At 41.1% G+C, this 71,471-nt stretch overlaps 4 protein-coding genes across 5 annotated transcripts in view; all 4 read right to left on the minus strand.

Moving 5' to 3' along the window:
• Positions 1-18,416: 18,416 nt before the first annotated feature.
• tbc1d12a (TBC1 domain family, member 12a) lies at positions 18,417-41,584 on the minus strand. The gene is made up of 13 exons (XM_061040382.1): positions 39,759-41,584; positions 32,892-33,027; positions 27,779-27,903; positions 26,781-26,863; positions 26,047-26,164; positions 25,854-25,960; positions 25,440-25,523; positions 25,203-25,297; positions 24,746-24,817; positions 24,360-24,488; positions 24,108-24,217; positions 23,194-23,452; positions 18,417-23,076 (listed from the first exon to the last, which is right to left on the minus strand). The coding sequence occupies exons 1-13, from the start codon at positions 41,228-41,230 to the stop codon at positions 23,005-23,007; spliced, it is 2,862 nt and encodes a 953-aa protein (XP_060896365.1). The 5' UTR covers positions 41,231-41,584; the 3' UTR covers positions 18,417-23,004.
• A 2,842-nt stretch (positions 41,585-44,426) lies between these two features.
• slc22a15 (solute carrier family 22 member 15) lies at positions 44,427-59,015 on the minus strand. Its single transcript, XM_061040386.1, has 13 exons — positions 58,831-59,015; positions 56,806-56,955; positions 56,542-56,674; positions 55,286-55,450; positions 54,935-55,064; positions 54,550-54,610; positions 53,463-53,629; positions 52,738-52,878; positions 51,926-52,011; positions 49,097-49,205; positions 48,881-48,953; positions 46,908-47,066; positions 44,427-46,706 (listed from the first exon to the last, which is right to left on the minus strand). The coding sequence occupies exons 1-13, from the start codon at positions 58,912-58,914 to the stop codon at positions 46,662-46,664; spliced, it is 1,503 nt and encodes a 500-aa protein (XP_060896369.1). The 5' UTR covers positions 58,915-59,015; the 3' UTR covers positions 44,427-46,661.
• Positions 59,016-60,113: 1,098 nt separating this feature from the next.
• LOC132975673 (uncharacterized) lies at positions 60,114-61,988 on the minus strand. The gene has a single exon (XM_061040387.1). It carries the CDS (start codon positions 61,824-61,826, stop codon positions 60,948-60,950), a length of 879 nt encoding a protein of 292 aa, XP_060896370.1. The 5' UTR covers positions 61,827-61,988; the 3' UTR covers positions 60,114-60,947.
• Positions 61,989-64,063: 2,075 nt separating this feature from the next.
• The window catches only part of kif11 (kinesin family member 11), a 16,000-nt gene continuing 8,592 nt past the window's right edge, over positions 64,064-71,471 (minus strand). Inside the window, exons 15-27 of one of the 2 annotated variants that reach the window (XM_061040385.1) lie at positions 71,147-71,261; positions 70,506-70,577; positions 69,667-69,802; positions 68,840-69,012; positions 68,013-68,138; positions 67,748-67,903; positions 66,947-67,086; positions 66,545-66,705; positions 66,344-66,462; positions 65,978-66,200; positions 65,599-65,759; positions 65,221-65,331; positions 64,064-64,363 (exon numbers count right to left, since the gene is read on the minus strand). In XM_061040385.1, the coding sequence (XP_060896368.1) occupies positions 64,253-64,363; positions 65,221-65,331; positions 65,599-65,759; positions 65,978-66,200; positions 66,344-66,462; positions 66,545-66,705; positions 66,947-67,086; positions 67,748-67,903; positions 68,013-68,138; positions 68,840-69,012; positions 69,667-69,802; positions 70,506-70,577; positions 71,147-71,261 (1,804 nt within the window). In that variant the 3' untranslated portion in view covers positions 64,064-64,252. Of the gene's footprint in view, positions 64,367-65,220; positions 65,332-65,598; positions 65,760-65,977; positions 66,201-66,343; positions 66,463-66,544; positions 66,706-66,946; positions 67,087-67,747; positions 67,904-68,012; positions 68,139-68,839; positions 69,013-69,666; positions 69,803-70,505; positions 70,578-71,146; positions 71,262-71,471 lie in introns of both variants that reach the window. The other variant, XM_061040383.1, reaches the window with a different exon arrangement.

The raw sequence follows: 71,471 nt of genomic DNA on the forward strand, positions 1-71,471 counted from the left end.
ACAAATATTCACAATGAGTGACACTTTTGTGTCAAGTTTCCAAATAATTTCTATGTTAAAAGGAAGCAGCAGGGATTTCTCTTTATAACACACATGAATAAGACAGCGTCAGCAAAGATGATTTACAGCTTTGTCCACAGGGGGAGCCAAAGTCACAACCTAGTTAAAATTCCTCAGTAGATTACTGTAAGTATTCTGTTAATTTTTTACCAGGGATATTGAAAAAACACAACCAGGGATGTGACCCTGGTTTCATTTAAGACTCATTCTTTGTCCTGATATGTGAATATAATTTACGAGACAGCAACCACACTGGATGGCTGTTGTGTTAGTCTTGTTAAAACATCAACACTTAAAAGTACTGCAGGCTGTTTCCGGACAGTGTGTGTGTGTGTGTGTGTGTGTGTGTGTGTGTGTGTGTGTGTGTGTGCGTGTGCGTGTGCGTGTGCGTGTGCGTGTGTGTGCATGTGCGTGTGCGTGTGTGTGTGTGTGTTGTGTTCTGTGTGTGTTTAGAATCAGAGTTTATAAATCTCTTAGACAGGAGGCAGCAGCTCTGTGATCAGCTCTGTCCACTGACCACACACACACAGGACTACGTGCCTAACCACACACACACACAAATACACACACACACACACACTCAGGCTGTCCCTGCTCTGTCAGTAGCTGGCAGCCTCTCGCTCTTTCAGACTCAGAGCTGATGAAAGCAGGGTGGCGGTTTCCGTGACTGCAGCAGTTGCAGGGAGTGAGAGAGGACGTCATCGAGTACTACTGTTTGTTTCCACAACAACATACCAGTGATTATTTTAATGTATCACTTCCTGGTTTGGTCTCCCCACAGCGAAAGACAACCAAACTATTAAAGAGGAGGGGCCAGTCAGGCACCAATTACTTCTGAGGTGTGTTGTGTTGACAAAGATACAACAACAAATAAACATCGGCTGCGGAAGTCATGTCTGACTCGTCTGTAACTGAAGTCAAACCTCTTGTCACACAATCAATCACTGATATGATCTTTCAAGGGGCTTCACTTGCATACATTTAATATTAATTCATCAGAAGTCATCAGCCCCCAGGAGTATTGTCCCTGACAAAATAAGACAAAGAAACTTCTTCTGGCACTAAGAACAAGGGGGAAAAAAACGCCATCATATAAGCAGGCTGGTTCAGTTGAACATATGAGCAGCTGTCATCATTTTGTGAGATGTAATCAAGATTTATTTGTCAAACAATACACAGCAGCCTGTTTCACAACCATCTAAAATCTCCCCACAGGAGCTTTTAGACGGTGTCTGTCAAAGAGTTGAAATCTAAAACCACACGTTTACATCAGCACCACCTGTCCCCTGGTGTGTGTGCGCCCAAGTGTCATGTATACGTGTGCACATCTTTCCTTCTGAGAGTAACCCCCAACATCCAAGAAGAGATGAAAGATGAACAGAAAGGGAGTCAGAGAGAGAGAAACGTCGTTTTCAAACCTGAAATGTTTAACTTTCATATGTAAGCTTTGTTTTTGTCTCCTATGATGACCTTTTGACCTTCAGACAGAGAAGGCAGCTCCCAGTGAGCACCAAAAGGAAATTTAACTGGGTGATGTCCAGATGCAATTCAATGTAACAAATACAGTTACAAATACACTCGAACAACTTAGGTCAAAGTTTTAAAAAAGTGCTGATTTTTAAAGATAAGTTCAGCATGATATAGTCACTATTTAGGAATATAGATGAAACTAGTTACATGGACCGGGTGTAAAGTAAGAATTTTAAGCCCCTGAAAATGTTTCTTGAAATAGTCATAATGAATATGATCTTGAAGTTGGGGGTCTCTTCAAGAACACACAAAAATCATAATGCAAAGAAATCTTCATATCTATTGGATACCTGGTTGTAAAACTTCTCGACCACTTTATCTGACTGACATCTGCATGGCTCTGAACACAACAACAGCATTATGGCAGTCAAGATAGAGCAGACAAAAATGTAAAATGATTTTTTTTTTTCATGTTGATCTGTTAATGCTGCTACCTCTGCTACCTGCTTCTACCTTGTGAAGTTTCTTTATTCTCTCTTTCAAACACGTGCAGACATTTCCTCTCCCCTCTGTTTTCAACAGCAGCTCTATTGACAGGAGCCTCCCAGCCCCTCCCTCCTCCGTGTCTCCCTCCATTCTTCAGAGGGGCACAACCTGCACTAATCTGCCACCCGGCGCTGATTCGTTCCCTCGTTCACCCTTCTCATTCGTGCACAAGAAGAATACCGGCTCCTCTTCCCTCTGTTTTTCTTTCTCATTCTGTTAGTGCAGCTCCGGGGTGAGCGGCAGGTCAGGCCTATTAGCCTTTTTCACTGTATACAACCCTCTAAACAAGACAAGCTTTTATTTCATCCACAGAAAGACACACACACACACACACACACACACACACACACACAAGAGCATGCATGCACACACACACAAACAAGACTGACACAAATGCCTTTACACCAACAGGCTCGGTGGCTCACTTTGTTCTTTTGTCATTTATCTTTATCGTTTGTATTATGCTCATTTAAAACCTTTTCTGGCCTTATTTACAGTTTACTCTTTGCATGAGTAAAGTATTGCTTCCTAAATCTCGTTTAAGGGATAGGAACAATCAAAATACTCCACTGATTTCAAAGCATCATGAGTGCTACTATTTGCTTGTGGAAGTATATATTTAATATTTGTCATAAAACAAGGATAATGGTATTATTCAAACTTTCCTCGTTTGGCTGCTATCGCTAACCAGTTTTCATGTTTTACCATCTTTGTGTCCTGATTTGTTTTCGATATTCTCCCTTATTATGTCAGCAGTAATCATCTCCTACTCCTGTGAGTTACCAGCTGGAGTGATTAGCTGACATGCCTGATAGGTGAATGTAGTTACTGCAACAAAGCCCATTGGATTTTGGAATAACATTTTAAAGCCTTTAGTTTGGCATTCCGGCCATCATTACCTGTTTTTTGGGGTGCAGAAGATGCCATATTTGGACAAGATGGTAGATGTCAAAGGGTAAAGTTACCCAAATAAGCTTATGTGTTGGCTAGCACAGCACACAGCTAATAGAGCACCTGACTTTCAAAGCATCCACAACTTAGAATATTCTTAATTGTATACCTGGTTATACTAGGCTGTAACCATGTTTGTTTCTTGCTCATTTCAGCATACAGATCTGTGAATATTTTGTAACCCACTTTATACCAGTTCTAGTTCAAGTGTAAACACAGTCCAAGGTGGGAGAGTGGTTGTATTGCAAAAATCTAAAAACAACAAAGTTCATTGAATGCGTGATTTTTAAACATCTAAAAATAGGAAAATCTGTGCATACTGTAGCAAAACATGTTCTGTTATTAAATCCAAGGGCACCCAGTGAAGGATCTGTGCAGGCAGATTCAGAGCAAAGAGCTTACATAATACAACAACCTCAGACCACGTGCGGTCAGGACAAAGTGCGGGGCATTATGGGATGTATCAACCAAACCGGGACAAGGGGAGGTCAACTGGACAGGAATCTCATCAGTTCAGATCCCATTTAGGCACTCATGCGATGGCCTCAAGGTCACAGAAGTTGGTTTGTGTCTGGTACTTTGCACGGTCAAATCCTCCAGTTTGGACGAAGAATCCGGACAATGTGTTTCAGGTGCTACTGAGCAAAGTGCTTGAAAAACAAATACTAAATCCTGGTCTTGCTAACAGATGTTTTGCTGTTGTTTCACCTTTGTCCCATGTCACATGAAAAGTTGCAAACTTGCTAGAATCGGAATTATTACATGTTTGCATTTACTGATGACACAAATATAGAATAACAATGGTGACATACCGTTGTGTATATTCATTGTCTCTTGTTTTTTTACTTGAAAAACATTTAAACTATTTTTAGTTGCAAGCAAAGTTGTACCATAACACTTTCATTGTTTTTAAGTTTGACTGAGACCCACTGATGTAAAGAGGAACCACTGGGTTGACAACTTCCACTGTGATCTGAGTAGTTTGTTATTTGCACAGATTGAATTATTCTCTATGTCACTTGGTTTTACAAACTTCTTGCACAAGAACAAGTTACAAAAAAACGTTGGCGGCCAATTCAGTCAAAATACCTGTCTCAAACCCGAGAGCAACTTCAAATGCTTAAAAGTTTATCAGCGTTCTTTCCATCCTCTGTATAAAGAACTACAGTCCCATCCCAAGGACACAGATAAAGGCTACCATACCATTTTTTATATCTCTCAGGCTACAAAACTGTTTACATTTTAGACAATTACTTTCCTAATTAACTACAAATGGTGGATGATGGTTAAAGGAATGGAATGTATATTGGGGCAATAACAGGGAATTTGCAATTTAACAACCTAAAGAAACTTTAGCAGCCCATAACTACTTTCACTTTAAACCGGAAACCCTACTTGGAACTTCTCTTGTACTGTAACACTTTTTCCAACATTTCCTTATGCTGCCTGGTTGCAGATGGTTTTGTAGCTGTTATCCCGAGTCCTCATCTCTCCGTGGGTGTGCCAGCTCGGAGTGGATGTGAACTCTGGGGAGACGCTGGGGCTGATTAGGCCATGTCCTGCTGCTGTCATTAGGACACAGTGGAGACACTCAGCTTAATGGGGGAGACACATCGCAGCTAATTGCCTCAATTTGGATGAAGCCCTGTGACAGCTCGCTGGTGAGGAAGGGCACACACAAGGTCAATTGTCCTGCGCCTGAATGCTAAACTCATTTCTGATGTGTTATGATTGACCGAGTAGACACTAATGAACAAGGAACGGTCATTATTTCAGGGTTCAGAGAGTACAAAAACCACAGCCGAGCACAAGGAGCCCGTTTTCTGCCTCGTTGCACCGAGCTCGGTGAGTGAAATCATATCATTTCAACGTTCGTCATTCCAACGTCAGCCCTTGTCATTTGGAAAATGACCTGTTAAAAAGTGATTCCCAGGGCCTGCTGTCTTTCTCTCCTGTGAAGAGTTTACTAAACAAACAATGTTATCAAAGTACAAGATGATTACTTGACCTGGACCCTCTGAATACAGCAGCAGACTGCCAACTCTGTTATGACGAAGTACGGCAGATTCAAAGACAAGATTGTGTGCGTCATGTTTTAAAGACGCATCACATCCATCCGACTACAACAGCAGACTGTCAAATCCAACTGACAACTACTTGAGAGGATGGAACATTTTCGTACGTTTAGTTATTGAAATGAAGAGAGAACCATTATGGACAATAGACAGAAACTTCCTGAATACAACAAAAGACTGAACGCTCTGGCATATGGAAAGTTGTGAGTTTGGTATCACAAAAAAGGAGATAAGTGCACTGGTATGTGCATCTTCAGGCTGGGGCTAGGGTTGAGCATTATTATTATATGTTTATTGTTATGTTGTTCCCAAAACTGCAGTGAAAAGAGGAATGAATAGAGCTCAACATTGACCGCCGACTTTTTCAGCAGCTCTGGTCCACAAAGAACATTTTCCCATTCAAATCCTCCATTGACATTTCATTAAATCCTTAAATCAAGATATTGACGTCTGGAACCAAGACAGGCAGCTACCTCGATACTCGTGACTATAATACATTTGATTCAGCACCAAAACAGTCTTGTAAAACAGAGAAAAAAAACAAAGGTAGAAGATTGTGTAGGCTACATATTTTTCAGGAGTCAAGTTACTAGCCATCCCACAATCCATTGTGAATGATACCGCTTCTTCTTAAATGTAACTTTTGCAGTTGTTTTAGTGTTTATACTGATAATACAAGTGTTGTACTATGTACTATGTATACATTTCGTGTTAGCCAACTAACTAGCTAGCCTGCTACATTGCCAAGGTAACAGCAAGCTCCACCAATCAGAGACGTCGTTGTGACACTCTATGATCGTGGGTAGTGTAGTTTTTTTCCCCGACATTGCAAATAAACCATGTTTTCCTTAAAAAAAGGTTGATATCATATGAACATGTGTCTTCTACAAGAGCATATCAGCATACCATCATTTCACGCACAAGTAGCTCGTAGTTAGTCTACATTAGATAGTTATTACATTATGGCTAATAATCAAATTGGCTATGGAGAAAAAATGGATTAAAGCAGAAAAAAAAATTTTGACTGAAAATTCTCAACGTATAAAACAAGTTAAAAAAAATTTGAATAGGTGTTTTCTATCTAAGGTCTAGGCTGACAGATATGAGCTTGCTTCTTTTTGACAAATTTGACCTAGAGCCAGGTGAATTTTATGCTTACATAAATTAACAGGTGCAGCAGGTGTTCTATACAAAACTTTAAAGAAGTGAAAGTCTGAAAAGTAAATGAAGTTCGGGGGTCTGGGGGAATACTCCACCAGAGGAAAAATCGAGAGTTACGTATGTAACTACGGTTCTATGAATTCTGGATGACCGCCAGAGGTAGTTCTTAACACTGGATTATATATGTCTCGTGCACGCACAGGTCGGGTATTTAATATCAACAAAGTCACATGTGACCTGGGATGACGCCTGACGTAGCTTAAATAGCCCGCATCATCACGTGAGGCGCCCCTTCAGAATCTTCTCACCAAGATTCCGAGTGACGGAGAACTCTGGCGTCAGAGTTTTTTGGGAATCAGAAAATACACTGAGTAGAACCCACCTTGCTGTGTCTGATGATTTACGCCTTCTATGGCGTCCTTCTCCAGGAGGTTGGCTATCTCCTGGCTGAGTGCCTGATGTCTTGTGGGATCGCAGACCGTGGTATGTCGGACCCCACTGACAAGTGGGGGCCGGCGTCGGAACTGAAGATTGTACCCTTGGGAAAGCATGGCCACCACCCAAGGGTCTGAAGTACAGCTTCTCCAGTAGCTGAGGTGCTGCTCGGAGAAACGTCCAACAGTCGGCCCTGATGCCAGGGCCTGCCCCCCTGGCCCTTAGGGTCCTTTGTGGGGTGAAACCCAGACCCTCGACCTCTCTGGGTCTGCGGCGCAGACCGTGGGGGAACCCGTCGGTGGTAATCAGGCCGCTCAAAGGCTTGTGAGGTTCTTGGGCAGCCACCAGACCGGGCTGACAGTCGAGGACGACCAGTGCCATAACCCCCCTGAGGCCGTCGTCTCAGAGCGGGCACAGGGCCCTGAAGGCTAGCAAACTGTAACCAAGTTTGGTTTGCCTGGACTCCACGCTCTAAGGCTTGCTGTGCTGCTGGCCCAAACAACTCCCCAGGCACTACTGGGAGAACCCGAAGAGCCCTCCGACCTGGCTCAGGAAGTGGCTGAGCCAGCCATACCTGGCACCTAGTCAGGGTTAGCGTTGACATTAACCTGCCAAGCTCCCTTGTCATAAGGGCAAATGCCTGCAAAGATGTGTCACTCAGGCTCTGAACGGATGCATCCAAGCTAGAGGACTGCAGGGACTGACAGGGCCAGTATCAAATGGGACAGTGAGTTACCAATACGCCCCATGCGGGCCGCCGTATCATAACATTTCACCAGAAATCGTCTGTCATGCGACACTGAGGCCTGGGACAGCGAGCATCAGGTCTCAAGACCTCATCAGGTGACACAATGAGGGAGGCTATAGCTGGTTCTACTGCTGGCATCTGGGCCAGATCATAACTGCCAGCATTCTGCATGGAAGCCAGGGCCCTGCTGTCAGAAGTGTGGTGAGACAGAGACTTGGGGTCTGGCCAGCACTTGTGGAGCTCCTCAAGGTATGGCTGGGATGGTGGTACAAAGAAGCTCGCCTGCGGAGGGACAAGCGTGCCAGTGCCATACGCACCACTGGTTTAACTGGGGCAGCCTCTGAACCAACCCCGGATCCGCTTACCATTCGCTGAGAACCGGTTTCGGAAGCATGAACGGAAGCGTCCACTGCTCCTTGAATCGAACTGGCCCCACAAAACTGGATACAGGAAGCCCTTGTAGACAAGGCATCCCCATCCCAATCAGGTGGGCCTTCTCCCGGACTTGCAGCCCCCCTGCTCGGCTGAAGGTTAAGAAGCAGAGTCTTAATCGCCGCAAACTCGGAGGCTAGTTTATCAACCTTAATGGCTAAACCATCCACCTTCTTAGGTCTCTTCCTAGGTGGAGCACATTCCGGCGGTGCGGCACTCGCCCCACCGCACCTCCTTGAAGCCGAACCAGATGGAGGCCGCTGGTCTCCAGGCTGCTGTCCTACCACCTCAGCCAGCCAGGCCAGCTTCAGATCCCGTGGCATGAAACTGCAATTCATGCACGGACTATCTGACAGCCCCTCCCTCAGGTGTGCCACACCGAGGCATATAGGGCACTCATCATGGCCATCGGATGTATGCAGATGAATATCAGACATGGTTACCTATCTGGGTAGTGTTACTCGGGAGCGAAAACACTCAGTGGCAACAAACATCCACAAATCAAATCAAATCAAATCAACTCCCTTTCCGTTTACCAATGGGGAGCACGTACAGATGCACTGCTTAACAAACAATTAAGCTGTTCTGTCTTTTTCAGTATTTCGCTTTTTTTATTCTAAATTATATTACCATTTACCCACAAGCGAAAACCGTTTGCTGGGGAGCCCTCGCTCTTTTACACAAACAGAAAATGTCACGCCTCGACGAGCGAACCCACTCGCGTAGCAGTCAATTACAATCAGCTGTCACACACCGTGATACCATCAGCCTCGCGGTGAAAGTGCAGACACTTCTCACCGCGGAAAAAACAACCAAAGAAACCCGAAGCCAGGCTCTTCTAAAAATGAAATCACTGTACAGCTAAGGAAGGGATTATACTTACCTCAGCGGTCCAACTTCAAGCTATCGTTAGCCAGTCCGTAATGCCCCAGAGAGCCCCAGCGAAAACACCGGTCAGACAGCTCGGTACGGTGAAACAATGTAGCCGTTGTAACTAATCGCAGCCCTTGGAGGACGAAATTCCGTAGCTCCAACCGTGGTTACAGGGCGCCAAGCAAAAAAAATTTCGGCTTCCTTTTGTAAACAACATGCATCGCGGATACCTGCGAGAAGATAGAAGGGGCGTCTCACATGATGACACGGGCTATTTAAGCTACGTCAGGCGTCATCCCAGGTCACATGTGACTTTGTTGATATTAAATACTTGACCTGCGCGTGCATGAGACAGATATAATCCAGTGTTAAGAACTGCCTCTGGGGGTCAGGAAGAATGAAATAGAACTAGCTATTCTAAGATTCAAATTAGGATTTTTGGAGCATTTTGAGATTAGATCATGATAAATGAGGACCTTGTTTTGATACTAAATAAGAAGCCTACTCTGTTTTTAATGCATTAGTGTGTTCCTCATTTTGTTGTCATTACTACAGTTGGAGCTAATCCTTGAGTGATTTACACACATATAGGTGAATACCTTGTGAATTCCCAGGGCATATAATAAAGATATAAATTAATAAGAAATTTTTTTTAAGTACAAGAAGGCTTTTTTTTACATTGGACATAACTTATGCAGTACTGTACTTTATAACTTTCTCCCAACATGTAAGAATTGTGTTGACAAATGGTCCAGTTTAAAGGTGATTCATGTTGCGGTGCTCTGATGTGTTGTATCACCTGTTGTCTTGACGCGCGTTCCTTAAAGGGGAGTGGAGACAACTAGACACACTTGAAACACACCAGGTAACCACAGACGTGGGAGACACCAGGGAAAAGGCAGGAAGGATCAAACCTGAAACGAGACAAAGGTAAGTCACCAAAGTAAAACAGGCAACACAAGACTTGAAACATGAGGGTAAAAAAATAAAAACACACTTGACTTACCAGGAGCCGGGACATTCTATTGATGCATGATTGAAAGGGAAATGGTTGGATAGACGTTGAAAAATTAGATTGTTTGAGGTTTTTCTACAACACAATTGACTTCCAATATAAGTTTAATTCAATCAAAGTTAGGTAGATTTCAAATTAAGGGGATTTGAAAAGCGTAATAGCAGGAGTGGAGTTTATTTTTAAATAAAGTTATTACATGAAAGTATAAATAACAAGAGTGAAATAATGGAAAGTACTGCTCGAGAAGAAATAATCAGTCTTCATTTAACTGGGAAAAAAACTCAACATAGTATATTTTTTAATTAAAAAAAATATTTTGCGATAATGCTTGCATTGTTGTAAATGCTAAAAATACACCAATTCAGTGAATTGTCTGGATATTAATAAACAGATAAGTGAAAGAAAAAAGAGGAGTAGGTTCAAGTGCAGAAGTTAGACTTTGAGGACTTACTGAATCAGGAAAAACCACATTCGGCCAGGGTGTCTTTCCCTTCAGAGCATCACATCAGTGGAATTTAATGCCGCGATCAATTAGAGAGTCAACATCTAAGTATCATTCATTTAAAATAATGTTAAAAAATGTCTCATTGAGAACCAACAATGTCAACAAAGAAGCTGTACCTCCATGGTAACTGTATCATGTCTTATGTTTGATATTGTTTGTTCTCAATTGTATTGTATATATCGGTATTCTTTTGTTTAGTATTTTCTAATGAATGTATGTTTATGGGTTATATTTCATTCTATGTTGTCAACGAACATCTGGCAAAGGAACTGCCAATGTAAATGAGCTTTTTAGCTTACTCTGGTACATTAACATCCGTCTGAATGTTAATGAATGTACACTGTCCCTTTTCAAATAAATTAATAAATGAAATAAATAAGGCAATAACTAAGACTTTGATTGCAAAAAATGGATCATAGGAATGGAGAAGAGGTCGGATAGGAGAGTCTGTTGAGGGAAAAGAGGAGGTGGTATTCTGGAGGCGGGTGGAGGTAAAGAGACGTGGGAGCAGGACAGGGTGCGTGTCTGCATCCCAGACACACTGGAGACACTTTAACAAAGACAGGAAAGAAGACGACATGCAAACGTAACACACTAATGACCTCCATGTCACTATAAACTGGCCCGACAATTACAGAAGTTTCATGCCAAACGCATGAATGCTTCAGATCAAATCAAATCAACTTTTTCTGATACCAATAGGTGGCTTTGTTGGCAAACTTTGTGAGTGGTCTTAAAACATATGAGAAAACACAACAAAGAGGGTAACAAAAAGTGTAAAATACTGTATTGCATACGTAACTGCAAAAGCTTAGTGTGCTTTAGAAACACCTCCATATGGCCAAATCCTCAGCTTCGATCATTATTATAATTTGAATGTGTTTTTAAAAGTTTTGTTTATTCACCTTAAGCAAGATGGTTTCTATAAATTCACTTTCCATTTCAAAACACCTGTTGAGATCTACCATGTAAAAGAATCAGCAAGAAAAAAGGAGAATAATATCAGTTCAATGGGCCCTTTCTGTACGTCTAAGTTTGACACTAGACTTGCAGGCAAATTTAACCTTGAAATTTTACTTTAAAAACTTTTTAATGTTGGTTATCTGTTATTTGTAAAAACCTATAATTAGGTATATCCAATTAGGCGTTGCTCCACAAGAGCTTAAAAATCTCTACCAAAAAAAAGAAAAAGGAATGTATTCCTCTAACAGAATTGACAGACATCCGATTGGTGCCATGCATTATTGAATCAAAACTTTAAGTTTTTTAAAAGGTAGACAACATTTTCATTTGTAAAATATGGGAAAGAAAGTCAAGGGGAGAGAAGGGAAATGTGCAACAACAACAACAAAAAAGAAAAACCAGGGTAAAAAAGAACAAAGAAGAAAGAAATGAAGTTCAGGCAGAAGAAAAGAGAGAAGTGTTTTGTTTCATGCTGCCCTTTTCCACTCTGGAACACCACTGGTGGCACATTCAAGCGCTGACGCTGCTAGCCAATCGCCTCTCCTCGTTTTCCCTGTCACCCTGCATCATTGGGGTCAAAGGGCCCTCTGCCTTCCAATTAATGAGCCAGCAAGAGCCTCTGTCCCCCTCTCTACTCCCCAAACTCCCACAATTCAGCTAAAGACTGAGGAACGCAAAAGCAAAAGGAAATCATTCCTCTAACACCTTTAAGCTTACTGTCAACAGGTGTTCTCTCTCATCTTCTGCTTATCCTTAATAGTAGTGTGGGGAACCATTGTTTTCAATGTTTAAAAAATTGATTACTATTAAGTTTGGTTGCACGTTGCTAGTTCCCCTTTCCCCTGGTGGTAACTGTTCACCCTTGTAATCAGATCATGCTTGCTGAAGGGTCAGGAACAAAGACATGCAAATTCTAATTAAATGTGCAGCGTTGGGATAGGCCTCGTTTGATCGCTGAGCCCTTTCATGCCCCCTAATCGCTCCTGACAGCTCCTTCCAACAGATTCTGTGACAAACTTCTCGATTCAACTGAGTGGGATTTTTGAACTTTGGTCGCTCCTGCGGCCTTGGCTCGGGGTCTGTCAAACAATCCAAATCAATGACCCAATTGACCACTGGTCCCCTTGTTGATAACCTCAATGAGCTCTATGTTGCCATTCATTGTGTCAGAGGGCTAAATGCCGATAGCATTTTATGGTAATTAAACACTCTTTTGGTTCCTAGCTTTGAATACAAACACTGGAGGGGGGGTCCGGAAAGCACAGGGCAGCACTGGGGGGATGCAGGTGCAGGGAAAGGACGAAGGGACGGAGGGATAATGTAGAGGGGGGGCCACTGAGAGACTGGTGCAACCAAAGTACTTTCCCACCAACATGGCTCAGAGCCACCGGCTCACTCATTAGGTCATTACAATAAGGAAGGGGGCATTTTTTTGTTTTATTAAAAATCTCATTAATCCCACAACAAAAGGCACGTACTGACCTCATTGGTGCCCCTGTTATCTGAATATGCCTTTATATAATGGAGCGTCTAATTGCAACTCGGCGCCTAGCGGCTTTCTCTTCGTCTGACCCGACAGTATTTGGTGTGTGAGCAGTGAAAAGGGATCTAAAGAGAATTGGCCTCTCGGGGCAACCACCGACCTAATGGGAAACCGCCTGGGACGTGAGTTTCAAATGCTATATGAGGCCTGAGCCCATCCACAGGTGGGACACTTAAGATTCCTGCTCCTGTAGATTTTAGACCAGATGAGTTTTAGTAACACTGCCTTCTAAAACCTCTTTTTCTGTTTCTGCTTCAGTAAACACACTAAAGACCAGTTTGTTTGGGGGTCTTAAACAGTCTCGAAATAGATTGTTTTAAAAGGGCTCATGGTAATTCATCAGTTGTTGAATTATTTCTGTCTTGACTTAAATGGCTGATGTGCAGGATGCTTTTTTGGCTGGATCATACGACATTTTTCACTTTCTCTTACTGGACTACACTGAAGTAAAAAAACATAGTATTCACTTGATGTCTGATATAGTGCTGTAGCTCATGCTTGGAAAGAAGACTTTTCTCAATACTTTTCCTTGTAGTTGTGCTGCATGCAACACAAATGACTGTCACTTCCCTTTGCAGTCTATAACACTCAAATGGCATTTGAAGAACCACATTATGTTGTTAGAAATCCAATTTATGAGATGATCAATTTCAGTTTATATACAGTAATGATAAATCCTAACTCATTGCCAAAGTGAGTCAAAGAGTTCCACAGGGTGTGGTACTAGGACTACTTCTATTCACCTTATAAATTCTCTCTCTAGGTCATATCTTCATCAACACTGTGTTATGTCATCAAATTATACTTATCAGTGCATCCAGATGAATCCAATCTATTTTCTGCTTCTTTATTTAGACAAAACCAAAGTGATTGTGCTTTGCCCTAATCTCCTAGAAGACAGATTATCTAATGATAAAGAACCCTAACTGGCATCATCCTGGCATCCAGAACAGCTAGAAATCTGTGAGTTCTTTTTGATCATGTTGTCCTTCAACCTTTCATAAGAAATTATAGGAACCACTTTTTTCACAAACATTGCATTGCAAAACTCAGGCCCATCCTTTCTCAAAATGATGCTGAAAAGCTTGTCCATACATATCACTATATCTTATTACCCCATTGGAGCTAATTGTATCGTTTTGCCCCTCTAAAAAATTATGCCCCCAGAATGTGAGCCTTTTTGTGTTACCTACAGTCTCACAAACCAGTCATGTACTCATTCATAATATCGTTCTCCTCTTCTAATGGCCATTCCCTGGGGCTTCTGACCAAGGGAATCAATTTTACCAGCACATTGTATGTGGGTCTGGTATGTGTCACAAATGTGTCTAGTCTGTATGTAAAACTGTTAGACTTATCTGTGTGCTGTCACATGAATGGTCCTGTGACTGTGTAAGTTTGTAAGTACTTTCCTTAAGACTGTTGATGAAATTGGGCTATTTAAATAATTAAATAAATTAAAATAAAAGTTGTTTGAGAGATACAACCTTAAGTTATCAGGCTCTTGTCCTTTATTAGCCAGTTGTCCGGGAGACAGGAGATTTTCAATTGGTCCTCTCTTCTAGATTTTTACCACTCAGAGCCCTTTACATGTCTACATGTCACATTCAACCATTCACAACACATTCACATACTGATGGCAGAGTGGCCAACTTCCTCATGGTAACAAATCCTCCTAAATATTGAAACATAACATAGAGGAATAACAGAAATAAAGGAAAATGGTACCAATGTCTGTATTGCTTACTTGTAACAGAGAACACTTTTTGTCTGAGCTGTTCCCATTAACTACAGATGTACTGGTGAACCAAGCAACCTGAGAAGATTTTTGACCAAGTGAAAATAAAAAGTGAGGAAATCAGGTTAAATATTGGTTCGGCAAACAAGAGAGCTTAATTCCAATCTAGAACTACAGAGAGATGCTGAGCTCAATCTGTTCAACAGTTAAAAACAAGTAAGTCAAATAATAAAAGTAAGCTTTATAACAACTGATACAAGAACTCCCACCCTACTTCACGACATCATCAAATTAAACAAATCAATTTAAAATTAGGTGCAAGTTAAACTTCTGATGTGTTGTGTCTGTATCTGTAACAAAGTGTCCCTTTTACATCATATTTGGAGCCTGTTTTGATCCAGTGTGCTTTAGATGAACAGGGAGGCTCTGCAGAGTTAGCTGACAGGTGACTCCCCACCTGTCAATCAAAAAGCGTGGCAGTCATGGTAACTGCTGTGTATCCACTGGACAGCCCTCTGCTGAGGTCAATGTGAACTGAGACCAAACAGCCTGTGGTGACGGAGTGATGAGTGGAGGAGGAGGGAGAGAGCGACAGGAGAGATGAAAGAGTGCAGGAGGACAGATGAGTGATCCAGTCATCCAGAGCTAGCAGACATCCCAGAGGACAGGAAGCACTGTGTTGACCCACAGTCTGCTCCTTCCCCACCTTTTCATCTCCTCCTCCTCTTTCTCTCTTCCTCACCAGTTCTGTATAAAACAGATATTTTCAGTCTGTTTTTCATTCCCTTATCTGTACTAATTATCAATGTTCACATTATCCAGACTGGATCCTTCCATGTCCTGAGCAATTGTTCAGGAAATAGTTGTTAAAACTGAGGGAAAAAATAATAATAATAATAATAATTGTTACCCTTAATTGATTTTGATGAGTCAAGACAACTTACCAAACATTCCTACCTATTTTTAAATATAAGAGTACCACATAGACTAAACACTCTCTCAGGTGTTGTTTAAATGTAATGGTGCTATTCATGTATGTTTTTGTGCTTTAAAAAAATGAAAACCCAGATGCCAAGGAGATCATTTAAACTGAATCGCTTCTTCGACTTAGACTTAAGAGTCTAATAAGATCACTTTAAGTAAACTTTACCCATATCTGACTGTGATTTAAAGTTTACAGAAGAACGCTTATTTACCAGTGCAGCAAAGTTTGAAGTAAAAACACTCGTGGTTTGAAATGCTGATGTTAAGTATTAAGAATTTTCCTGTTCTAGCACCTTATTCAACTTAAAAAGCTTTTGATTTAACACAGGAAATAAATCAAAGCTGGTCACTTTGTAGCATTTGGATAATTTGTTCCCCCACGTATACTGACATATCAATGCAGGTTGGGTGTAGTGTGAATGCCTTCCTATATATATATATGTTTGGCTTGCAGCTGCAACCTGCAAAATGGGCTATAATTAAAATTCAGGCCTGTTATTGTTTTATTTATTTTTTTCAAACAAAGATATATTAAAGGATCGATGGGTGCCGTGTGCACTGCCGTGCTACTCATGCGGAGTGTAGCTAGAGCAGGAACAGACAGCTTTCATGATCTGAGTATTCTAGCGCACTCCAGGATTGTTCCGATTGACTTTAAAGTCACTCTGAACAATCCCGGTGTGCACTAGATTACTCTGATCTTGAATAAAGGAAAGTGAAATAACATTTATCACTTCCTTAGCAATCAGATGTTAACACAGAGAGTTTAAAAAATACAACAAAAAAAAACAAATTCTGCACCAGTATGACTTTATTATAATGAGGAAGATAGTTCACTGTTGTCCTTTGTTTTTGTGAATAACATGTTTTGATCACAGTGCCTGTCATCAGTGCTGCTGATTTTGATTTTTAGTTGATTTAATCATTTTTGAAGGTTGTTTTAAGGATTTACACTTCAGTGCGGCCGGTCTTTTCCTTCTCTTTAAACACTCATTCTTTACCCCCTTCATTCAGCCTCCTTTGCCCTGACCTCGGCCTCCTCGCCTCCTGCTGTGGTATCCCAGAGGCCCCCGGGGCACCAGGCTCCTTCTTCCCCTCCAGCCCCACCTCCACAGGAAAGCCCCCAGACTGCCGTCAAATACCTCCACAGATTCTTCCTCCTGCTTGGATGCAACGAGAGGCCCCTCGCGGCTTCTCCTCACTTCCACCGCAGGCCTCGGAAATACCTGAGAGCCCCGAGTGCGGTCGCCCTGTGACTGACCAAAACTCACTTTCAGGAGGTTCAAACCACAGATGTTCACACTCAGATTGAAATCACTGCTAAATCTGATTATTATGGACGCCAATCTTTATCAGTTCAAACATAAAGTCACAGAAGTAACAGTGAAGTTGATCAGATGGATTGTAGGGAAAAGGGCTGTATGTCAATATTTTTGACAGGATTGTCTGCTTATAAGACCAGTGTTGCTGTGCTTCTGGTTATTTATTTAAAAATGTTTCTGACATATAGATGAAGAGTTCTTTCTTAAAGCCCCTGGATACCCAAATGCTTATCTGCCCTGTTGTTGCTTAATTTAGGGTCTTATTAAATCATATTTAGCATAAAGTTTAAATTTGCATTTAAATCCTGAATCAATTATTCTAGTTGAAGTTGTGACGGTCTTCCTAGTATTAGTTTAGAATTGGATGTGAATTCGATTTTATATTTCCCAAGAAATTAAGTAATACATTTCACAATTAAATCATAAAATGTAAAAAGTGTAGGTATATTAAAAAAAACCTTCAACCTCTATGCCTAATAAAAATTCAAATACATTTCCCCTTAATCTGTTGCTGGGCGTGCTGCAGGTCCCCCAGCGTCCACTCAGCCATGAGAATGAAGCAGTCACACTGAAGCTGGTCATCAGACTCCCTCTAGTGGTCGGCACTCTGCAGAGCAACTGTAAAACTTTGTAAGTGCTTTAACTCAAGCACTGCACTTCTTTGGTTTACTACCCATCATAATGTCATGCTTCTTTATACATCACTACAGTACTGCAGAGTGTTTTGTACTTTGTGCTCAGACATTCGTGTGACAGCTGTAGTTATTTGATTCATGTTGCCCTTTGAGTAAAACATGAAATGCAGTAGGTTTACTCATACAAGTGCACTAATTGTTATTAAATAAATACAAAAATTCACATCTTCTTCCACTGCCATGGGTACTTCCCTCCTGTTTTTGGTTCTATTTGCCTCCTGATACAAACTCAGTGCTAACACAAGACAAACTACCTCAAACTATATCATTGTCATTTACAAATGTTTGTCACTTTATTGAAAAATGTAAATAAATAGTTTTTTTTTTTTTGGGGGGGGGGGGGGTAGGGTTTTGGGGGGGTTCATAAAAGCGGCAGACAAAATGAAACAATTGGAAATGTCTGCTAAATGTTGGTACAAACTTTGCACAGATGTCTTGTATTATTCTAATAAACTATGTTTGATTTCTCTGACAATAAAGGTAGGTTTTTTTTTTTCAACTTCTGAGTTTGTCAGACAAAATCGAAGAAAAGTGATATGAACATTCTTTCCCTTTCTATTATTTGTCATACAATGAATGCCTGTTTTATTCATTCATTTATTTTGTATTTTATTGTTTGGCTTGTGTTTTATGTTTGTGTTTAGTGCTTTGTTAAGTACTTTGTAAAAGTGGTTTGAATAAGGTTGTACACATAAACCACCTTATTATTGTTATTATGATCATATAACATTCTCAAAACCCTGAACAGAGCTGAAGGGGGTCGGACTTTTGACGACGCATTGACTTTGTTGCGGTTTATTGGGTAATAAACGGACGTCTATTTAATGTGTTGTCTCTCTTGATTCCTGAGCTGAATCAGTCTGTGACAGATCATGTCCAGTTGAAAGAAGAGACAGGACATAATTTGCTGAGATATTTATTTACACATTAAACTAGTGGCCATTATATGAAAAGAAAGAACATTTTTACAGTTTATTTACATCACCTGTAAGGCATTATGAAGAACAAACTGTACACCGAAATGTATCAATAAAACAAAAACAAACTAAGTCAATTTGCATGAAAATATCAAATACAACTGATAGCAGTGATCAAACTTAAATAGATGTAGACATGAAACATAAAGTTATTCAGAGGAAATATCACATTAATCTCACGCTCCCTCCGCAGCTCTCTGAATGTTTCATCATTAATCTGGAGTGAGGTCAAGGCGAGGGAGTGTTAAACCGGCCCGAAGAGGATTCTGGGTAATAGTGACTCTGATGTACCTGCTGCCTAAACACACCGTATTGCACTTGAAGTCTAAAAGAGTGAACATGATAGAACATACAGATAAAATCCTTTGACATTTTCAACATGTCTTTGTGTTTAATCTTAACTCCTCAACACTGAATATATAAAGATGAAAGTTTGATGTTCCTTCTATCAAGTCGGAATGAGTGACGACTGTGAACACTGACAAACCACCTGAAAACACGACTTTACCTTCCTGTTTTTGACTCAGTTTTGTAACAGTGTTTTTGTTTTCATTGAATGTGTCTTAAATCATTAAAGATCAGGTTCTTAAAAAACAAGTCTGCTTTCTTACAGGGACAGAATATTTGTAACCAATGACCTGACAGGAAACAGGTCTTTTCTGTATCTTGCAAATTAATTCTACAGAATCAATCTCGTACATGTCCGGAGTAAGAACGACATTACATGTGCTGCTATTTCTGTTTACCTGGCACACTCTTATCAATTAGATAAACATGAAACTTGAATATAAGTTTATTTTCCACTAAAAAAAGATTATTAACCGATTATAAAACTGGATATTCTAAATGCTGCCGAGTGTTTTTAAACTGATGTCATTAAGGTTGTTTGGCTTTTGAAGACCAAATGAAACCCCAAATTCGACCATCTGTAAAGGTCAACTTTCAGCGTCAGGGAATATTTTTTTAGGATTATGAAACCTCAAATCCATCAACAGTCCACTGAGCTATAATAAAGCAGGCTGCTGGCGGTTTAGAGATAAACGTTTTTAGTCTCCCACACTGATAAAGGACAAACTTGAAGGAGGCTCTTTGTGTGTTGGAAACCAACACTCTAAATTTGTGTCGCCAAAAAAAAAGTCGATTTGAGTTAAAAAAATAAGAACATCATCACATTTACATAGTTTCTGTTGAGAGTAACAAAAAAGAAAAAGATTAAAGGAGAGTTCATGAAGAATCCTGATCATATATTTGCTAATTTGCATATGAGAAACATTTTTTAACAGCTGACACGGCTGCAGCATTGCACACGCTGTAATTAGTGCAACTGCAGGAAAAAAGGCTCAAGTTCACAAAGTGTTGTCTGTCAACGTGTGTTCACTGTTCTTTAATAAAACCAAAACGTGTAGATCCACCTGAGGATGTTAGTTGCTGATGCATGACAATAACTCTTCCCTTTAAAGACTGATAAAATCACAGCAGAGGAAATGGCAGCGTTTCGTCATTTTTGGGTCTTTTATATGATGTTGTTCTCATTTCAATGCAGGGCTCACGCTGCCTTTCACACTTGATTTGCAAATTCATTTTATAATCTGGAATCATTCCAAATCCGCTCTGTTGTCAAGTGCTGACTTAATTAATACGGTGGTCTTGTTTAATCATAGAAATACACAACAGCTCATTCCTAAACAGCTGGGAGGCTCAGCGGCTGTTTTAGTATCGAGTTTGAGATCATTTGAAAAATGTGTTCACCTCAAACTAAATTTTAGCCACCTCTTTGAGTGGTCCAACAAACAAAGCACTTGGGTCATACAAACATCAATATTTAAAATGGTTAGAACACTGGTGCAGACTGGTTTTGTCAGCTGGGACATGTGAATACTGGCTTCTGTTTGGAAAATGTACAACAACAATCCTTTAGTTATGGAGTGATCTGGTGAACACAAATGTGTCAGAAGAGAATTAACTTGAAAGTCTGGAAAAAAAAGACGCTGACGGAGAGTTTAATTCTTCCTTCTGACCCTCGAAACCATCACTTTGTACCCTCAAACTCATTCCTTATAAAATGCTATCTTGCTGCTTTTTTCTACTGCATTTGGGGAAAAAACAGTTCAAGAAGTCATGTGATCTGAACTGTCTTCACTCGTCATATATTTAGCGTTGCAGGGACTAAGATGCACAAAGAAATGGAGGTAAGTGGATGTACAAACTAAAACTGAAGGAAGCTCTAGTCTTCTTTTTGTCTCCTTTCACCTCACCTCCTCCTCCTTCTTCTATGTCCTCCTTCTCCAGAGCTGCTTAATGCCTCCAGTAAGTTTTCTGCTTCAACACGCACAAAAAAGCAAAGTGGAAGCTTGGTCCACATTTTTAAGGCCTGCTCATTTGCTGGTTGGGAACGAGGAAAATCAAGAGGTAGGGATACAATGAAGGTGAACGTTACGGTGGAGTGTGATCATCAAAGGAGTGTTAGCACAAAGTCACAGAGCAAAGACGAGGGGGATGTAAAAGCACTTCAACAGGCTGAGGAGACCTGAAGGGATCATGTGACAGTCTCAATCTTAATTGATGAAATTCATATACATGGAATAACACGGGCGCTGCCAATACAGGCAGACGACTGGATGGTTGTCGCTGGAGTTACTGTGGCACACCTGTTACCAAATATGGGCACATCATGGCTACCACTTGTCACCTTTTTTTGGTTTATTTGGAGTGTTATTGGAGGAACTATTAGAGGGTAACACTACAGTATGTAAAAGGCTGAAACTAAGTCAGTATACATTCACAGATTGATTTTCTTTATCGACTTCATTTATAGTGTTTTTGGCAAAAAAATGCTCAAAGTTTGCAGGGTCTGACGTCTAAATGTGAATCTTTCTAGTTTCACTGAATATTGACGTGTTTGGAGCTGTTGGTTGAGCAGAACGCGCCATTTGCAGACATCATCATGTGGTCTGGGACGATATTGTAAATTGTATTTTGTTGATGTAACTGATTTTTTTTTTAAACTAAATGAAATGGATATTCTTGCTTGTTGAATTTAAATATCTTTAAGTTTCTTTCCTCTTCTTTTTGGATAACATTTTCACAAATTAATAAGTGACAGATGTTTTGCTGCAAACACTAAAAACCTTCATCTTCAGGCCAGATGGAGAGGAACTGAAAGCTGTGCAGCTGTTCTTTTGTTTTACTTGATGTTTCTTTCAATCTGCTCGAACAAGCCATGTCGGTCCTTTAGTTTAACCCCCCCCAACATCAAACAAAAGGAAACTATGAGGCACTTAATGCCCTGCTTATTTAGTATGAGCTCACTACGTGTAGTTTCAAAATGAGGCAGCTTCAGTGCTGCATCGATAAAGTGCTCTGCTGGAAACACTGATGTGAAACTGTAATCACTCCTCACTCCTACATTTACATGAAATGTTCGCTCACTGTGGTTTCACAAGACTTTTAGGGAGAAATTTTGACCAAACGACGCAGTCATAATCTGACACTTATTTCTCTCTATTAGATCTAAAAGCCGGTTTAGTTACACTTCAATAGGGACTGTAACGTTCCAGCTCTAAAACATCCAGCTAACAGTCTGAGAAAAATGAAAAAAAGTGTAGAACAATGTAGAAAATACTTCATCATCCCAATAGAACATGTGATCATTATTTGCTTGTGAAACATCAGAATCACGCAGCATTTCGTCACACTCTGCTTGGGCTTAATTAGTGTCACTGATGAGATGTGGGTTATTGGATTCCAAAACACTACATTGTACAAAAATTATTCAAATTGCAAAAGTGTTTTAGTTACTTCTCACGTTCAGGTTTGTGTCCCTGAAGGTGGAGATTTGAAAAAGGTAAGAGGTTAAAGTGGGAGGCTAGCCATCTGCATCTGTATGTTCGCATGATTAGCCGTGCTAATCCAGATTCTCATCATGTTCACATCCAGAGGTCTGGTTCAATGCAGCAAATGAATCATAGTGTAATATCCAAACCGAAAGGAACTACATACTGTAGATAGTTCTACCAAGAGGTCATTTCTGAAGCCGTAATAAATCATTAGCACCGAAAATTAGAATGATTAGAGTCTTTGAGAATTACACAGGGCGTAGTGCTCAGTGTTCGTTTCCCAGCATGGAGGCATTACTACAACAAGCCCGCCTGCAGGAGGAATAACACATATACCATTATCTGGAATTTTTAATTTTCCAAACTATTATCTGTCTGGTGAAATACTGTCAATGGCGGTGGGAGTACAGAACAAAACCAACCACTTTCGCTTCCCGCTCTGGTTCCATCACAGTCTTCAGGAAACATTGAAGTCTCTTCTTTCTTCCCCTGGCTGGGTGCAACAGCTTGCAGAAAAAAAGTCTCAGCTCTGCCCGGGTAGTTTCACGGCTGGCTCAAGTTTCTGCCAAGCTTCATAGCTGAGCTTCAGGGGAGTCTTTAGCTCCATGCTACTCTGCTTTAGCGCTTTGATTTAGACTGGAGAAAGATGGCGTCAGAGGTCAAGGTTAGCCAGCGTTAGCTTCTCAAAGCTGGGCTGCTGTTTTTGTCTGTCTCCTTATTTCCATCCTTCATCAAAGCTGAAAACACCTGGGAGAAAACAAGAGAAATTCATGTTGTAAGTTATGAATTCAAACATCGGACAAGCTAGAAACATAAAGACTAACTTTTATCTGAACCCTGGACTTTGACGGGTGTGATACTGACCTGAGCCCAGCGGCGGTTTCGGCTGATCATGTGTGTGTTGGCCATGGCGATGAAGAGTGTGTGTGACTGCAGGTCCTCAGGCAGGCGGGTAAGGAACTGAGCGATGTGGATGAAGTCCATCTGGAGCAGGACTTCCTCGAACAGACGCAGGATGCCCAGCCCTGTCCGAAATAAGCTCTCCTCCCCGTCCCGGCAGAAGACGTCCCACACCCGACACGCTACGTCCAGAGGGAGGGACTTACTGTAGAGTGTGAAGATCCTGCACAATAATACAACACACAGGTTTAACTTATCAAATATAATAAAAGGTAATCACACAATCAGAGTGCCTGTTTCAAAATGCATGACAAGTTAGAATTGGACTTACAACCCCAGAACCTAAAACACTGGGTGGACGGGGACCCATTGTGTTCAGAGAAAGTAACTATGAGGCATATTCTGTCAGGTTGTAAGAATAACAAGGTCGATATACATACATGACGACATAAGCTGGTGTTGAAAGGCTTAACAGCAGGAATTGAAAGTAGACAAAGACAGGTGAATTCAGAATGTAATAAGGAAGAACCAAAGTTACATATGTCACTATGGTTTGCCTCTGGCGCTCAGAGAGGATGAAATATAATGGCAGCTATTCAATTTGTCCGTGAGGGAAACAGAAAGGAGGTAGATTATTAGCAGGCAGGAGTCAGGCCACCTTAAGTTTATGACTCTCTGTTTGCCACAAATCAACTACTTTGCCCTTAATTTAAAGAACAGTTACCCTATTCAAGATTTAATTTGAGATCATTCTGTGCAGGATAAAGAAAACAGCAATCTCTTGTAGCTGCCTACTGGAGGTCAGTTTTCATAAAGTGAAATTCTCAGACAGAGATCAGAAGTCTGTTGGAGAGACTATGGAGCCTTTCGTCACTCACCAGTCAATCAGATAGAGGTCAGGGGTCAGGTTGTTGGTTTGGAAGTGATTGAAAAGGCGGGGCAGATTCTCCTCAAAGAAAACCTCGAAGGCTGCAAAATACTTCAACATCTGGCAGAGAGAGAGAGAGAGAGAGAGAGAGATGAGAAAAAGGAGAAGGGTTTAGGAAACAAACTCTGTAATGTGAATAACAGTTGCAGTATGTGTGTTTGTGTGTGTATGTGTGTGTGTGTGTGTGTCTGTCTGTGTGTACCAGGTCATGGTCGACTCTGAAGAAGGCCATCTGACAGGGTTTATTGAGCAGGTTGGCGAAGGTGATGAAGGCTTCGGCCTCCTCCAGGTTGAGGATCAGCACAGCGGCGATGAACGACATGCCCTGAACCTGAAACACAGGACAGCCGTTTAGGTTTAATGATTATTTTCACACAATTGTCAGTGAGCTTTTCAGGGTAACATGCTGCTTCTCAGATACTTCTACTTCTTTGGATATTCCTTGGACAGTCTTGATGATTAGACACAGGGTATATCTTTAAGATCAACGACTCAAACATCACTTTTGTCAGTTAGTGTTGCGCTGAAAGTAGTGGTAGATAAATATGAACTGTTTGTTTTGAGGGTGGAATGAAAACGTGAACTCACATAGCCAATGTCAGGTCTGTAACAGGTGTAGGCCCCCAGTACACTGTGTAGGAGGTCATGATAGGGACCACCCTGCAGAGAGAACAGAGGGAATGTTAAGACAGATAAAAGATAAAAACAGGCACACAGCGGGAGGATAAGGAAATAGTGCTAGCTATTGGGGAATTTTCCTGAGTCTTTCCTGCTGCCTTTTACATCTCTCACCACAACTTCAACGCAATTTTTTTTACTAGGGGCCTAGCAGGAAAAAGTCTGGGTAAAGTCAAAGTGAACAATTCAGCTGTTTGTATTCACATGTGCAGCTAACTCCTGAAAAGTCCAGGATGTTTTTCAGGAGATTTGTGCACGTGTGAAAGCACTATACTGTATGAGTTCATCTTGATCAAAAGGACTGAAAACTATAAAATGCTTACAGTTAGGAAAATGTATTTTGCATGAAGGATAAAGGGTGTCTTACCTTCTGGAAGATGAAGAGGGAGGGGAACGTTCTAGAAATGTCCAGTTTAATAAGGTCCAGACTAGACTCTCTGTCAGCAAGAGAAGCCCCTCCATCTATCAGAGAAATGATGATCAACATGTTATTTCCTCCACTTTGTTGTCCATGTATTTAACTGTTATAGTCAGTAGATTTTAATATATGTTTTGATTGAGACTAGTTTGAGTTTGAAGAGTTCAGATAAGTGCTGCGTCGTACCACTCTCGTTGTCATTTACTGAACTGGTTTCACTGTAACTCCTCCACTTCTCTTTGGCTCTGCACAGGAAGATCTCATACAGCTCTGCACAACAAGGGGAAAAAAAGCACATTAGGTTTGTAAGTGTCAGTAAATACAGAAGCCCTGCAAGCCCACCGGTCTTACTGAAGATGAGATTCTTGTTGAACTTCAAAAGAAAAGGATTTTAAAAAACAAAAATGTGAGTCTGTGAATTTGTGAATTTGTTCGGGGACTATTTTAAGCAGCGGATGAATCCACATGGACTCTAGTAAGTATTTTAGGCAGCAGGGCATTGTTGTGGGACAGAGTCAAAATAAACAACATTGTGTGTGTGACCATGGTAAAGAACATGTCAACAGTGTGTTATTTTGACGACCATGGAGCAGTTTGTACCTGGTGTGATGTTGAGCTCGTTGCCGATGGCCAGGCTCCACACTCTGCCTCTGACACTTGGAGGAAGACCCTGCCACCACAGCTCCCTGACTCTCCTGGTCCCCTTCCTACACACATGCACATAATGGCAAGTTACCATTTCAGCACAAACAAGCTGTATATTTGACACACGCGTAAACTTAAGGAGACGTACATGGTGTCCCAGTGCGGCAGGATCTCGCTGTTCCAGATGACCATGGCGTTGGAAATGCTGTCCTCTTGTCTGTGCCTCTCCTTCATCTGACGCTTTTTCCTCTGGGCTTCTTTCAACTCTGAAGAGGGAGGGGGGATAAATATATGGAAAATTCCATTAAAAAGTCTTGAGTCAATGTTAATAAATGTAAGGCTACGACTGTATTTTTGATTCAGAATGTATCTCTTTTTCCATCGATCTGATAATGAACCATATTCTATTAAATGTTTATACACCCTGTCTCTTGTCAATGTAATAACAGTTTTCAATCAGAAAATTAAAACTTAAGTGGTGGCGGTAGCCTAGTGGTTAGTGTGCGCACCCCATGTACATCGTCTATAATCCTCCAAGCGGGCAGCCAGGGTTCAAACCCCACCTGTGGCCCCTTTTCTGCATGTCATTCCCCACTCTCTCTCTCTCTCTCTCTCTTCCTCTCTCTGATTTCTGACTTTATCCACTGTCCTATCTCTGTAATAAAGGCATAAAAAGCCCCAAAATTCACCTAAAAAAGGGAGTTACCTCACTTTTTAAAGATTTTGTCTGTCTGAGCTAATATGTTACTAACACATTAGTAGAAGCTGTTGTTGCCAAGGTCCGTTTTGCTGTTTTTTGGCAGCTGATGTAAAAAGTTAGTTTCAGTCCCTGGGTACATTCAGATCTTTTGATATGCTTCTTGAGTGTGTGTGTGTCTATACCTCTCCTCTTGGCTCCTGCCACCATCTCCTCGTACTCCATTTTGTGCCTCTGAGTTTCCTCCATAGACTTGGCAGGTAGGTTCCTGAAAGTGTGAGAGAGAGTCAGTCAGTCAGTCAGTCAGGGAGACAGACGGGTATACGGGCAGTCAGCCAGTTGGACAGATTGCATTTCTCTTCCTGTCAGGTGTTCAGCCACACACATAGTGACTCTCTGTGTTTGATTGAGATTCCTTGTCATGCTGCGGCTCTCACCAGATGCTCATTCTTGCCGATCAACAACAAATCGCCTGTTTGAGGACCACCTGGCAGCATTGAAGAAGCTGCTTCTAACTAACGGCCATAGATTCATCTGCCAGTGAGATGTTGGATGGTCTAGAGAATATCAATTGGACATTAATATTCAATGATGAATTAAACCAAGACACCACAAGACTTTAGACTTTATAAATTAAAAACAGAAGTAACTGACTTAATTTTCACATAAGAAGAACAAACAAGACAGGGAAAAGTAACATTTGAGAAGCTGGAACAAGAATAAGATTGACACTTTTGTTGAAAACATTGAATGGATTAATTATATGGTTGCATCAAGGGCTAAGTCAATCTTGTATATAAAAAGGCTGAGACAAGTCTGATAACATCACTATGGAATGTCCTAAAATGGCCACCATACAGAAAAATCTATTTTGATTTACTGTAGGTAGCAAGAGGCCACTGTTACCATCTTTAAACAAATATATATATATATATATATATATATATATATATATATATACACACATGTTAACCTACTGTTGTAAATAATGTAAAAATAGAAAAAGATCTTTTGAACAGTTTTGTTGTCAAGGTTTCATGGGGGGCTGCTTGTGGGTCTACGAACCTCTATCTCTTGGTCAGTGTATTAGAGTATGAGAAACATCCTAGAGACAATCATCAGATTGAAAAGATGATATTTGAGTTCTGTATTGTTTGAGTTTGTGTGCCTGTCTGGTACTTACGGCGGCCGGTCCTCCAGGATGAGAGCTGTGGTGGAAAGAGGCTCAAATTCCAGGTTCTTCCTCCTCCCTGCAGCCAGGGGGAGCTGAGGACACACGGACATGTCTGCGTCCTTCTCCTGCTCCTCCTGTGGACATGGACAATAGAAAAGAGGATTTAGAGAGATGGAATGGTATTCATTTCTGTTATTTTCTCTTTAGAGTGTCTTTAATGGTCCTTTACAGTTGAAAGAGAGATTTACAGGCAATTAAATGCAAATAACCTGTTGATTTTTTTTTAAATACATTGTTTAAAAAAACTCCCCTAAATGATCTCCCTCAGCAGACAGAGTTGTCCAAGTTGTCATAGCAATGAAGATGTTCTAATACCAATAGTTTGGGAGCACCTTTACATCTTTTTGTCAGAACAGCCACTCAAGGGAACAACAGTGGAATTTTTCCTTGAGTTGTTTCCAAGTTTTACAATTAACTTTCAGTTCTTGAATTCAAAGCAAATGAGAAACAGTAACTCTTTAAAGTGCTCAGAAGTATTCCTCTTTAAAAACCTCAAAGTCCATGAAACAGAGCAAACTCCACAGAAAGAGGAAGGTGACACTCATCTTCTAATGATTATTGTGGGAATCTCTGAGTGCCGTTTAAGTTTCTGTTTCAAGACCAAAAAAGACCTGTTATTCCGTTCTGTATTATTTATATCAATCTGGAGGAATTACAAGTTCAGCAACTTTGCTCCCTCTACATTTCTGTTACTTTTCATTTATTTACTGCTAATAGCACAGTTGGAAAATGGAAATAATAGGGATCTAAGGACAAAAAAATGCTCTCAACACTTTAATCAAGGGGGGGAAATGCCTCCAAGATTTTACCTCTATATCTAAGAGGTAAAGCATACAGATTGTCTCTTCAGTGAAGCATGCAGTGCTCGCGTTAATTGACTAAGTATGTAACAACCTTCTTTTTATCTCGGGTTTCCTTAAATTAAAGAAGTGCATGTATAGTACCTTGATTTTATTGTTTGGTTGTCAATTTTGTTGTTATCACGGAGGACACAGGATATTGTATAAGCTTTAATAACCTGAGGGGAGTTATAACAGTATCATTGTGAACAAAATGCTTCTTTGTAATTGTGAAAGAAAATGATAAAGTTATACAAAAGTATGTATGACAGCTAATAGCTAATACTGCCTTTTTTAAAGGAAGGAAACAGGTCAATATAATACCTGTAAAAAAATAGTGTGTTGTGCTGGCTTTAAGTTTTAACAAGTTGGTTCTGAATTGTAGCTAGCTAACATTAATGTTACAGCCTACATTACATTACGGGTCCTGCTGATAGACTTATTTGTCTGCGTACAAACCAACAATGCAGGTTTTGATTGTCAAGTGTAATTTTTTTTTTTCATCCAGGCTCAAAACGTCAACAGGACTAACATTAGGTATGCAAAAAGCATGCTAACAATATATAACATGTATTCTTCATTTAGCTAAAACTGCAGGCTGCTGGAATGTTTTTCAATTAGATTAAAGTAGTATCTTAACTTGTCACAAAATGCTTCTTATGAATCAAATCCTAACACTAAAAACATTACAGAATTCTGTGATCTGCAAACTTCTACACCAGGCGTTCACACAAACACAAATGGAGCAATAGTTGATCAGCTCCTACACGGGGAAAAGATGTGGGTTTGTTGAAAGAAAGAATCACTAAGTCTGAATACATTACCATCAGTGTGTACATATGCACACTCACACTCCAACACTTATACGTGTCCACAAAGCTACCAAGTGTGTATGTGTGTATATATGTGGTCATCTGTGTGTTTGTGTTTGTGTGTGTGCATGTGCATGTGTGTGTGTGTGTGTGTGTGTGTAAAGCCCAGCACAATAAACGGTTCATTCGCAGACAGCTGTGGGTCAACAAGACAAGCCTTTTATACACACACAGGTGTCTCAGCTTCACCAGCAGAGGGCAGCAGAGTTTCCTCCGTGCCTCTGAAGCTTTACTGCTGCTGTGTCATCAGTTCAAAGATGAAGTGAGAGTCATATGTATGAAGTCATGTGATTTCCAAGTTAGCTTGACTTCACAGTATCATTGACTGAGTGTCAGTAAAAAAACACTGTAAACATTCTGTAAAGGTTTCAGAGTGAGAGCAGATGGAGGAAGCAGTAAAAAGTCAAATCTTAGTCCACTTGAGGTGAGACTCTGACCAGAAACAGCCGTGTTGATAGGATATAAACAGTCATCTTACTGTTCAGAATTGATAACAATAAATGACCATCTTCCTTGTTTTATATTCTTTTTGGCTGGTACATAATTAGAAATAGTATAGATAGAGCTATGGCGAAAACCCCTTTTTTCAAACTGAGAGCTTGTATGATTATTTAGGAAAAATGTGCATTTAAGTATGGAAATCTACTGAGCCAGCCCAAGCGGGATTTGTCAAACTTCAGGTTTTTGTAATTCTTTGTAATTTATTTTTTAAATTTTCTTTCCCACTTTACCAATGCCATTTGGTTTCCACAACCTTTAGGCTATAGAGTGAATCATATTTAGGACAGGACCTGCTGTAGAAGTTTAGCAGTGGAGTCATGTCAAGAGTAATAATGTGTTTTAACTGTGGGAATGACACTCCTGAAATCATTGTGGCTGATGAGGTTTTACAGAACATTAACAGGATTTTTATTTTGGCAGAACTGACTGGTTGTCCCTCAGCGCCTCTAAGCTAATACCTTGTGTTACAAAAAGAAAAGAAATGTATTTAAAAGAAATAATGAAGGCATCAAATCTCCTCCTCCTCTTTTCTTCTTCTCTTGCACAGTGTTGTGTCTCATGTGTCAGCTATGCAAGGCCAAACCACATCTGGCAGGCTCCTTTCCTGATGAATCATCTGACTCTGGCTGTCATCATGTGAGCAGAGTGAGTGCAGAGAGCAGCGGCCTTCAGCGCGTCTCTTCTGCCTGCACAATGCAGGGTCAGAAGCTACCCAGGAGCTAAAATAAGGATTGAAGGTATTCGGTGTCTTATTTGGGAGAGCTTCAGAAGGATGGTACAGCGTCTCTGACTCGAGTGTGATCAAACTAATGGATATCTCATTGTGAGCTTCTTCACAGTTTTCTGTTTTTGCCTGACAGGAAAAACAAATATCATTCAATGAAATCAAAACAGAGACACAACCTGCTAACGCAGTGTGTGTGCATGCGCAGTGTGTGTCGCGTGCTTGCTTGTATGTGTGTCAAGGATACCACCTGCTCTATGACAGCAGAGGAGCAGCTGTGTGTGTTTGAGTGTGTATGGGTGTAATTTCTGGCAGGCTCTTAAAGCAAGCTGCAAGTGGGGGATAGAGGGATACATTCTGAGTGTGTGTTGGTGTGTTTGTGTGTTTGTGTGTGTGGACTGGGTTAAAATCTGCATCCTGAGCTGCAGGCAGTGAGTGGTAGTTGCCTAGCGACCACATACACACACAGTAAATCCATTTAACAGTCTCATACCAACCACTATATTGCTTGTAAACAGACAAGGGCTAACAGCATTAGACACTGGAGTCTTGACTGCATCATGCTAACCAATAAGACATCTCACCGGCTTAAAGGGGTCATATTATGCTTTTTCTGGTTTTATATGCTCTTTAGTGTGTTTTCCAAGTGTCCTGTGCATGTTTAGGCACATCTATGTGCAAAAATTCAAAGTGTGCGTAAACGCGGCTTTTCCTACGTTCTCCTGTTAGCTGTAGCATTAGCCGCATGTAACGCTCGATTCTAGCCCCCCTCGAAAAAAAATTGCCAGTGTGATGTCTTGTCAGTGTGAGATCACTGATCTAAGCCCATTGGCTCGTTGTGGCAAGCCCAGCAGCTCATGTTGCACGCCCGTTAACTTCTGTAGCACGCCCACGATATGCCGTAGCCTGCGGTAGCACAGTAGTGCTAAGGTGCTAATGTTTATGTTCCCCTCGGAGCCAAAGTGTCTGCATTCCCAATATGGTAAAAGGGACGGGACATTTCCGAGAACCGTGCTGAGCGACTGACCAATTACGGCAGAGCTGACAGGCCGACCAGTCAGATCAGACTTGGCACACGTGAGGACTCTGAACGTGGGCACTTCAGAGCCTTAGAGAGAGAGTCAGAAGTGAGCCGGTGCATGGAGCAGCAGTACATGAAAACAGACACTTTTTTCGAACTTTAGCTATTGTGAACATACTTTAGTAGATACATAGATTAAATATATGAACCCCAAAAAGAGCATAATATGACCTCTTTTGACAAGCTACACTTCACTGTGTGCATTGGTTTTTACTTCCTTGGTTGAGTAAGAAGGAAGGAGCTCCAACTGAAATATAATTAAGTATCTGGATTTTTAAAAAAGCCCCTCTAACATAAATTCAACAAATAATCCAAATGTTTTTTTACATGATTCACTCTAGGGCTACAAACCACAACCATTAATTTCTTCAATCAAAATGAGTCATTGGGTATTAAGATGTCCGGAACAAAACACCTGAAAGTGATTTATTTTAATGTCTTTTTTTTTGTCAGACAGTCAAAGCTACAGAGAAATCCCATCCCCCTCACATTTCTTCTTTCAGATTTGCCTTCATGTAGATCACATTTTCACTTTGGAAAATACACAATAATACTGCTTTAACAAGAAAAATCACATCCTCACTTCCAACTCCCCAAAAATATCGACAAAGCCACGGAAGAAGAGCAGGATCATTGGTCATAAGCTAACACTAGAACAAAGGTATCAGGATGATAGTGAGCATTCACTTGTATTATTTTGTGGCCATATAATAACTATTTTGGCAGCAGGCCATGAGATTTGTTAAATGTTGTTTAATGTATGACAAAGGGTACACGGGATTTTCATGTTTTGTCTTTTTGGTCTGGCTACGGGATGGCTGATCACACGTGAAGAAGAAAACATGTGAACCTTAGAAACAATTTATCAGGAAACAAAAGTTTAAAGTCCAAGACATAAAGATGGAGCACTTTCAGTCCCCCAACAATGTCTGTGCAGGAAATACAGCAGATAGAAGATGGTACCACCCTGCACATGATGGTGATGATCATGTCAGTTTTTGTGTGTGTGTGTGTGTGTGTGTGTGTGTGTGTGTGTAGAGCCTACCTGCTGAGTTAACTCTGGGGAGGCGGGTTCTTTAGTTTGATCGTCCTCTCTGGTTGACGTCTTTCCAAACAGTCGCCACCCTGTTGCATTATGGGATAGTGCCTTGGGCTCTTTGGGTTTTCTAGAAAACAGGCTCCTGAGAGAGAGAGAGAGAGATAAAGAATTAGATTCTCATTATAAACACGTGTCTGCTCACATTGAACAATACTCTGTTCTTGAATTAAAGCAAAACAGAAACAATAAGTGGATGTACACAAATCTGAGAAAAAAAATCCAGAATACTTTTAACATATCTTTCCTGGAGCTTGTGTTAATCAGCAATTATCTTTTCATATGTCCTTTATGAAGCTTAACTTGACTACTAAAAGGGATCTTTATGGCTATGAAAAAACAACAGTTAAGCAGTCCTTTGCCAGTTGTAGCACAGATAAAACACAGACATTAACAACTCAACATAATAACACAATAGTAAAAGGCACTGTAGTCTGAAAAAAAACTCTCAAAAGTGGCGAGGTAGTGTCAAACAGTTGTCTGAACAACAAACAGTCATAAATAATAAAGTGTTGGCGCTATGATTTTGGGTAGTCGTGTTGGCTGCCTGTGAAAAGAAGCTGTTTGTCTTTATTGTCTGGTTTCTCCTTCCAGAGGAGAAGGGCAAGAACAGACTCTGTCCAAGCTGGATGAGGTCTTTTATAATACAGTTGGCTTTTCAATGGGGCCATGTATATGTGTGTTTGTCAGTGTGGTCCCAATCAACCGCTCTGCCGCCCTCATCACCTGCTGTCAGACCTTCCTGTCCTCTGCTGTGCAGCTGTGAAACCACACAGTGCAGCAGTAGGCCAGCAGGCTTCCAATGGTGGAGTGAATAGAAGAAGTTAATAAGCAGGGAAGTGAGTCTGCTTCAGCTTCCTGAGGAAGTGGAGTCTCTGCTCGGACTTCCCCACCTGGTAGGACTTGTTTTTTTAGTCCAGGTGAACTGAGATGCCCAAAGAAACGTTAAGCTCTCCAACCTCTCTACCTCCTAAATATTGGATGTGTGTTAATGTAGAAGTAGAAGTGTTTTTCTTCTTCTTCTAAATGAATTTGATGTTTTTGTTGCATGTTGGTGTCATAATATTTTGTCGGTTACAATATAGTTTCAACTTTCTTTTCAGTGACTTAGGGCACTATCTCAGAATCTCTATCTAAAAAGCCATCTAAAATCAAAAGTTATTGCGGCAAAACTGAAATTCCAGAGAAAAACTTTCAGTTCCCCAAAACGACCGAAGAATCCAGAAATGCAGATATGACAGGGAAGACGTAATGCAGTAAATCTACGCAGATCATCGTCAGTCTAACCACAATTGTGCAGCTGAAGCAGTTTTTCGTGATGCTGGAGGGAAAAAATTAATGCCAGATCAACAGTTTTACGTTCCTTCAGTGGAAGTGTCTGCTGTTCAGCTGCTGGCACGACAGTGAGGGGGAGCGAGGGAGGGGAACTGAAGGAATTATGAAAAGGAAGTGGAGCTGCGAAGGAGAACAAGAGCAAATACACACACACGCACAAGATGCTGTGACCTAAGCAGACAGCCAAGCAAATATTATTCTTCTGCTCTCTACAGGCTCCAGTTTCATCACTCTAAAGTGTTTTCGTGTGTGTTTGTAAATCCACTTAAGTGTCAGACAGCAGGGCTTGGATGTCTCAGTATTACATGTAGTGATTAGGAACGGCCCTTCATTCATAAACGATTGTGCTGTTTCATTTGTACAGTGTCTCTTTATACTTTTTGACCTTTCATTTTTGAAGTTATAAATGTATGATGCTCAAATACAGTCAGCTGATCTATCAGACTTTTTGGGAATAAGAAGAGCGATTTGCAGTCTTGTAGTTTAGATACAACAGGTTAGGTTGTCACTATTCATACTCCAGCAGGAGCAGCAAAAAGAAACCAGTGTTATCCTTCATGTCAGTTACATCTAGCTGTTCCACTGATCAGAAGCAGCCTTGTTCTCATCAAACACCTGAGCAGCACCTGTAGCTGCTCATTTAAAAAAAAAAAAAAAAGGCATCACATGGTGGATCCTGTTTTATCCCACAGAGCAACAAAGAAGACATCAATAATGTCATACAAACAGAGACATAATGAGCCTGTCTAACAATGAGTGTGTGTTTTTGTGTTGTGGGTTCGATATGTGTAATAGGATCTAACCTCACTCCCAAAGAGGAGCAGACAGGATGTGTGTGTGTGTGTGTGTGTGTGTGTGTGTGTGTGTGTGTGTGTGTGTGTGTGTGTGTGTGTGTGTGTGTGTGTGTGTGTGTGTGTAAATAATTCATCACAGAGGTGATCAAAGCTAACTGAATTAAATGTGGGTCAGTAAATGGAAGTGAACAAAATACTTCAAGAGACAGAACAGGAGGAATGTCTTGATTTTTGGAAGCGACGTTGCTGATGGGTGTGTATATTTCACCCCTCAGCTTCACACTCCAAGCTGGTATCACAAAGACAAACCGCTTACATTGCATTTTTAAAGATGCCAGTACTGAGAGCCCTCTGATACAAGAGCACTTTAAAAAAAAACACACTATTGGTGAAAAACACTGACTGCTGACATTTTGCTAGCTTTGACAAACATCACACTCTCAGCCAGCTCCACATTGTTATTTTTTGCTATCATCACTTGATAATCTAACTGGAACCTGATTTTGGGGAGGGCTAACAGGAAAATGTTTTTGGTATCAGATCAGTGCATTGACCTGAATAGTTGGCCAAATATCTCTATCGCTGCTTTTCAACAAGCATGGCAGGCAACTGCTTTGGGCCCCAGACCAATAGGGGGCCCCTTAGGGCTCACAAACTTAAACCAAAGCAGTGGCCCCAAATGTGGATATTTTTGCAATGACATGCTCCCTAAGAGCCTCCATCTGTTGCCTCCTGTTGCCATGTTAAGCGTTGCATGCAGTGAAAACCAAAGTTTGTCCATGAAGTAAACAAAGAAAAGTAAAGAGGAATTATTCGTCTACAGGGGGGGGGAGAAACACACTGGGACACTGGCAAACATAATGGTGGTGATGAACGCTGGTTGGAGGGCCCCCCAATTGACTTTTGCCATGCAGGGCCCAACCAGACTCTAGAATCACCACTGTATATCTCCTGATATAATATATTTTGGCTAATTCAACACAAGATTCCACTGAAAGTGGATGGGAGTTTGATGATTTAAATAAGTTAGCTGTTCTAAATTGACCTTTTAGGTAATGATACTGAGGATTAAGGTCACACAATGTTAATAAATAAGAGCTGCTAATGAAAAGTTTAAAGTTCTCTGTAATCTGCTAAAGTGCAAAGTTTCTTAAAGTTGCATTCCTGTTTGTATTTGTTTAGCTCTGATCGTTTCAGCTGCTGACCCTCCCTGACTTGCCATCGGCTCTGTGAACCAAACAGCCAGCGTGGAGGTTTTCCAGTAGGGCTGTTTTCTCTCCTCCGTCTGTCTGGATTTACTCTCAGACGCAGTAACATTGGAGCCAGCTGCTGAGGCCTGTGTCCAAATCCAAAACCAGGCCTGAAACAGATGGGGATTTAACAAACAGACATTTTCCTACACCTGCCAGTCAAGCCAGATTTGACTGCCTCAGTAAACACACAGAGAAAAGAAACCCCTCTGGCGCTGAGCTGGGCTGCTGTCTTTCAGATGAATTCAACTTTGTCAAGACTGAGGTGCTTTAGCTTCACTTGGCCTTTCACTTCCTTGACAGTCTTTACAGGAATGTTGTCAGGCCGCCGTTTCTTTCCCTTCACTTTTCATGTTTTGTAAAGTTGATGATCAAATATTGTTGTCCAACTTTCCAAGACATTGACTTTACTGGAAGGTATTTAGTGCGGCTCCTTCAAAGCCCAACACATTATGCAAAGGTGGTGGGTCAGAATATCTGTTTGGTAATATCATCATCCTGACTTCTGTGATACAATTATCAAATTTCTGGAGCTAAATATTTGTATAATCATTTCAAAGAATGCAGTGCTTTGAACAGATTTACCAGTCAGTTATTCTATCATTCCCATCCTTAACAATATAAGACGAGATTGAATTTGGAAATCCTCTAAGGAAGAAGCTGACTAAATACTCTTATCAGCTGTCATCAAACAGCAAAAAAAAAAAACATTTTGATTAAGCCTGGAGCTGATTCGCCTCTTTTTAAGTGTACAAAAGCTGTTCAAAATTCCTCAAAGTCCTTTACCACATTAAGAGACGATCAGATTCAGCCTCTCTTTGACTTCTATTTACTTCTCAAACAGTGCTTTAACAAGTTCATCTTCTGTAATTCTCTCCTAATTATCCTCATGTTTGTTGTCCTTCTGGCCTGTAAATGTAGACACTCCTGCAGATTTTAAGTTTTAAACAAACAGCCCCATCAGCAAACTCTCTGCCTAGAGGCAATGCTTTAAACTCCACACAGCCAACCTGCCTGACCCACCTCGCTCTGATTTCTGAAAAAAAGTTTTCTAGTTTATCTTTCTTATATACAAGTAATCCTCCCCATGATACAGTTCTGTACCGATCACATTAAGCCTTCCTGAATGAGAAGACACTGAAGCCCTGCATTCTTAAATCTATTTGTTTCAATGAGTCTCTGAACAGTGACAGAACACAAAACTGTTACAGATGAAACAAGACAACTGTGCACCTGACACTCAACACCCACAGCCATCAATATGGATCACATAATTGATTATGTCACATTTTTTGATATACTGTATAAAGTACATTTCTTCTTCTCTTATACTCAGTGGCTGTATATTACATAGTTAGATGACTATTGTTGATTTAGTTTCCAGTGGCTTTCACATCAGATGGAAAACTCTGCATTAGAGTGTCCACAAACTATTCATTTTGTAATTGATAAATCGGTGGATAATTTTATAATTGATCTATTACACAAATAGATCAAATTTGTGAAAAATGTTTGGTTAGTTTCCTTAAGCACGTAGTGACTTCTTTAAAGTTTGCTTAATTTGTCAAACCAGCGGTTGAGAAACACAAAAATCTCCAAATTGCAATTTTTTTAGATTCTGCTTGTACGATCACCATATGAATCATTGGTCCTTAAATTAAATGGTCAATGATTAATCATTGCATAATAATTCACACATGGAAAATCTTACCAAAGAGATCTGTTTTGTTTTGTAGATTTTTGATATTTGTTTCTAACAGCCTTCGACTGCTGGTGTTGGGTGTTTGTTGTACTCTTCAGGAAACTTCAAAATGCAGTATTTTTCACGCCTGGCATGTGTACAGTCACAACATCTGTGCAGCAGCGGTGCAAAGGTTAAATGGTGTGATGAAGCAGCCTGAAGCCTCAGCAATAGAAAGAAGAGCATAGAGAGAGCAGTAAATGAGGGCTAAGCCCTGAGGACAGAGGCTGCACTCAGTCAATGCTCACTGAGGCCTGCTGTATCACTTACTGCACATACATAACTGGGGCATGAATAACATGTAGCCTATTGCACAGCTATAGGCCCCAGACTGCAGCTCTGACACTCTATGAAAAGAAGCAGATAAATGTCAAATGGTCAACTTGCCCAGCTTACCCCCACCTTAATTCCTCTTTTATGACAAAAAAGTAATATTAAATATGGGTCATTTGGTGCCATTTTAGCCAAGGGTTTTTTTTTCCTTTTTTGATTTCTTTGAGCCATTGCGCATGCCACTTAAGTCATAAAAGTAATACAAAGTTGTATTGGCTCTTACATAAACAGACATATCTGTCTACCTGGACAGACCCCAGTGCTAACCAAACAAGGAGACCATTAGAGAGGAAAGAGTTAGACCACAAATATCTCCAAATAAAATCTATTTGTTATGCTCCAGATGCTGAACAAATGCCAGATCCTCATTACAAATTGAGATATGTTCTTGATTAACTTACATCCAGACCAGATGGAGGAGGAGACTTGGTGGGAGCTGGAAGGAAATGACTGAAGGAGAGAGGATGAAGGTGTATTTGAGGGACAGGTCCACTCTGTGCACAAACCAGTATTGGCCTCAAGGTGAACCTGTTTCTCATTTAAATATTGTCAGACTCCAATGATCTGCCACAGAGGGAGGGACATTCTGAGGGTATTGATCTTTATTGATTGGTTGTATGAGGGATGCTGCAGGGTAGGATTGAGTGTGAAGACAGGAACAAGGAATGCGTTACAGCAACATGTGAGAGTTAAAAGGTGTTTGTATTTTTAACCTCTTAATAGCATTCTACCCGTGTTAGCTTCAGATGCTGGGGTCCGTATGTTCTTGCGACAGCTGCTCTTGTTGCCACAGTATCTGAGTACATATCTCCATCCGTTCATGTCTGACCACAGCTCAACGTACACGCCTAGCTAAGACTTCAACCAAACACAACGGCACCAAACATATTATACATACAAATAAAGGAAAAGCCTTTGTGTATGAATTATCCATTATGTCTATGACTGTTCTAAAAAAAAAGATTTGTCTGTTCTCATTAGTCCTAATTTTGTCCTTTGCTATTTAAATGAAATGGTGGGAACAAAACGCAGTAAGAAAATGGATTGTATTCTTCAGTTGGATTTCTGTTTATTTCCTTTAAATCTGAAACAGTGGAAGGATAGTGAATATGTCTGTGGACCTAGTTTCCTGTGTCCAATACCTTGCATATAATGTGCAGTTTAAAAGATGCAGGAGCAGTTTGGAGTACTAAATGAACCATATCCCTATAGTGTCAACTTTTTCAGATTCTTTTAAGTTTGTGGCTTTTTTTGCTTTTTTATATTTACCACATTAATGGACTGTGTGTTCACCACCAGTGAGATAGACTAGGGGGGGGAGAGAGAGAGAGAGAGAGAGAGAGAGAGAGGGATGTAGTATTACCTGGTAAAGAAATCAGCAATGCCGAACCTCTTTGGCATCAGCTTGGGGTCCGAGCTGTCTGTCTGCTCCGTTAGGTCTGGCAGATTGTCCGGGGCGCTCTGTCTGCGACCCGCCTCCAAAACGTTCCTGAAGTCCTCCTCGTAACCCTCGTCTCCAAAATAAAAGCCGCCATCGTCGTCGGGGGACAGCGGGGTGGCGTCGCAGCTGAGGGAGAATGCAAGGTTGGGATTAGTCCTCAAACTCTGTGGCCTGACGGGCAAACTAAGGTCACTGAAGTCCTCGTCGTCCCCCCTGATGTTGGGTTCAGAGAGCGGGCTGTCACCGTTCACGTTGGAGGGTGTGTGCGTAAAGGGTGAGGGGAGTTTGGCACTTGATCCCTCGCAGGGAGAGTCTTTGGACGGGGATGGGGCGGAGGGCTCGAAGGAATGATTGAGTTCTGCATAAGCTGGTGCCTCCTCCCCCGGGCACTGAGAGCCCGGTGTCACACTGAAGGCCTTTAGATTCAGACAAAATCCCGACCCGGCCCCGTTTTCCTCCCCTAACCCCAGGTCGAAATCAACTGCAGTGTCTTGCTCGGCCGAGAAGTCCGAGTCGGGCCAGTCACATGAATTCCTGGCTGTTGCCACGATGTGTAAACCACCGTTGGCTACTTTCACTTCCTCGCAGTCCACGTCGCATAAACCGAGTCTCTGGTCCAGACTGGAAAACATCTCCGCTTGTTTGCAATGGGCTACATCCACGTCTGGACCGCCGCATCCCGGGCTGTCAACATCCCCGTTGGGCATGCTCACATCTGGACCCGAGAGGACATCCGTAGTGCAGGCGCAGTTCCGCTGGTGCCTCCCCGTGCATGGCAACCGATCAAGTAGAGTAGAAGTCCGTACGCAGCCGACCGACTCTTCTACCGGGGTAACGTCGTCGGAATCCGGGGTTTCCCCTTCGCTCTCCCCCACAGGATCCTGCCGCATCTGTCTGCCCCTTTCCACTGAAACCCGAGCCCCGAGCACAGCTGGACAGGAAGCGTCAGTGGTCCCTGCGAGGCCGAGCCCATCTCCTTCCCCTTCCCGTCCTCCCCCTCTTTCCAGGTCGATCATCGTCGGCTCTGCCTCACCGAATGACTCAGTAAATCCGTTCATGCCACTGTGGTTGCCGCAAACCCCAGAAATCACACAGCTGTCCGTCAGCCGCCCCGGGAGGCACTTCTCCCCCGCAACCAAATCCAACATTATCTCCCTCTTGTGTGGAGGCGGCTGCACTGAGGCGTCTCTGTTTACATTCCTGCCGTTCCCGGTCACGTAAATGTGACCCCTCTCGGCTTCCTGACCCCCACTGTCACCGGTCAGCAGCGCTGTGCTGTGGTCTTTGACTGCGACGTGAGCTTTCTGACCCGATTTTCCTCCCGCGTCCACCCTTTCTTCGTTCTCGTTAAAATCGACAGCGAAGGACCCTCCGTTCTCAGTCGTCGTTTCCATGACCACTCAGTCCGTCAAGTGAGCCTCGGCCCACGGAAATAAAATCCTGCAACGAGTCCGCCTGTTCCGTCGGCCGAGCTCCGCAGCAGCAGCAGCAGCAGGTTTTGTTGTTCTTGGAGGAAGGGGCTACCATTTTAGCCAGGGATATACCAACGTTACCTGACAGTCACATGATGCAACATGTTACGTCCTGGGGTCTGAAATGACAATATTTTATCAGTCTGGTCGGAGGTGACGTCGACGCAGAAGCAGGAAGATTAATTAAATCCCTCAACGTTCAGCTGGCTGCTGCAGCGGTATCCCGGCCACAGTCCAGCGCCATCTTGAAAATACCCCAACAATGACGTCATGCCTCCCACTCGCTCTGTATCTGTTTTGATTCACTGGGGGGGGGGGGGGTTGCACTGACCCCCATTGGTCACTCCGCGCTACTACAGCAGGGATGTCTGACCCCGTTGACCCCGCAATAAGGACCGCTAATAATTATCAGGATACAACTTAGCAACACTTGTTTGAAAAAAACTAAAACTAAAACTCCAATATAAGTTAAAAAACATGCATTTAAGAAGTTACAAAAGTGTTCTGAACAAAATGTTTTTTTAAGGTTGACGTGGCATGGACTGTTTTCATCAGGAAATCTGGTGTTGCTGCATGTTAAACTGTATCATTTGCACAACCTCCATCCGCCACATGGCCACATCAATTTCCTGACAGTTTCTTGTTTTTGCAAAAAAAAAAAATGGCATCACGATCCAAACCTGCATGCTGATACAATTTTAGGGCCCATAAGAGGTTCCTCTTTGAATGAGGAGTTATCCTAGGCAGGTTCACTTTGGTTCTAGCTAGCTGGGTTCTGGACAGTATTAACGTGTTGGCTCAGTCGTGTTGAGTTTAATGACCTCTCACTTCCACTTTCTGTCTTTCTACCTCCAGCTGTAGTACGGCTACAGCCTCTTTTGTGTCTCAATCACAGCTCAGTATACAACTGAACAAATCAGGGTGACATGCCCCTAGCTGTATCCATACAGTCCGCTTGTTCACTTACCTAATGGCACTTCAGGCCGGACCTTGTTGATTTCGACTTCATAAAGCCCCTTATCAGCTTTACTCAGGTCTTTCATGGTCAAACGTCCAGTGGTTATGTGAGCTGTCTAAACCTGACGTAGTAATACAATGGAACTGTATCCTCCACCCACTCAGCCAACAGATCACCTTTGAGTTTCCAGAAAATCATGTGTGTTCCAACACAGGAGGTCTCAACTCAAGCTCAACGCAATCCCTGGTGTTAAGAATTATGTCTTCAGCTATTAGAAACATTCAGATCAGCCAACAGCAGAACTGTCAGGAGCCCCAAAAACAGTGTATACCTCCATGTCCACAAATCAACCAAATGGGACTGAAGGTACACTTTGTTATTGCTTTGTAGGGCTTTGGCAAAAATGACAAATATAAGGCCTAGGTGCTTTTTGTCACCACAGTTCAGCCTCTTCATATTTACATTTCAATAAGTAGTACTTAGAATAGGTGCATCATGTAATACTATAACATTTAGAATAAGGCCTGTTTTCTTTGTTGTGTTACAACATGCTGGAACTATTCAACACTTCAGTTATTGATGTGAGGAAGTTGCACTATTTCAATGAAAAATACCTCCTCGAGGGAGGCCTGTCCTCTTACAAAGTATCCATGGAGATGTGGAGGTTGGGTGGCTCAGGTCTTTTTTTGGCAAAATCTGAAGTTTTTCAACAGTCACAGAATAATTTCTTCACACATATTTATAGTTTATCATCATCAAATGGTATATATTGTCCAAACGGTTGTTTTTATTGGTCTACTCAATATGCATAACCCACTTCAAATTGGGAGGAGACCCCTATGGAAGACCCGCTGGAGATTAGATTTCTCATCAAGGCGGAGAACACATTGACGGCATAAAGGAGGAAATAATGGATTGATGGATGAGTGGGGAGCCGAAGGACAGAGGATGTGTAAGGCTGTACATATTTTACAGGGCCGGGTGGGCCGGCAGTCGCTCAGTGGTGGAGCAGGTTGTCTTCTAGCCAGAGGGGTGTGACACTGAGACTGCATTTCTCCAGAGTGCATAGATTTGCACTTTAACAGGCTCAGTCATCAGTGTACAAAGGGAGGAAAATGCTAATAATAATAATGCTCTGACTTTTCATCAAGTAGTTCAACAGGTCGAAGTTTGATTATGTCCAAAGACCTACGAAAGTATTTATATTCCCATCAGTCTTTGAGTTTGCTACTATCTAATCTCAGAACCCTGCGGCTGATGTCTAATGACATTATAGCCTCTGAGACAGTGTAGCCCACAGTAAGCCATAAAGGACTTCTTCTGGCCAAGACTTATTCTTCTGTGCGTTACCATTGTTTCATGTCCAAATAGGACCTAGAGAAGCAAAATATATACATGTATAACAAGAAAGAAAATGGAGAGAAAATGAAGAAAATGTTGGATTTGATTGGGTCAATGAACAGCCCAAAGTGGCATCTTCTTTGTATATTACATATGAATCAATGTGCATTGCATGTGTGTCCTTCATTGCTTTCCCTACTTTTACTCTCCACATGGACTGTTTCACTGTGTACAGCCCAAACAATTACTGAAACACTAATGATGAAACTACTCTGACTCCAAAGGGTAACCAGAACACTTCTGATACCAAACTGGTCTCGTGCCTAAATATTTAGTATTTTAATGAAGAATATGTAAGAAGACTAGCTAATAAGCATATATAAATACATTTAAAAGCTGATGAAGTTCAGTTTTGGATCAGTATCTTTTTATCCCTATAAAAAAAGTGAAATTCATTGATGTAAGAGTTGAAGGTTCCAGTGCTGAATACTGAATATAAAACTTGTTTGATAAAATGACTTAATAAAAGCTGTAAAACAAACTCAAGAACACAAGGCGAGTGTGTTACTGTTACCCTCTCTGATGTTGAATTGAATTTTGAAAAAAAAAAGAAGTATGTTCTGCCTGCATCGTGGGGAAAATAATGAGACATTTAAAAACTGGACTACGGATGTTTTAACCGTTTACTGCTCTTTTAAGTAAATATAGAATTTAACTTTTCAAAGACCCATTCCAGAGTACATACAAATATCTTACATGATCCACATGGTGTGTGTATACTGTTACAAAATAAAAGCATTAAAAACATCTCAGGCAGCATTTCTTCTAATATTTTCACATCTTTAATTACATATCAATATATCATTTATAATACATTTGAAAACATGTCAACCTGATAGTTTAAGGCACAGGAGGTAGAGCGTTTCCATCTGTCGTCTCACAGAAAGCAGTGAATGTTCATCTTACTTGGACTAGCACGTCCTGTATGTGGTACAAAATGACATTAATGTGACTCGGTTTTTTTTTTAAATTGATGACAGTTTTGTTGTTTCAAACAAAAACCTTTATAATTGATAAAGAAGCATCAATTCTACAGCTGGGGATGAAACGCTGAGATTTGATTTACAAACTGCTCAACATAAATTACTAATATGTCCAACTTTGCTTCACAGAAGATACATGCTTATTCCTGACTGACCCTCAGGCTGCAGCTCTGCAAGAGCATCACTCCCAAATTAGATAAAAAGTTTGGTCTTGTGTGTAACTTGTTTGGCTTGTTATTTATTCATATATTTGACAATGTTTACTGAAAAGTATTTCTTATTTAAATCAGAGTTACCAGAGCTTTTTTAAAGCTTCTGTCCAGTTTTAGGTATAGGGCTGTTGTTTTTTAAATTCATATCTGACCAGAATTATCTACAGTGTGGCTCATGATAACAGCAAGAACCATTATCGATCTGGAGAAGGAGTTCTGTTTCATAATCATCTGAGCTTAAACTCCAGAAATAAATTATGAATAGCATAATGCATCAGAGTAAGGCGCATATAGTTTCAGTTTTCATACAGGTGAGCATGTGCTGTGAGTTTTTACACTGTAACACACAAACAAATCAAAGCTTGGAGGTTGAAGAGTTTGTTTTTCAGTTTAGTGCCACAGGAAACTGTTTCAGCCTTTTATGTTTCTGTAAAACAAATGCTGACTGCCAACCAGATATTTAGGCATAATCAGAAAACTGCTTCCTTACCGTTTCAAATTATGGCACTGTTATTTTTTTTCTGTATAATTTACCAAAGTGAAGGATTTCATTCAGCTAATGAGGTTAGGCAGCTGCAGCTTGGCATGCTTTTGCATTGACACTGCTTTAATAACGTTTTTAGTAAATAGAGGTTTTTTGGTTTTAGAGAGGAGGAGACCTCTGTGGATGACAGAGCTCCTGTCAAAAACACTGAACACTGAAGGCTACTTTTGTGACTTGCTTGTTAAAGTTCACAGCCTGCTATGCTGCTCCTGCATAGTTCTATTTGTTCTCGACTGATCATTTCAATAGTTACCTTTAGAGGCATCCTTATACCTGATGACATACTTTGCTACTGTGAACACTTATTAAAGGTCCATTATGGAATGTATTTTATGAATTAAATATCATAAAATGACCTTACTATATAATCAGGCATAAAGGAAACATGCTATGTCGAAGTGCTGGCTTCTCTATCAATAAAACAGCAGCCAATATGTCCTTTAAGTTTTGATTCCACTGTGGAATGGTTTCTATTTGTTTTGACCAGAAAAATAGGCAGCACCCCCCACACAGACGTCTTGCTTCTCCTCCCTCGTTGGGCCAGGCAAACAGCAAACCAACAGGTGATGGGTGGGGCAAGTGAACTGGTTCAGATATAACTAATTTTACCTGACCTATATAGGCTCTCCAATGTTTTGAATTTGGGCTGAAGTACCCGTTTTAAACGCTTGGTGTCACAGTTACATATTGGTCCTTGAAAAATATGGGCACTTGCAGAAAATGAGTTGACACAGGTGTAACTTATTTGTATTTTGAGGGACTTCTAACATGTTTGACCTAGGCACATGTGACATAAATGTTCCTGCACTGTCACTGTAGTTTTGTCATTTGTAGCCAACTCTGGTGGAAAGCCCCAACTATTCCATCACACTTTATCGAGAAGGAAATACATTTTTTCGACTCCCCAGCCTCTCTGGAATGTATAAGACGTAAATCCGACCTGTTGTATCTGTGCTCTCTCTACTTCCCAAATAAGGCACAAGCACCACATTAAGGAAATTCAATAAAAGGCAGTGAATCGATTGTTTGGCTTCTGTGTAAAATAAGATACAAGAGGAAAAGTCAAGTCAGGACTCTCCCCTTGAATTCACAGAGACAGCATTGGTCCCCATCGAAGCCCTCGTCCCATTGTCAATGTCACATAAACAGATACAAAAGTGAGCACGCTGATCAGACCTTTTTTGCTCAATTAAAGGGACAGTTCATCATTTTGAGGCAACAGGTGCAGTCGGAATGAGTTGTGTTCAAGCTGGCTTCATTTGAAGTTTGATTTCCATTTGTCATCCTCATATAAAAGAGCCTTGTGAATAAAAAAGATAGACAGGACATGATTAATGGAAAGAATGCAGAAATGTTCATTCGCAGCAAGTGGAGCCTTTTTTATGCTTTTGTTATCAAATATAGCTTAATTTTGACCAGGCTTTCATTTAAAGGCAGGTCACTTAAAGGTTAAGCGTTGTGTAATGATTGTTGCCTCTGTATCAGCACAGTGTTCTCTCACCTTGCTCTCCAGCACTCGGTTGGGCGTCGGGCTGCTGAGCTCCTCCAGCGTCTCCGCGGAAGGTTTGTCGAGTGTTTCAGGCAGCAGGAGGCCCACGCAGCCCGCAGACAGACCACTCAGACAGAACACAGTGAAGGGCATAGAGGTGTGGAGAGCCCGCTGGAACACACAGAAAAACAAAAACAAAGTCTGTCTGAGTCTTCCGACGCTCTTTGGTGTCTAAAGATGATTTTTTTAATTTGAAACTGCTTTATTGATTTCCTTTCTCCTGGTTCAATGCAGGTCAGTTTGTTTAAAAGAGAAGGAGACTTCTGCAGAGATTCTGTGTCCACAGGAAAATGTTGTGAATGTCACTTTATTAAGTCTACAGTCTGCCATGCTATCACCACTTCATGTGTACAATGAGGCTGGTAGACTGACAAAAGGAAAGTTGCCTCTGGTGTTCTTAACTCATGATTCAAATTGTCAACCTTGTTGATTCTTTTCAGTTTAAAGTTAAAAAAAAACCTGTATACACATGAACACAATGTAAAGTTTCACTAATTATACTTTCTAATGCATCTTTATTTAATTAAAAGTGATAAATAACACAAGACATCTGCAAATCCAAAGAATTAAAATCTTTAGTGAGGCACTGAGAGAGCAGCAAACACTTACGGGACACTGATGGCTAAACTGGCACATTACAGAAATGTTATGAATGGGTGAACTGTGACTTTAACCTGTATAAATAAATAAATGAAACAATAAATGGTCAGAGATGATCTATCTCTCTTGGGTTAGGGTTACTCACACTAGGCAAAGTTGTCCCGTACCGCGCTTAAACACTTTTTTTCTTGACCTCTTGTCTGTCATGGTTTTACTATTCACAGTTTGTGTTCCGTAGTTTAAAAACATTACTATTGATAAGTTGTAAGGGGCCAAATATTGATGAACAGAAGACAGAACTCTGAGGTTTACACAGGGGGAAATTCCCAACCTCTCTGCACACCTGCTCTGCCTGAACTTGATCCTACACTGCTGCTGGACAGAAGGATTGTGGGATGTAGATAACAGCTCCATGGGAAAAGGATTCTAACTCTCTCTTCCCCCCTGATAAGAAGTATTTATCTGCAAACCTCACCCGGCTCTGCAGCACTAAATGTACTTGGTTCTCTCTGTGTCCATTTGTTACTTTTTAACTATAAGTTCAAAGCTATCTCTAAAATCAAACAATTCTAGGATATAACTTTTATTTTAAGCAACAAAAAATCTGCCAATACTGAGAAATATTTAAAAACAGGATTGACTTCCCTGTAGTGCCTTAAGGTATGGCTGTCAGAAACATCATGTGAGTGAACATGTGAGTGAAAAGTATTGAGACACCTTTGAGAGCAATAGTTTAGTCTTTTTAAGAGACTAATTAAGAGAAAAACTGCCATTGTATTTCATTTCCCTGAAATCCTTCATATGTTAACAATCAGTGTCTGAGGGACTCAAAGTTGTTGCTAACTTTAATTGGATTTCTGTGCCTTTTTCAACATGACTTGTGTCTTCATATTGGCAGCATGGGGTCCTATATACTGCACTAATAAAAACAAACACAGTTACTTATTGTGCTTTATATTTATTGAGTGGAAATATGCTTTAAGAATATTTGTTTTGAGAATATCTTTCCAAAGGACTGCAGTTGGATAACAAAAGCACATTTACAAAAGTTGACAAATGTTTGTTCTATCTCAAATGAAAGACAACACGAATCCTTCTTGTGGGCTCACTTTGCCCTATGTAATGAGAAAAAAAAAAAAAGTACTTTCCCTTTTTTCTTGTGTTTGGGCACACACAAATGTCCCTATGCATTCTTCCTGGATCCTATTTTAAGTCAATGAAAAGCCTGTTACTGAAATGACCCTTTAATTTCACAAACATTGAAAATGGGACACAGTGAGAGAAGATGTGTACTGTTGTTGAACTACACACCTAAAGACACTTACCATAGAGGGAACAAATGGTGCAAGGATCCCTCCAACTCTGCACGACATGGAGCACACGCCCAAACCTGCGTTCCTAAAAGACATGCACAAATATTATTAGAATCCTTCTAGATTTAAGAACATTATCATTTGAAGTCAAACAGACTTTCATGCATTGAACAATCACAACAAAAACTTTAAGAACACTCCACATGATGTGATGTTTGGTCGCTTCACCTGATTACTGTCGGGTAGAGTTCAGAGGTGTAGATGTAGACGATGTTGAAAGCTGCACTGACCATCAGTTTTCCCAACAAAGCCAACGATGTCACGCTCACTAACGTCTCTGTAAACACAAATGAAACAGAGTGGATTTAGGATGTTAACTAATCACTTAATCTGCGTTGGGTTGTTGGATAGGGTTGAGACATTTACACCTTTGACAGCAGTTAACATCTTTTAAAAAGTCTTCGTTCTCCAGTCTGATGCTGCAGAACTTTGAATTCTTGATTTTTGTGCAAATTATTTCTCATAATAATTTTAAAAGTTCAGCAAGTCTGGTGAAACCCTACCTGCAATCATTCCTCAGGATTGCAACACTATCACAACTAGGGTTGCAAAATTCAGGGAATTTTCAAAGTAGGAAACTTTCCATGGGAATTAACGGGAATTTATGAGAATAAACGGGAATAAACCAGCAATTTACAAAAGTGAAGGTTGGCTCTTAACAGAGAACTTAACTATAGTTGGGGAAAATGATTTTAGCATCTTGACTAAAACAACCAGATTTCAAGCAAGTACACTTGAATATCTATGCTATTCCTCAATCACGTGCACATAGCACACTGCTTACTGCAGGGCTATTGAGGCCAAGCAAGTTTCGATGATATTATGGGGTAATATATTTTAAATATTTGATGTATGGTATTAATACGATTTAGAATATTTCCAAAATTCCCTAGTTTAACTTCTCATGGAAAGTTTCCGGAAATTTTCCACCCCTTGGCAACCCTAATCACAACACAAACACAACTTAAAATCCTGGCTCAAACACAATCAAGTATGTAACCATACTTGGTTACTGAGTTATGCTTTGTATTGTGTTCTTGTTCCTTGTTGGATGTCATAGGCCTACATTGGTATGCCGTCTCATTCTAATGTAGGCCGCCTGTGTATCTTGTTTTGTGGTCCTGCTTTTAGGTATCTTATGTGCTCCACTAAATGTACAGTATGCAATTGTACACCCGGAACCTGGTTGTCATGACTGATGACCAGCTCACATGTAAATCCTATGAGGCTTTTTGTCATGTTGATTTGCCCTGTACAACATCAGGAAGTTCAGAACATTCCTGTTTCCATGCTAGACTACTGATATCACCCATTGACTATTTCAACTCTCTACTGGCAGGTCTTCCTACAGTCACTATCAAACCCCTGCAGATGATCCAAAACGCAGCAGCACAGCTGGTCTTCAAAGAGCACAAATCACTCTGCTGTTCATCTCCCTCCACTGGCTCCCAGTTACTGCTCGCATCAAATTTAAAACTCTGCTGCTCGCTTACAAAACAGCGACAAAAACGGCTCCTCCTTACTTTAATTCTCTCATCGAGCTCTACACTCCCTCCCGCCCGCTACGCTCTGCCAATGAAAGGCGTCTGATCCAACCTTCACAACAGGGTCCTAAGACTCTAACTAGACTCTTCTCCTCTGTCGCCCCCCGGTGATGGAACGAACTTCCGAACTTGATTCGATCTGCAGAGTCCCTTTGCACCTTTAAGAAAAAGCTAAAGACCCAGCTCTGTTGTGTACACCTACGCACTTAATGATATTAATGATGAGGATAATGATGATGAAGATGGTTTTGTTTGATAATGGTGATTTTAGGATGGTTTTGCTGTTGATAAGAACTCTCAAGAACATCCGTCAATGTTGTGCTTTGCCTCTGCGCACTGCATGTCAGCAGCTGTGTCCCATCGGACTTAAAGTTGTTCGTTTGTACTTACTGACATTGTTTCCTCTTTTCTAGATCCTTGCTTTTGTTGTAATTACTCACTTATGTAATTCACTTTGGAGAGATATACAATATTATCGTCCCGTTTAAGTGTGTTCTACACATTGCTGTCCTTGCTTTAAAGTGCCCTATTGGCCTATGTGTCCTGCTAAGTGTACAGTATTGCTGTATGTACTGTCATTCACCTGCCAAGGGACTACAGTTGTAAATTAATGAACGGCTTATTTTGACGGCTCATTACAGAAATGTTACGAATGTGCATTGTCCCTGTAACTTAAATGTGTAAAAAACATATCGTAAACTCTACTGCTAAGCTCTAAATTCCTGAGACACAAAACTTATGTGTAACCACAGTATTCACTTCAAACTTAATGTAGTGTTGAATTTATTTCAGGAGGCTTAAAGTGTGATCATTTGTTTAAATCTAAAAGAAACATTCTGAACATTGAAATACAAAGTGGTTAAAAGAATTATAGATGCTTGAAAATGTCACCCGTGTGAACTTATAAATAGAAATAACAAAGCTCTACATGTCTTACATTCACATGAATTCAGCTAGCTCACACTGTAGTTTTGCACTGTGGTAAATGCAGCCTGACTGAAACTCTAGTTTATATCCTCTCCCATACACAATGAAGCACACTAGACTTGTAGTGTATATTCAATATTTCCAGTTCAAGGTATATTTATGCCCGTGTTACACCTCGTCTGCAATGTGTAACATACAGAGGGGTAGTGCAAAGTCGTTCTGCCCTGGTCTGCAATTGGAGCTAGTAACAGAGGTGTTATGGGAGGAAGATGGTGGCAATGTGTGAGGTCGGTGCTGTGTGTGTGTGTGTTTGAGTATGTGTGTGTGTTTGAGTATGTGTGTATGTGAACTTCCCTCTGTTTATTTAGATGTTGTGTCTCTTATGCGCCTGCAACAACGTAAAGTAAAATGAAGTCCCACACTGAGACACCAATATTACGCCACTGTTGATGCAATGTATGAACAGAAAAAAAGTCATGATGGCAGGACTTTGCCACGGTGATGTTGCAAAGGACTAGTGTCTCACCTGTGTTTTCAGGGATGAACATGGTACAGAGGCAGGCAGAGCCGGCCAGACACAAGAAACTAGCCATGCTTTTCCTCCTGCCAGCCCTGTGAAACAATACACAAAGCAGCTGTATCAATTATTTTTCTCTCAAAAGATAAGAATATAGATAGAAATAATAGAATAGAATATAGATAGAATATAGATAAGAAATAAGACCAACTTAAGTTTTTGTAATGAAAAAGATCTCAAGAATCTTAGCTATTTAGGAAAGTTAAAACACAAAAACTGCCCTGGAACAGTCACAACAAATACAGAATTATTAGGAGCTTTTAATATTTTACATACATCAAGAACTATCTGAGACAGGAAGATTAAACACTGAGGTGAGAGCAGGTAAAATAATACACATATAAGATAATACACGAGGGTGATGGGCTTCATGATGTCATCTAAATCTGTCATAAATCACCCACCCATCAATCAGCCAATCACCTGAACAAGTTATGTATTTACATTGTAAACCCACGCCCATCATGCAAACAGGACAAATGAAAGCAGCCAAGAATGTCTTCCTTGTTGGCACAACCCTCTCCAGCTGAAAACAAAGCTCTGTGAAAGTGCAGGTGATGGATAAGAAAACACCAGCAGCACCATCCCTTCCAGCTTCAGCATTTCATTTTGTTCCCCAAACAATTTTGAAAAAATGCAATTGGCTTTACTTCTGAGGCTAAAAGATGAGCTGTGTGGCTTCAGGATGCCTGCAGAGAGGATCAAAGTGTTAAACTGTGTGTCCAGGTGTTGTGTCCTGACTGGTTAAGTGTGTGTCTCACCAGTGTTTGTTGATGAAGTATATGCAGAGGGGGTAGGCGGGCAGCTCCACCAGGCCGTACATGGCTACATTCATATACCGGCTACCAGACATCTCACTGGCTCCTAGAGTCAGACCATAGTACACCAGACTGCATGCATACCTGTAAAACACACACACACACACTGCTTTTTAGTTTGTCCTGATATCTTCTTTGTTTTAGTGAAATCATGAATCTACAGCTCGCTCAGCTGCTTTCTGACATTTCTCTCATATTTCTTTGCATTATCTGCAGAGGAGCTTGTTTACTGTAAACTCTGTCCTCAACATGAAACACTACAGCTACTTCAAGTGGGGGACTATCTGAACTCAAATCTGATTAAAACAATCTACCCACTACTTCTTCACCAACAATTAAGAAAATCTTAATTTTTTTTCTGAGAATTATCTTTAAGTCTACACTGCAATGGGGGCTCACTGACTACGCTGAGCGAGTAAAGAAGAGTTAGAGAATGTATGTAACGATATAATAAGTATTAACAGGGGATGTTGCATTTCTTTCTGTGCTGTTAGAAAAGATAGAAAAGACAGAAATAGTCGTATGGTAGACATACTGCAGTGAAAGTAGCAGTAAAAGCGCTTCATTTGAGCCCTGTGCGGCACTTGAACCAGCAACCCTGTGTTCACTGGTCTGTTCCTGCAGAGTTAAAGAGTTAAGCTCCAGCTGCTCTGTGCTGGTGAACTCACCAGACATACATGAGCACCATGGTCCTCTGTCGGAGGACAGGATGGAGCACCAGCTGTAGGACACCTGCTCCCCTGTTGTCATGGTTACCAGCCTTAGCAGTGGTGATTCGCTGCAACACTAGGTTCTTAGCGGCATTGCCGTTTCTTAGCCCTATGTAGCGAAGGACCTAGAAGGACAGGACAAATTCAGAATAGGGTACATCATCTGCAGTTCACTCGTGACACCGGCAGGTTGAAATGTGTTAAAATGTACAGGCCGGAGTTTCGGGTGTTTAATATTCAGGAAGTACGAATGTTCCACTTTGTAACAATTATTCAAAAAGAAGCTCAGTTCAGGAGTTTCAGATAAACACTGCATGGTGATGCACGTGTAAATCCTGTCACATATTGTTGACACAGTGAAGTGTTGAGTTTAAAAAAATATTAAGTGAATCAGTTGTACATTTGGAGGTGGTTTGAAATCGTTTATCTACAATTGACTTCCAGTAGGCTTGTTCTGGCAGCTAAGATCACATTTCACAAAACAAAACATCAAATCCATAGTGACTGAAAATCAATGTGGAGCAAAGTAGCTGTCCTGCAACAGCATTCCATGGTGTGATGTATCCTTTCCCTTTTTCTACGATGCCATTGTTTACAGTCTGATGAGAAACCTCAGAAGGCAGTCGTGTATTTGTTGATAAGAAACACCATGGAGGAGTTGGAGTTTACACTGGAGTTCATTTTTAGATACATTTGCAGATATCCGTTTGAAAACAACCACACCAATATGTAAAGTAAAATCATCTGTAGATGACGGATGACTGGTTTATGGTGATTGGGGATTGTCTTACATCATATTGCGTTCCACCAATCTACTGACTGTTTTTTTTCTGTATGCATCCAAATCTCGCTCAAACGCTAGTTAACGATTCTACTCATACTACAAATAAAAAACCAGAACACTTCCGAAACATCCCGTGCCTACAGTCTGAATTTGAATGCAGAAACTCTAAATAGAAATGTATACAAACAAATCTAATCTACTGCCTACAAATCTAAGTGTCTATATTTGGGTAACATCAGCTCCATCCTGCAGCACACTTACCTCTTCAGCTTGCTGAGTTTGACCCTGACAGTACAGCCAACGAGGAGACTCTGGGAGAGTGCTGGAGGAAACAAGACCAGTGGAAAGATAACTGTATCATCCTATATGATTTAGTACACCCCCCCAAAAAAATGGGGTTGTACTAAATTCAAGGACAAACATTTGACATATTCAAATCAGCTGATGTTAGCTTTGAATGTCACTCTAGTTTATCTCATATTCATGCAGGGAGCCTTTTATATACTCTTTTACAGAGTGTGGCGCATCGTTTGCAGGCTGAATGTGTGCTGATAAAACATGAACCTGAAATGACATTAAAAAAAGCCACCATATTTGCTTGATGTAGATTCCAGCAGTATGTCAGCTCTCTGAGGTTTGTACTCACACTGACAGCAGGAAGAACAGGACCCCGGATGAGTTGGCCGCAGCAGCCAGGCTCCTCCAGGGCTGGATGAAGTAGCCCAAAGCTCCAAACAGGGCGATACCAATGGCAAAAGTCATGCTGGTCAAAGTCCCTGAAGAAAAAACAGAAAACTTAATCCAACAGTGAAGGACCAGCAGAGGTTACAGGCATCAATCTGTAAAAATACAAAAATAAAAAACTCAATTTTGACTCAAAGTGTTGTAGATCATATTCAAACTGCCACAATCACAGTCCTTGCCATATGTTTACAGTATAAAGTAGCAATCTTCATCTAAATGGATATATCATAGGAATGTTTGGGTGTTTGCGCACCGGTCATGGCCCAGTAGGACTTGCCCACGTACTCCTGAGTTAGAACGAAACACACGAGGCCGATGCCGCCGTTCATCAGCCCCACTAGGAGACGGGACACGGCAAAGACCTCATAGCTGGGAGCGAAGGCGGTCACATAACCAAAGATTACCTCAAAAAACAGACCTGGAAGAAAGACAAGGAGAAGAAGATGGAGAAGGAGCAGAGTCCTGCATGAGAGATTAAATAATTACTGCTTACTTTAACAGGTTTTGGCGCTGTACACTAATCATCCCGCACTCTCTCCCCCCCCCCCCACAGTTCCTATCGCTCGTCAGCTGTCCTATCAATCAAAAGGTAATGGTAAAAATGGTAAATAGAGGAAGAAGATCAGCCCGCACACTCGCTTTCTGAGATATGATCACCTGAAGTTTTGCTGTTTTTGTATTGCCCTGCACCTGCGTAATGTGCGTATAACTACCTCCTTTTTCAAAAACGGTAAATTGCCCAAAAAAAATACAGTGCTTCAGCACGGTACGGGACAGCTGGGCCTAGTGTGAGTGAGCCTTTTGTCTGTGACTTGTTGCTGACACATTATCTTTAGATGAGAGAGGTCAGAGGTTATTCATTTTAGAGTTTTTTAGTCTTCTAGTGTCTAACATGACAACATTCTCTCCATCTCCATCCAAACTCGATCAGCATCACTCTCCATTACATGTTTTTTTCTTCTAAAGTTGATTCTCGACTCTTTATCTCTTTGTTGATCCTGCGTACACGTGTAGTATTCTTTTTTTTTTAAATATCCACCTGCATCCTTGAATTTGAGGATTAATTAACTTCTAAAAAAGTTGCATTTGAAAACATACACCATGTGCCTTAACTGCTTTGTTGTGATTGGTCCCTGTAAGAGCAGTGAAAGGTATTCAGCATAACTTTACAGTACTCAATAGTGAGACTGTTTCAGAAAAAGTCCAAAAGTCATCCTGGATTTAACATGTCAATAACTGGTCTTTTAATTACATGTAGGATAAAAAATCAATTCGCTTGTTTTTTTTTTTATTCAGGAGATTCCAGTTTTAAACCTCTTGAATTGATAAAAATTCTCATTTACTCCAGGCCATCCTTGCGGTCAAATACAACACAGATTAGGGGAACCTCAAACGTAGAGCCATAAATCAAAATCTTAGAACTCTTTTTCATTATTACTGGGACACACTCCCAATCCATGTTTTCATTGTCTGCTACATGAACAGCTCATTGTCTGTGGTTTTCATCACCTGTCAAGTAGACAGGTCTCCTCCCAATCCTGTCTGAGAGCGGCCCAAAGACGATGTTTCCGACCAGAAGCCCTGCGAAGAAGAGCGATCCAGCCAGACTGACCTTGTAGGCCTGCTGCTTGATGAGAAACCACTGGGGAACACAGAGAGTGGTGAAAACCACGTCGGCTTTATTTTAGGATCTAATGATAAAAACAAGCACACACACCAAATGAGGTGCTAGCTGAAGTGAACATGCATGTGAGTAAAACACAGCTCCCTCACCTCGGTCACTATGGAGTCAATGTCTTCTGTAAAGGTGACAGGTTGGATGAGCTCCTGCTGGCTGGATGGGACGACGTCCTGCTGCTCGATCCGATAATGTGGTGTAGATCCGATCAGGACAATCAGCATGGACTGACAGGCCATATACACCTGAAACACACACAATACGACTGCTCAGAGAAAGCTCTCCAAGAAGTAAGGCTAATGACATCACCGTCTACATTACTGCAAATACACTAAATCTACTGTGTGTGCTCTGTGTCCTTCCTGATAGACAAAGATTTCCAACCCTGAGTTAGAGTAAGGTTCCATTCCGTTTTCCCTCCTATTACAATATTTCCGTCAAACATAAAGGACTCAGACTCAGATTTAAGACAGACAGGCCAATTTAAACAGATTAACGGCTGCACATAACTTCCATTAACTGCCCTTGATCGACAAACAGCAACGAAAATGTGTCTCAAACATGGAAAACGACAGTGAGATTACAAATCAAAGTGATTTCTACATTTCTGAGGGACGTAATCAATCACGGAAAACATCCCTCATCCTGACCAGGGAGCACAGGTGTAAATTAGCTTTATAGCTAACTCTGGCCCAACAGCTGTGTTGTGCATGGACACTGTAAAAAATAAACAATAAGCGAACACACTCCTGACGTTAAACAGCAGGTAAAACCCTCAGCTCATCTTCATCCTCAAAGTAATCCCACTTTTTAAAACCATACACAACGACAAGCATATCTTACAGAGGACTTTACACCTACTAGAAGCTAGTTAAGATTATGCCTACATTGGAACGATCTCACCTGTAACACCTAAATGTAGCCTTAGTAGTGCATAAACTCTGTTGTAAATCAGAACTTATGTTCAAACTCAGCTACGTTTGAACGTATGCAAAGCTGCTCTTTGCTTGTTGTTCGGCTGACCGACAGATTTAGGCCCCGTGTCCACCTAGCGTTTTCTTTTCTCAGCGTCTTTTTTCGGTTGTTTTCAATGGGTGGAGAGTGTTCGCAGCAGAAAGCAGCCGCCCGGATGAAAAGCGCAACGCCCAGCGTCTCTTTTGAAAGTGCTCTGTTCTTTTTGTGCGGCCGACACTGAGCGCTCATGTTGAAAGTGTTCATCTTTTCAGAAAGGCACTGTTGACGTCACAGGCGCTCTTTTTTTAAAATGTATGACATTCCCTGTATTTTAGCCTCCTACGGATCGTATCTTGTACTCACATCCTCTTCGCTCCGTGTCCGATCTCAAATATAAAACATGCAGTAAAAAGTAACGGAGCCGTGTCGGTCATGCAGTAGCCGTTTCAGAGCACAAACACATCATGCAAACACTCCCGAGTGCACAGCCAGCGCTTTTCTGCCCGGAAAAAAACCACTAGGTGAACACAGGGCCTTAGACAGCATTTCCAATATGGCTACTGCCATAAGCCCTCACTTTCAGTAAGCTATGGGTGATGTCACTGAGGCTGTGTCCATGTTTATTTCCAAGGTTTGTCTATGATTCACACCCCTTCATAAGTCAGTGACCCAGTTGGCCCATTACAATCCAGAAACTCTTGCTCTGCCACATCATGTGAATTTATTTTATTTTATTTTGTGAGGTTTATTAGCAAGAAAATAGAATGGTTAGCTTAGCCTCAAAGGGCACGTTGACAAATGTCAGATTATTTGGTTGTAGGTGACCACAAAGACAAAATTGGACATTGGTTAAATTAGTATGAATGTGTTCACGCAGTGTTTACGTTGCACACTTAATGCTGAATGTAACAGTGTTAAAGGAAAGCTAAGGATAAGAAAAAAGTGTTGGAGAGTGTTAATTTCTGTGGTCTTCTGAGCTTTGAGGTAGTGGCGACAACTTACATGTTTTAAATGTTTTAAATGTTTTAAATGTGGCTCCACAGTCAGAGTCATAAAAAGGCTCCAGCAGCAGCTGAGAGCCACGTCGCGTTAGCCTCTGTTTCTTTAACAGCGACAGCAGCGAGGTCAATGCACACAAACAAAACATATATTTATGCATTATAAACCTGTGTCAGAAGGAGGATAGCCACCGCCCGCTTCTGGTAGGGTCCAAACTCGCCAACTACCTGAAGCGCCTCTTCTAAATCCATCCCAGGTGGGGCGGGAAGACAGCTCCGAGGTTTAGCATCGCCACTAAGAGGGACAAGCTGCTGTGTGTGATCCGTGCTCTCTTCCGGGTTCGGCTCTGCGTCATGGGCTGCTCATGGGAAATAAGGACGTTTACAAAATAAAATAATAATTAAAAAAACAGCCCCACAGTCTTTACCTACATACATTTATGCACTTTCTTTTATCCGCTTTGGATATTGTTGATTGTTTGTTGCAGTAGCCGCTTGTTTTTTTACGACTGCAAAGTAGTATCAAATGAAAAGTCAATATGTAAAATGGATGTTTTGATGAATGTAATAACAAATGATTTGGATGATACACTGCCTTGCAGCTCCGTGTAGTAAACAAAACACTATTGGAATAATAACTTAGACAATATTAATGACAATTGATCTGTACTCAATTTGTGGTTATCTGGCCCACAGCCTTTTTTCATTTATTCTTTAAATGTGCACTTTGTAGATTTGGTAGTGAAATTTTAAAGTTGGAGAGGTGAAACAATTCTTTGCTATATTTTATGAAGTAAATACACAAACTTTATTTAAGTGATGGGTCCCTGGATCACTGTTTAGAGCTTAAAAGCTACCAGGAGATTTACGGACCCACCATCACAACTTCTCGCGTAGCATTTTATCTTCAAACAGTTTTCCAGGGACCAAATTTTCCTCTGAGGACAGTTTGTGTTTAGAGTTATGAACAGATACCATTAGAATCTGTAGACTTCTCGAAAGGTTCACATTTCTCTACCAAAACGCTGTAGTGCACCTTTAAATGCATTTGTAAAATTCTTCTGGGTTTGACTTCAGCATGTGTTTGATACTTTATGTAGAGGAACAAAATCAATATACAGAAAATAAATGGTTGTTATGGGAAAAGAATATCTCCTTTTACATGGTAAGTTTTACATCCCAGCATTGCAAATGGTCTGAACGGAAACCCAATATTCACCAGTTTAATGAAATGCTATTGAAACACTAAAAACTTGGGAATGGGAAAGCAATCAGGACTCTGGTCATTTACAAACCATTGAAAACCTCTTCTTAATTTAAGCTGATTTACATTACTTATTTCATTTTTGTTACTTATTGTATTTCATTCCCTATGTTTGTCTTTGTATCATTCAGCCATGATTATTAAGCTTACAGGAAGATGGAGGGAAAAAAAAGTCCACAGTCTGAGCAGCAGTTAACCCAATGTATTTCAGAAGGCACATAGTATAAAAACACACATCGGCAAATCAGAAATACAATAAATTAAACATTGCCCCATTAATTGAGTTGTAGAAGAAGCAAATTGACTAAATGGAGATGAATGTAACATAAAAATCAGTTAAAGCTTAAATACAGCACAGACTATCAACAAAGAAAGCGAGGACAGAGTTAGCGAAATGACTTGTTTCTTGTATTGTTCATTCTATACATAGATGATCCCAAATGCTTTGACAGTTTGATACTGGTTTTAAACAGGCGATTGAAGTCATATTTAAATTTGCATGTCGGCTTCAAGGTCATCTTGTATATTATTCTGACTGTTTGTTCAATACATCAACGACCAGCCGAGATAAACACTTGAATAACATAACAAATAACTTAAATGAGCATGTTAAGAGCTGGTCAGGTAATAATATATATATATATTTTTATCATCTGACCCAACTGGATTGTTGATAAAGTCAGTCTGATAATAACTGCTTTGACTGAACCAGGCAGCCCTGCCTGCTGTTAGTTGTGTTTACAAGACATGCATCCTTCCATTTCTAACTCATGTTTCTGTTTGAGTCCACATCAGTCAGCTCTCAACATTCAGTTCATACAATTTTTTTTTTTTTTTTAAAACACACACGCGATTTTACAATCTTAAACTGCAAGTAATAGTCAAGGTGCACACAGTTGAAAGATAAAACAGTTTTGTTTTTTTTTCCTCCTCAACATGTGTTATTCTTAAAAACAGTCTGGGGAGAATACTGCAGAGTGCAGATCTGATTCTGTTTCCATGAGATAAGACCTCCACATGTTCAGGCATTTGGTGGTGAGTCTTTATTCTCTAGTTCGGTCGCGGGTTGTCGGGGTGAAGCTGGACGTGATGGTTCATTTACATTGTCACGTTCAGCGTCATTGCTGTCTTGTTTTACGGGGAGCCACGTTCTGAACTTCTCCTTGTTCTTCCAACCCAGCACACCTAACCCGGCCAAAACAGCTATAGCGAGGGTAAGACCCACAGCCAACCCGATATTAGGGTTAGGGACATTGATAACTGCAGGTTCAACATAGAACGGGTTGTTTTTGGGATCACTTTGCTTCTCGCTGATTGGGTTCTTCATCATACAGGAGAATGTTTTAATAGTTGCTGAGTCAGTCTTGGTGATTGAAATGTTGCTCTCCTTCTTCTCCTTCCACACACCGTCTCCCTCCTTCCAGCTGTAGGTGACAGGACCGGCCTCTTTTATCTCTCCGTAACAACTCAGCCCACACTTATCCAACTGAGACTGAGACTGACATGTCAAAGGCTGCGTAACCACAGTGGGTTTGGGCACTTCTTCGATCGCCTTGCTGGTGTAGCTCACAGGCTGGATCTTGTTGTTGATTTCGAAAGAAAACAACCCCTCGTCATTTTTGCTCAGGTTCTTCATGGTCAGCTGTCCAGTGTTTAAGTCCAGAGTTGTGCGGCCCTCAAATCTACCGTAGTAGTCTAATGGCACTGCGTCCTTCACCCATTCAGCGACGAGATCACCTTTCAGTTTCCACAAAATGTTTCTGATAGCATCCGAGAAGTCAGGCTTCAAATTTAGCTCGCCGCCGATCTTGAAGTAAGCCATTTTATTGTCAGCTGAAGAGACGTCCAACGCCGCAAACAGCAGCGCTGTCAGAAGAACCAAGACGGCGTGTATCTCCATGGCCTCAAATCAACACGGGACTGTAAGAAAAAATCGACCTTTTTAACAACAAAAGGAACGACTTAGCTGTCCCGCCGCCTTACATGCGTCCTCACGGTACACACCCTTCCTTCCGTGCTGAGGCTGCTGTACTCGCCCTAGCAAAACGTCACAAGCAAACGGCGAGGACCCGGATGCATTAGTTGTCTCAGCCAGTGCCCAATTTTAATTCGATCAATTGCAATATATAACTCCGAATATCATAACAATGTCAAACTTCTACAGACTCCCGTTGAAGGGTTACCACTTGTTCAGCGTTTCTGTTGTGTAAATTGTATTTTTAAGACGACGTAAATGCACCTATCGGTCGATGCGTTACGTCATTATGTTAGTCAGGTGCTACATCAGCGTTTGGTGGCTATCGGGAATTACCCTCCTTAGAAAGATGACTTAATAAAACGAATAAGAAAAGTAGAAACAACATTGTCACAAAAATTAACTAAAAAGCTTAATACTTGTGTCGAGTTTTTTGCGATATAGTTATGGTAAGTGGCGCTTGGCTTTAGGCGGGCATTTTCTGGTTAGCAAATGAAGTCACTAGTGGCACCAATTTAACAGGGTAGACAAAATTGATCAGTACACCAGTAGAAACCGAAAGTAAAAGGTGGTCCTTCTCTTTCCTGTGTTCCTGCGTAGTTAAGGTCACTGTCTCACATACAATTCTACATCATTAAATGACCTTACGTTGGCACGTTTAAGTTAAGAAATATTTAACCACGAATAAATAAATAGTTGAAACAAACCATAAGACATTTAGAGGTTAGAATAATATAAAAATGCATGATTCAAGATCAAAGATGAATCAAAAAGGGTTCTCAGTGGTGGAAAGTTAGGTCTTTATTGACAACTTTAAGGTTGTCCTACTTAACTTGAGTGTTTTCTTCTACCATTTCATTTTTCAACTGTTCTATACTGTAGTTCTCTTTACAGCTACATTTATATCATAGTGGAAACTTGATAAATTCTCTTGAAATATTTGAGTTGATATATTATTTAATTCATCGTGACCACTTCATCAAAGAATCATTTAATTTATCACTGGAGCATTAATATTTTAATCAATAACCTCCAAAAGTGGAGTTAATTTCACTATAATTTAAATCTTAATCTCTATTTGGGAATGCAACAATTAATAATGTGACATTGTAGGTACAAAACTGTAAAAAAAAAAAGCCATCAGGCTTTTCAAAAAAATAGTTCAGCTGAGTATATATTATATACTCCAAGACTTCTAAATGAGAAATTGACAAGAGAAAACATTTTTTTCATTATACACTTGGTGACATGTCAGTGAAAAAAGTCAAAATGTTGAGAATGTTGAAATACAACTTTGTGAATAAAGTTGAAATTTCAAAAATAAAGTAAACTCTTCTGGTGAGCGACTGACAGCTATTCAAGCAGCCAGAGTGTAATATAACAGATGAGTTTCTGATGTTATGAAACTGCAAACTTTCATTGACGTGTATCATATCAATGTCTTATCGTCGATTCCTCTATTCTTAACCATGTACATGATAAATGTAAGTGCAGAACTGCTGTTAAAATTGCACAAATTGTGCTCTTAGCTGAAGAGGCCATAACACTGGAACTGTTCTTGGCTGAAATAAAAAATGATGTGTCTGATACAAACAACATTTTTGAAATGTATGAAACACTGAACTGCAACCTTCTCTTTAACGGTTTGAGGGTCATGGAAAACACCTGACTTTTTTAAGAGCAACATCTTTGAAAACATTTCATTTTAAAGATAATTTAATACACTTTTAGATGAAGCAGTAACCTTTAAACTCCACTGATTTTGTCCAGTAAATTGTGTAAATAGTGTTTTCCGATGAGACATTCTCATCCTGCTCCTTTTAACTCATACATTGCTTATCAAGAATCTTTACCCTGGAGAATGTATTCAAAATAAAAGAGGCTCATCTTACACCATCCCTGTGGCAGCAGTCTCAGATATTAATAACTTTAGAGGAAGTCAGTACTGTCCCTGATACTCATATGTGCCTCAGTAAGTCATATTAGAGTGGTTGATATTCATTTCAGTTTGTTTTAGCATTCTAAATATTTATGTCACTTTGCCAGCTGTAAATACTGCTTATGTGGGTACTGTGCTGCTTTTGTTCGGAGGTTTCAGGAACTCCTCATTTTGGATGCACACGATAAACTTGTATCTTCTGGGATCAATAATTGATTTGAAGTATAAAACAAGTATAAATCTCTTTAATTTTACAAGCAACTTGAAAATGTCGAGACAGTTATGGTACTAAGACAAGTGACAGTTCATTAGACAACATTCAAACACACAGAAGATAAAGATATTTAAAAGATGAGAAAGACATGGGCAATAATAACAGTCGAAACGAAGAAAAAAAAATACTAAAACTGCTCTAGTTCTGACAGCGGAGGGGCAGTCTGGATTTCTGAGGCGTTGATGTGGCTTCGTTTTCAGATGCTTTTTGCCTGTTGTGGATCTTCGATTCCTTCTTACCGCCCTTCTTCTGCTGGAATAGGGACAACACAAGAAGAATGCAACCATATTTATCAGAACACAGTAAAATGTTAAAGTCAACAATAATGTCACGTATCGCAAGAAACAGAATTTACCCATCTACCATGTCACAATCGGTGTAACTAGCATGCTGACAATAGGTTTGGCTAACTCGCTTGTCCATTTAGCCAGAACAAATTAAACATGTTAAACAAAAACAAAATAACCAAGCTAAAGCTAACATGCAAACAACACTAGCCAGAAATAAGAATGTTTGCCAATTTCCACATAGTCCTTGCGCCCGGGTTTCGCTCAGTCGTGCCCCACTGTGTCCGTTTCTGGAGTGTGAGCGCAGCCATGAGCAGCTGTACACACATCACAGGAGAACTCCAAGATCACGCGGGAATAAAGACCCTAACCCTGTTTTGACGTAATGTTAACAAATTGAAGGAAAATAGGATCATTAGTCCATATGTAGTGTTTTATTTTGAAATTGACCAGTCGCTCTGTGTGTTTCCTTGTCTAACTTCCTGTCTGGGTCGATCTATTCTTTTCAGCTTGACGTGTGCTTGTATCGGGCTCCGTGGGAAATCGACTTGAAGTGTTTTAAACGAAGCAGAGCGTGGTGGCGCTACTGGCTGGAGACAGACTGCGGCGCTCGCTGTGGAAACAGGAGCATAGACTAGAGTGGCAGCGAACGGCGAGTATGTGGAAAACAGGCAGATTACTGGAATGCTGAGGTAACTTGTCTACCAACTAATTATTTACTACTCTCAATTGCACATGGAAACATTAGCCGGTCCCAACTTATTATGCTCAATGCATCATTTTTAAACGACCCCCAACTTGAATATTTTCCTTTTTTACCTTAAAGAAGGGAACTCGTTTGCTCTCGTTGAAGACGAGGTTCTCATCGATGAAGGACGGCTCTGTGGCCAAGCTTTCGTTACAAGTACTCAACTCGTCTTCAAGAGAGTCCTGCAGACACAAGAGGTACACAAAGAGAAGCTTGAGCACAAATTAACAAGGGATTCTTTCTAATGAAATCAAAAAGAGAAATAATTCTGAGTGCTATCACTATTCCTTCAAGGCAGGAGCATCTTCTAGTTGAGTACAAAGGGTCAGTAAATATAGTGACAGTGAAACAGGCTTAAAAGAATAACGCTGAGGTCTATTAGAGAGACATTATTACCTAGAGATCTTCCCCAAAAAATATTTAGAAATAATAAGGGTTTGCCAACGTACGTGGTCGACCTGGCTGAGCTCCTCCTGCTCGTCCTCTTCCTCCTCCACAGCTGCCCTCAGCTCCTCCTGCTGCCTCCTCAGGCTCTCCAGCAGCTCGCTCCGAGTCCGCGACTTCACCAGCTGCCTGGGATAGACAAACTCTCGACGCTGAGGGGTCGTACCTGAAGGAACCAGAACAGTTTGTTTGTGAACTGGACAGGTGACACACTCCCTGAAACAATCAACTTCACTAGTTCTCTCCCAATTAGAAACTTTTGTTTTGATTTCCTGTCTGAATAAAAATAATAATCTTCAATCTTTAAAATACACTCAAAACAAACAAGAGGTACATTTTGGGAAAAAAAAATAAAAATAATAATACAAATCTTAAATTATGTACCAGTAGGAATGTCCTGCTGCAGCTCGTTTTGCAGAAAATCGCTGACCAGCTCCTGACTCGTCTCCACGTGGTCCTGCAGCTCAGCCTGCTGTTGCTCCAGGACAGTCCGGTCCTGGGAGGTCTGGTCCTGTACAGCCATCACAGCCCGCTTAACCTCCTCCTGCCGACCCGACAGCTGCTCCTCGGCTGTCTGGAGGTGTTCAGTGCAGCGCTTCTCGACACTCTGGAGAGAACAAATAGGCCAAATGAAAACCAGTTTTATCAACGCAGAAGAGCTATGAATCAATCAATCAAATCGTAGCTCTTAAATATGATTAAGCAAGATTGATACTATTCTAATGCACACTGAAAAAGTCTATTTGTTACCTGATGCAGGGCCTGAGCTTCACTTGAAATCATCCCCGTCAGAGTTGAATGTTGCTGGGCGGCAGTCTCTGCCTGCTCCCTGGTTTTGGAGCTCCACTGGAGGTCACGATCGACCAAGCCTGTATCAAAAACAACCTTCACTGACTGTACTGGAGGTGATAAAGGTTTAGATTATAACCAAAGAAACGGTGAGTTTGGTACCTGACACAGCGCTGTGCAGGTGGGAACAGCAGCCCGTCATCTCATCCAGGGTCTGCAGGCTCTGGCTGGTGGTCAGACGCAGAGAGGAGGCCAGGGAGGAGGAGGTGGAGGAGAGGAGGTCCGCCTGAGAGGAGGCCCGACGCTCTACTGTACTGCAACCACTGCACACAGGATGAAGACAATGTGGGGGGGAAACAACAACAACTAGGTTTTAGACGCTGATCATTCTTCATAATGAACATTATATTATATGGACTCCTTTGAAGTTCAAAACTATCTATTTTTTTCAACAGGGAATGTTATTAACCCCTGACTGTGGCTCAGAGGGATTCATACATGTACATTCACAAGACAGGGAAACTTGAAAACAGTTCCACCTGCGGCCGAGTGTTTCCTTCTCACCTGTTGATGTTCTCCTGGAGGGTCTGTAGAGGTTTCTGCAGAGCTTTGGAGGACGTGCGCAGATCAGTATAATCCTTCTGGACCTCCATAGTCAGCAGGTTGAGCTGGTCCTGCAGGCACTGGATGGTCTGCTTCATCCCCTGATGAACAAACGCAAAAGGCATGATGTGTGTTTCAAGAAAATTTACAAAACTTTTAAAAGTACAGGGTGTTTGAATATTTGTTACACATGCATCATGAAGCTGGATGGTGGATCCTTTATGAACCTTTTGTTATTAGGCGTTACTTCTTGAGGGCATATGTGTGGGTTATTAGATTAACCCAAAGACGGAAGAATTAAATTCAGCCATTTGAGTACAGCTGACGTATATCAGCCATATGATATAATGCTAATTCTATGTATCTGAAATTTCACAAAGAGCGCTCACTCAAACCAGAGAAAAGAGGGTTAACTCAAGCCTGTTCCAGTCAGAGAGGTAACTTAAGCTCTGAGTCAGTTACTATGGAAACTGAGTCTGTTAATCATAGTATCGGGGCCCCATTAACATTGGCTTTTTATCACCATGGTGCACACGCTGGCCTTTGAATTTACTCAGAGTTGATTGAAACTCAAATCATCTGTTCTGGAACAAATTTTAAAATCTTTTTTTTTTAAAGTTATTTCATCTTCATCTATTTGTTATTTGTACCAATTGGAGAGGAAAAGATTCACTGAACATCTAGCTACGTCTGAAGTCATCTCAGATAAGAAAATCTTTTACCAAATTGAAGAGAAGCTTCAGGAAGAAGCGATCAGCTTACCGTCTGGTGTCTCTCCTGCGCCTGACTGATCTCGTCCTCTAACTTGTCGTGTTGAGTGTGCAGAGCGCTCAGACCCTGCACAGAGGCCTCCCGCAGTCCTGCCAGCTCCTGCACCAGGCCACTGAAAAACACACCCATCTCCTTCATCGCCTCCACCTGAGAGAGACAACGAACAAGATCATCAGGAGGTTTAGCACAGTTTCACTTTTGGAATTGTGAGCGCAGCCCTAAAAAAAAGGAAGACAGAACACAGGTAGGAGCTTACCTTGTCGGCCAGCGCCCGCTGTGTCTCCACTGTGGCTCTCAGTGTGTCATTGAGCTCTTTGACAGCTGACAGACCCATCAGAGTGCGAACCACCAGGACCTCCTCCATGTCCTGCTGATGCTCCTCCTGCACAAACAGGAAAAAGGTTCAGAAACAGCTCGGCGCAGATAAGAATAAAAGATACTCCGTCAGAAAGCAGCTGCAAACGACATTCATCAGCCTTTAAACCCCATCAGTTGTGTCCAGTACTGTGTCATTGGCCCTCACTTATCAAACGTACGTACGTACGTACGTATGGGTGTACGGTCATTTCCACGCAATGTTCGGCACTTATCAATTTGGACGTGAGCGGAGGGTACGCTCAAATCCCACGCCCGGTCTCAGTTCGTGTACGCACGTTTTCAACTCAGTGTGGACTTGCGCTGCAGCGAATCTGCTTGTTAAGAAAGGCAGATAGAGGTTCACAGATTTACTGTTAGATAAGATATGGCATCTAAAATGTATTTTATATTACGCTCCACCTCAAACAATCTCTGTAGGCTACATCGCTTTTTAAATAATGTGGAGCAGCGCGAGCTGTCAGGTGATTTCTTTAGTTGTGTGTTTTATTTGATGAATTAATGTTTGTTTAATCGATTTACCAGCCTGCCACACTTCTCAACACCCGGTCATGCGTACGCCGTGATCAGCCAGATACGCACGTTTCATAGGTCCCACGTGGACCCTGTCGTACGCTGATTTCTACACCCAAATCTGCCCTGGTTTCTACACCAGATTGATCAGTGAGGGCCATTGTGTTCCAGCTATGGAAGTTGATTTGTCCTCACCAGCAGCTGCAGCACGCTCTCCTTATCCTTCAGACACATCGCCTCCTGTTGCTGCACTCGGTCCTGACAGCGAGCCACGCCCTCAGCCACCAGCTGCCCGACTCCACCCACAAAGGACTCCATGGTGGTCAGAGCGCCTTTCAGTGCCGCCTCGTTCATGACGAGCACACCGTCTGAACAGGAGACAAAACAAACTCAATATTAACAATAAAGTGAGAAGTTCGATGTTCGGTCTCTAAGGTAAAAATAAACTAAATCTGTTAATTTCTTAAGGAAAAAGTTCTTATTCTTAAACTTATTTTATCTCAAGTTGTCCGTTAAAACGTCTCTGGTCCCAGATTCTTGAAATATCGCCTCAAAATATGATTCAACATGGAAGCTTTGCGTGTTGTTTCAGTCTGTAGGTGGTTAAATGACACCTAATCCTGTTCCCTTGTTTAAGAATATGCAAGTAGTATGAATTTCAGAAGTTTTAAATGTTGGACCTAAGTTAAAAGTCCACCTCGCAGTGTTATTAAGCTTCAGGCTTGTGTGTCAAACTTGTATGGTAACCATTGGTTACACAGCGGCACATGGCCGGCTTAGAAACTACCGGTAGTTTGTGAAGCCAAAAATCCTTCAGCTACGCCTCCCAGGTGTTAAATACTTCAGGTGTTAAAGCAGCCTTCTGTGTAGAGTTCTTGTCCCTCAGAGGATGAACGTTTCCTGTTTTAAATGATTCTTCTTCATTAGCAACCACCCTCATGACCATTTCACATGTTCACGTTTAGCTCCACTGCTGGAGAAGATTATCAGAGAAATAAACCTCCTCAGCTCTCTGCTCTCACCGATGGACTGAGAGTAGCTGCTCAGCATGTCTTGGTGTTTGGCTCCCTGCTGCTGAACGCAGCGCTGCACGTTGCTGAACGCGCCGTCCATCCTCTGTGCGAAGCTCTGCTGGATGCCATTGTTGTGCTGCTCCACCTGCACGTCAACAAAGAGTGTGTTTGTCAGTCCTGCTGCAGCACAGTTGAAGATGCATTCACGGTGCTGCTGATCCGTCCCGATAGTGAACTTTTTTTTTTTAAGCAGCCAAGAAAAACATTAAGCAAAACTTAACAGAATGATGTCACAAGGAAACAAATGAGGGACCCTGTAGTATTTCTGTTGTTCTAGAGTCAAACTTTCAATTACACATAAGCTAAACCCGTGGTTCTCAACTCGTCTAGCCTCAGCCACCACCGACTCCTCCATGAGAAATCACGTCCCATATTTCACAACCAATCAGATTTATTAAATAAAAATTGTGCAGTAGACGTTACAAAACAGACACCATTTTTATTCCCAGCTACACATTCGTGATCCACTGAAAACGGCTTCGCGACCCACTTTTGGGTCCCTACCCACCAGTTGAGAACCACTGAGCTAGACTCAAGAAAGTCAATTTGTGAATTTACCGAAACAATCATAATCTGCAGCGAAGACAACTTCAAAAGCTAAGAAAGCTTAGAAAAGAAATAACTAATCCACTGATTTGTACCTGTTGTCATGACATTAAGGAAGTAGGAAAAGGCAACTCATTGATTTATTCCCTTAGATGATTTAAAGAAATACAAAATCACTATTTGGGTTAACATGCTTCTACTTGATGTCGACACTGTGCTGTTTGGAAAAGTGTGTACGTGACCTTTTTCTTCCTGTCCAGCTTGTCATGGAGGCCCGACACGTCACTAGTGCTGGCGTCCACTGTGCTCAGCAGCTGAAGGAGACGCAGGAAAAACAAGAAGGAAATGTTGAAATGTCAGCAATAGACTCCAAACAGTGGCATCACTTTATACAGTTCAGCTCGAACAAAAATCCATTTCATCACAGTTTAGTGGTAGAGGTAGGCATGAAAAATGTTTGAAAAACAGGAAGTTAGACACTTCCTCTAAAGCACACTGGTAATAGTTCGGAAAGTACATCCAACCAAAGAAAAAAAAAAGAAGGTACAAATGACAAAAAATAAAACCCAAGAAAAGGAAGTGTTTAAATAAAATAACTAAACCCAAACCAGCAAGCAAATATAGGTGTTGCAGTGGAGGCTGCAGAGCGTAGATGTGTTTTTGACCAACAGATTTGTATATCCCACGCTGTGTGCACACATTTGTAGATAATAGCATCATATTCTGTAAAGCTGACATGAATCGTGTGCACATTACTGTCCTCAACAGAGTGATGGTGTGACTTATTGAGTTTTTACATCTTTGTAAAAAATGATCACAAAGCAGTAAAGTGATAATGAACAGTAGGGTGTCATGTTTCAGAATCAGTGAGGCTCGTTCGTACCTGCCCGGCGGTGTCGTAGAGCACATCCTGGACTGAGCTGATCTCGGAGCAGATGAACTCCTCATGACTCAGCTTCACTTTGGTCTGCTGCAGGTCCTGGCTAGTCTCCTCCAGTCTGAAATCAAAAGTGGTGGACGTACTGTAAATCAAGTCCTCTGCTTTGGTTTCTATTTCACTTCATGTCAGAGACAACTTTCTACTGCACTACACATCAGCTGCTTTTGCTCCACAGATTACCATAGCTGTCCAGTGGAAACCATGAATATCAAGATATGTTAAATCTGATTATTTGACTGTCTCCTCCTTTGAGTGTTGAGCTTTTTTT

This window comes from Labrus mixtus, chromosome 6 (assembly GCF_963584025.1).
Source record: "Labrus mixtus chromosome 6, fLabMix1.1, whole genome shotgun sequence".
Classification (NCBI taxonomy): Eukaryota; Metazoa; Chordata; class Actinopteri; order Labriformes; family Labridae; genus Labrus; species Labrus mixtus.

Bases quoted from the DNA above. Each gene is read 5' to 3' on its own strand.
- tbc1d12a (XM_061040382.1), bottom strand. From the start codon at position 41,230: ATGGAAACGACGACTGAGAACGGAGGGTCCTTCGCTGTCGATTTTAAC. The intron at 26,864-27,778 runs GTAAGTACCAGA...TCACACTTTCAG, and splicing joins ATCCTGGAGGACCGGCCGCC to GAACCTACCTGCCAAGTCTA. The intron at 24,818-25,202 runs GTAAGACACCCT...TTCTCTCTGCAG, and splicing joins CCCTCTTCATCTTCCAGAAG to GGTGGTCCCTATCATGACCT.
- slc22a15 (XM_061040386.1), bottom strand. From the start codon at position 58,914: ATGGATTTAGAAGAGGCGCTTCAGGTAGTTGGCGAGTTTGGACCCTAC. The intron at 56,956-58,830 runs GTTTATAATGCA...TGTGTGTTTCAG, and splicing joins CTATCCTCCTTCTGACACAG to GTGTATATGGCCTGTCAGTC. The intron at 46,707-46,907 runs GTGAGAGAACAC...TTTATTCACAAG, and splicing joins ACCGAGTGCTGGAGAGCAAG to GCTCTTTTATATGAGGATGA.
- LOC132975673 (XM_061040387.1), bottom strand. From the start codon at position 61,826: ATGGAGATACACGCCGTCTTGGTTCTTCTGACAGCGCTGCTGTTTGCG.